This window comes from Schistocerca piceifrons, chromosome 1, assembly GCF_021461385.2.
Source record: "Schistocerca piceifrons isolate TAMUIC-IGC-003096 chromosome 1, iqSchPice1.1, whole genome shotgun sequence".
Classification (NCBI taxonomy): Eukaryota; Metazoa; Arthropoda; class Insecta; order Orthoptera; family Acrididae; genus Schistocerca; species Schistocerca piceifrons.
Window position 1 is genome coordinate 894030755 of NC_060138.1, and position 72089 is coordinate 894102843.

A 72089-nucleotide genomic window follows, 5' to 3' on the forward strand; every position below is an offset into this window, starting at 1 on the left:
TGCAGCAGTTGCGTGTGTGAGAATCAGTAGCAGGAGCTAGGATTGGGGAAGTCGGAGCTTCAAGACAGAAAGAGAAGAATGTACGAAGAGGCGTGTAAAGTTTGTCTAGAGGGGTCAGCAGCAGCAGAGACTTGAACGGCGACGCGTGCAGCAGTGGCTGTCATAGCAGCACATGCCTCCAGCATTGATTCTGGAGTACTTGTAGTTCAATAGTGTCGGCACCGGCATCGGCAGCATCAACACTTTCGGCAGCAGCAGCAGCACAGCAATAGCAGCCAGCATGCTCGACAAGTACATGTACAGATAGTGCTAGCATGTGTGAATCTACGGGGTTGTCAGTGATGGAGCTTCCAACGACTAACCAATCACCCAGTCTGTATGGTTCAGATAATGGTAACAGGTCAGTTTACACTAACTCTGAATTGGGTAGTGTTGACAGTGTTAATGGGACCGAGAGTCCATCAGAGAGGGGAATTAAGTTTGCAGACGATTCATTTTCACGGATGATGAAAATTTTGTTAGAACTGCGATCCAATGTGGGAGCAACGCAATTTGTAAACAGGCACTGAATACAAAAACTGAGCAAGGAAATTCAGATCTCAATGAAAAATACAAAATGGAAAAAGAGGGAGAACTTCAAAAGTTGAAAATATAGAAACAACTGTAGAAAGTATGAAAGCTCAGGCGGGAAACATTAAGTCACATACTGGAGGGATGACTGAGGCAAAATTAAAGGACATACGGGCAGGCGAGGGCAAAATTTTGAGGAGGATGACCTAGTTAATACCAGAGTCGATGCAGCAGAAAACAAGTTCGGGGATATGTCGGGAAAGATACAGCAAGAGCTGGGTAGTAATGTTAAGAATCGTGAGCTGAGGCAAAATACGATTGATGACGTGACTACTAAACGTATAAACCATTTGTATGATAGAAAGGTGGAGTGTCAGAAAGAGATAGTTAAAATAGGCAACAGCAGAATTAAATAACATAGCTGTGCAGAGGGAACAGTAGATTAATGTTGTGTAGGCAGAATTAATTTCTTGAGCAGTGAATCTGGCTATCACTGTGATAGGTGTTCCATGGTTTTATCTAGGAGCGACTAAGTATTTTGCTAATGATGGAAAATGCCATACACTTGATTTTATTGCTGCATGTGGGGATAATTTTGTGAGGTTAATGTTGGAAGAGGCAAAAACTAAGTTCGCAAAAAGGCATCTCGAACACAACGCACATTTGTTGGAAAATTTAGTGAGTGCTTCATTTACTACCTATGAAGTGTTTCAAGATTGTTTCCCGAACAAAACACTGGAGTGAAGGGAAACAAACTTTTCTTCAGAATGATTTCCTACAGCGACCAAGTTAGTTTCAAATGTGGCCGTAGGTTAGTGCAGGAGTTTCGTGTGCATAAGCTGGCTAAGTTGATACACATAAATTGACCACTAAGAGTGTTAACAGGGATTCCGACACTCCAGAGACGTTTATCGCAAATTTTACAATGGGATCATGTCCACAGACCAACAAATTACACTGATGAATATTTAGATTTTATTGAAAAGTTAGAACGGACTTTGAAATCCAAGCCACGTGATGAGAACAGTAGATAGGGAAATAAGTATCAAAAAGGAAACCGTAATAATCATAAAAATAATTGTCATGCCACGAATCAAAATAATTACCGTCATAACAATATCAACAACTTTCAAAGAGGAAATGGGAATCTTCACAATGGAAATCAAAGCCGGGAACGAAGATTTGACTGGCAGTCATCTCACGAAATGCAGCACTAGAATAAGAAGTCGGGAAACTGGGGACTGCTGCACCTCAGGTACGGAAGCGACGAAATAAAGCAGCACTGAAAATGACACGTTATTTTCAAAATTCTATGGGGGTAGAAAATTCGACAAAGAAGCAACAAATGTTGAAGATGGGTGTAGTAAGTGATGAGAATAAAATTGGAAATAGTTTGAGCGGCGCAACCACAAAAAGGGCTCAAGAAATGATGCAGAATATGTCAAGAATTTTTATAAAGGTGAGATCGGCTGAAAAATTAGTTTTTTGAAAAGGAAGTGAACGATGGAGCGAATGTATTTTTGATGGAATATTATGTGATAAGAATACAGGCTGAGCTAGATCTGATTTCGCTGGAGCTCAAATGTGTGACGAATTCTTATGAGTAACTAATCAGTAGCAACAATTACAGCTATGCAGACGAAAGTTATACATATGATTTTGTACCGTTGAAGATATGTGAAGAGATCTGTAAATGTGGCATAGCCGTAGTCTCATCAGTTGGAGACGAATTAGGTGGTGTACTGACGGAAGTATGAAATGATAAAAGTATTTGCGAAGGTAGCATGTCACTAGTCTCGTCAGCTGAAGACGAACATTATTACGTACAGGCGGAAGTTGATGATACATTGCTAAAGGGAAGTAAAGGTGATGCTTTAGCTGCTGAAGTTGCGAAGTTAGAAGTTGCTGATTTAGATATCTCGGAAGAAGGAATGTATGAATTAATTTCTATTGATGGAAATGAACGTATGGCTCTTGGTGAAATGGTGAAGACTGACTGTGAAAACAACGTATTGGACAGTATGTTAAAGCATTATGTGGCGGAGATTGCAAGCCGTCACTCGCTTTAATACCAAATTTACGCCTGAATGCAGGTACTCATCTACCACCACACTCAAATAAAAACGTTAATAGTAGAGCGAGTATGAATGAGAACCATGGCGTATTTGAGTTTACAAAATAATGACAAGTTTTATTAAACCTTTAGTAACCACAGCTAGCTGTAAATGTAAGTAACAAACACAAAGATAAGGAATGGTGTTTGATAGGCAAAGCATACATTGGAATAGAAGCTATACTAATTTTCCCATGAATTAATCCCTTGTACAACGCAATCTGACGTTGTTCACATGAATCCACTGTAAGGGCCCTATCTATTGAAACGCAATCAACTATGATCAACTACACCAAAATCTGTGGTTCACCTGAGAACTGGGGGCTGTGAATATCATTTAACAACCCTACGCCGGTGCAGCAGTACATTACCCTTTCATCCTGATTCTGTAGGCAGCAGAAAACTGAGCACTGTGGGCGAAGAGTGATCGCAGCGTCTGCTGTAATGTTCTAACGCGTCCGTGAAAATATGTGAACTACACGGCCTGGCGTTCTCATTATGAGAGCTGTGAAATGCAGACAGATTTCAGTTTCAGCTGCAGCCGCTCATTGGTCTGGCCAAACCAATTTAACTCACAGGCACGATGGGCCGTGCTGCAATCGTCAAACATCAGACAGCCGACTCAGGATGAATAAGTACACTCTCGAAGGCACACGGTATGTCCTAGATGACATGCAGTTCCACTGTCTGTACAGATGGAAACTGCCACAGGCTCTTATTCCACCTCAAGATACATATCACAAGTCTCGCCCACTGGGGAAAGACATGAAGTTCTCCACCAGGGGAGAGTCAGTAGACAAAGAATCACCACCAATTTCCACCAAGCCTCGGTACTGGAGCCGAATTATCAAAACGAAAACTGCCCCCACAATGCACAGAGCAATCGTACTCTATTCTACTTATCGAATCTCCCCTCTTGACAGTTCTGTTGGCCTGGTAACCTATCCAGACACAGCACCATGGTTCCCATGCTGGGGTGGACAGCCTCTATTTTGCATACCCTGAGAGGAGCCAATCAGCAACTCCAGATCTCTCTCGCTGAAAAAACGACTTTATACTAGGGAGGCGTCGCTCACACTTTAAGTGTGGCCATATTATGGCAAAAAACAAGCACCTAGATGGGACCACAGTCCCTCATTTACGGACTGATAAAATCTTTCTAGGCTGTCTATTTCCAATTTCTGAAAGAATGCTGTTAAGCTACCGAAACAGTCGAGTCCATGAAATATATCTTTTTGCCACTCAAGGGAACCTGGCAACTCCGTGGCGTCAAAGTGGGGGAGGGATACGGTGCCACATTTGCTTATGCTTTCACTTTTCCTACATATTTATGGTACACATTATAGCTTCAAACCATCCCTCAGTCTCATTAACCACCCCTACATTCTACCTCCAAATCATCTGTAGAATTTAAATCAGCGGTTACACCCGTCGTTTCATCTCCTATTCAGCATCAAATGTACTGTTCCTGCCTCCGAAATAACGAAGTAGCTTCCTCACAACTAATCACAAAACCTACGTCATATCTTTTAAACGAAACCTCACTTACTTCCACCGAATCATTACAAACTTTATCACAACTAACTCAATTAAATCCGCTCATAAATTATGGGTTTCATTACATAACACTTCCTTTGTATCCGACGATGAATAATAAAAATCATCACCAATAAGGCCAGACTCCGCTGATATACCACACAACCTGCAGCTGCTGTATCGTGCAACATCAGAGATTACAGTATTCACGGCCTGACAAGGAGCTGGGTCATTTGTTTCGTTCGTCCAAATGTCTCCACCATATCACAGCAACTAAATACCTCACTTGTGTATTTATTTAAGGAAGATGCTACTATTTTGCCAATATCGTTATTTAAATGTTGATTGTAACTGATATTAAAAACCGTGGTAGTTTTAAAGTGGCCAGTTGTATGTGTTAGCTGACACCACCATTGAAAAGAGAATGCAAAGACGCTTCTATCAAGTAGACATAAGTAACTGTTAAAACAATATTTAACGACTATTTGCTGTCAAATAACGTGGGTCCACTGGAGCAGGATTGCTGGTGTATTTATTGTGTGGATAATGCTTTATCTACGTATCTTTATTGTGAGTGGCCTGAGTGTGGCTGAACGTGTATATAATGTTTCTTTCTGTAAATATTGTTACAAAATATTAGCTTAGCGCCGGTAGTGGTCACGTTGAGTCAAAATCAACTCTGTGGAATTGAAGAGTTATGTATTTTTGGTGGAGACGGCCTTGAGCCAATAGTAGTAAAACAGTGGCAGACACTATTGGAGTTAAGTGGAGACACTTTATGGGTGGTGCGATAAAGGAGGCGATTCTAGTTACTGTGTGTCTGGTTCTGGAAGCATTCTGGTAATGTGTGCTATTTGGTGATAGATTCTGAGTGGTGAGTGATAGATTCTGAGTGGTGAACGACAGCTCAAATAATTTAAATTTTGACAGGACTTTAACTATCGCGAGGTCTGAATGTGTTACACTGCAGAAATTTATGTTCTTTCTGATTACATTATGGAATTGAGTAGAGTCAGAGTTGGAGTTCCTACTCATTATCTCCTTTGTGTTAATTTATAAGACGTCATGTAAAACTCTGAACTGCTTTGAGCTGGCGAATATTTCGATTTTGTGACAACGAAATTGACGTGATTTTTCGAGCATCTTAGATGACTGTTTAGTTTTGGGATTCTGCTACAAATTTCGTAACGCTCTCAACCCAGCTTACTTCATTAAATAAGGTTATCATTCTGCCTGTAGTATAAATGGTAATCGGAGGACTACTTTCAGTTTATTTGATGTTGTTTCTTGAGTAAACATTACACAACGTATTCTTCTAGTGTCATCTACACCAGTTTCAAACCTTACAATTGTATCGTTTTTATTAATTTTTCAATGCTAAAAAATGCATAGACTATTTGAGTGCAGTATCCCATCTACAGGTTATTATTTGCTGGGCATGAAAGCAGACGTGCGGAGCTCGACACTACGACATTATCGAGCTCTTCTTTTTAAACAGAACTGTGCATTGCTTGATTACCTAAGGTACGAGTCACCGCTGGTAAAGACGCAGTTGATTTGCCTGTATGGAATGCTGCTAGGACAATCCGCAATCCAACAGAATATCAATTAGGTAAAGTCGCAGAGCCTTAAAAGTACTTATCATTTACATATTAACTTTTGATTTCTTTTTATGTATGAAGCTCCATGAACGTAGATGTTTACTAACGATGACAGAACCCGTTCGTATTTTCAGACAACAGTCTTCCCACCTTCAATTTTACGTACAACATTTACGGCTATAACCTTGTAACTTACACTTAGACATGTGGTTCTAAACATCCAAGCTAAAATTCCTCAATATGATGGATTAATGATAGAGGTAACAAGCCTTTAATAACGGCCGTTGCGACAGAGGTGGTATCTTATCTACATCAAGACAGTAACTATCTCATTTGCGGTACCATACTGGTGATAAGTTTCTTTAAGGGTACACAGCAAGGGTAGCTGCCAGAATTGTGTGATATTCAGATCGCTCTGTTCGTGAATGAAACTCAGATCACAGTTGATAGCGGCGTCTGTGCTGACGCTGTGTTCCTCGCCTTACGGAATGTGTTCGATATAGCTCCTACCTGTCGCCTAATGAACAATATACAAGTACAGTATACAGGACGTTAGACGAGCTCACAAAATTCCTTGTAAGTAGAGCACAACATGTCATTTTTATCGAAGTGCAATTCTCAGACGTAAAAGGACTTTAGGACGGACTTTCAATGAGGCTGTTCGCTGAAGATATTGTACATAGAGACGTCGCAACGCTACAAAAGCACTGATTGCACAAAAGCGAACAGTAAGAATAATATGCGGTGTTCACCCAACGACGTCTTGTAGGTACCTGTTCACGGAGCTAGGCATTTCAACTGCGCTGTCACAATACATTCAGTATATTCGCTAATGATTCGTGATAAACAATCAGTCATGATTTGAGAAGAATAGTGATGTCCCTACCTACAGCCATAGAGAGAAAATGACGTTTTTATCCATTATTAAGGTGGCCAGTGGCTCAGAATGAAGTTCAGCAAGTAGCAATTTAAGCTTTACCCGATACCACAGAACAAATGAGAAGTAGCAAAGCAAGTTTTATATCTAACATAAAATCATTTCTCCTGGACACCTCCTTATACTGTATTCAACGATGTGTTTTTAAAAACTGGTAGCTAGAAAAAAAAGAAGGTCCTGTAAGACCGGTAGAGGATCGACACTTGGGGCACGGAATCTCAATTGTTCCTCAACATATACAAATCTAACTTACTCAGCGTAAATACAGCATGGGGCAAATAAAAGTGGCCCGGAGAACTGAGTTTCAGAGTACAAAGAAACACAGCAGAGGAAAGGCAATACAGTACAAACCTGACTATAGCAAGTGTTGGAAGTGACCACCACTCACCTCTTGGCACTTTTGGGTCTTGGTCAGAAAGTTGCAGGACTACTGGAATAGCTGCAGTCTCATGCGAAATATTCTGCCGCAGTTCTGGAAGACTGTGAGGGTTATTGCGATGCACATTAGACATGAGCGCTCCCCATACAAAGTAATCGCACACTGACAGATCAGGTGACCTAGTGGCCGGCTAGGGCTGCGACCAGACTGCAACGAATATCCATCTGCATGTCTGATGTGATGTGCCGGTCTCTTGCGACAGCGTCTGGTTGATTTCAAATGTTTCAAATGGCTCTGAGGACTATGGGACTTAACATCTGAGGTCATCAGTCCCCTAGTCCTTAAACCTAACTAACCTAAGGACATCACACACATCCATGCCCGAAGCAGGAGTCGAACCTGCGATCGTAGCAGCAGCATGGTTCCTAACAGAAGCACCTGGAACCGCTCGGCCACAACGACCGCCCGGGTTGATTTGGAAGGACTCTGAAGCACTTTCTGGTGAACTGCAGTCACACTTCCTCCTGTGCCGGCACGTTACGGAATGTTGTTTCACTTGTTCAAAACAGATCCTGTCTGACGCCATTTTTTAACAAAGCATTGCATGGCACTCTTTGCTGGCGCTTTGACACCCTTCTCAGCGAAAAACTGACCACACCTTTTCCAAGACTTTATTGTAACGTAACTTTCCTCAACGAACACCCGCTGCTTCACTGTGAGTACTATCGTCCCATTTGCACAGCTCCTCGCACACTGACAAAGCCGGCACTACGCTCCGAACCGATATGGATCACCTGGCGGGGTGCGGTTACACGCATACTTTCTCGTCGAATCATATCCACTTCGGGCCACTTTTATTTGCCCACCATGTAGTAGGAAATGTCTGCTATTATTTGAAAATACAATTTCTGAACAATCTGCTGAAGTGTATGAAATGTATTCGCAGTTCCGAATATTGACAATCATCAGTTGTGTAATGGAATGACGACAATGGTTATTTGTGCCAGACTGGGACTCGAACCCCAATTTCCCGCTTATCGTGAGAGGTCGCCTCATTATTAGGCTATCCGACTACTCCCTACGGCCAGACCGAAACTTCCATACTTCGCCAGCCACGTGTCAACAACCCTTGCTCGTACATTCATTATGTATATTTCCGTACAGGGGAACCATTTTAATTTTTAATTGAATTTCGGTTGCTCAGTCTCGGTGGATAAACATGATATTGTCGTGCCTGTGTTATGTATATGTACTATGCAATTTTCCTTTGTGCTTCTGAGTAACACAAGCACTGCACTATCGTATCTCTGGAGGCACTCACATCCATTAAATACAGGTGTCGTGGAGCATGTGTTATGATCGATCGTGGAAGACTCCTCAGGACATGTAACTCATCCAAGACGGATGTAGTTTATAATACCCTTACTCGATATCCAACGCTGCTCTTTGGCGTAGGATCTCTACCAGATAGGACTGATAGATGAAATGCAGATGATTCAAAGAAGAACAGCACGTTTCACCCCTTGTTTCTTTATGAAACGCGAAAGCATCACTCCAGGGGCAGAGGTTACAAGACAGCTCTTAGGCATCACGATTAGGCTCACTGTAAAAGTTACGAGACAACCTATTCAAGAAGGTTCAACCAATATATTGTTGCCTTCCACGTGTATTTCGCGAAAATTCTATGAAGGTAAAATTAGAGAGATTCGGATTCAAACAGATGTTTACCAGCATCCTGAGCGCTATTCGCGACTGGAACAAGGTAGAAGGGAAGGAACAGTGTTACACAAAGTACCTTCCCCCACATAATAAAAGTTTCTTGCTAAGTATAAATGTAGATGGAGAAGTAGATGTAAATAGGAGGGTGAAGGTCAATGTGATGAAAAGTGCTTGAAGTACATGCTGAAACGTTAAGTGAAGTGGAAGTCGGTTTAAGTATAAAGATGGACTGAGGTGCGGCCAGACGTTGCTGGCAGACTGCAGGGAGTGAGCAGTGTCAAGTGTTCCCATTGGCGAGCGGCGGCGCTGCAGCTTGGGCGCTCACCCCTCCGCCTGAGAGTGGGACGCCTCCGATTGTTGTCCGCACGCGCGCCTCCCACTATCACCATCACGGCATCACCGCCGACACGCGTTCACACCTCTCAGTTTTCAAGCCGCGGCAAGTTTCCGAACGACAGGTGGCAAGGAGAGGAGGGCGATTAGTTTCGCTTCTTAAAAAGAAAACAAAAAGCACCTTTAAACCGGTAATTAGTTTCGAGAATGCGACTACCGTTTTTCAAATGTCCAACAGATTCATCATTAGGGAAAAATTACTTAAAAACTTTACGTACTATTCCGACGTAAAAGTATTGAAGTGAAACAGAAGAACTACTGGGAAGCCCTCAAGTTATTCTATGCGCCACTGCGTTTCCCCTAGTGTACTGCGGAATATTGTTCACAAGTGTGGTGAAGGAGCAAGGAAAATGAGAAAACGAATGTGCATATACTAGAGAAAGTATTGAAACTTTTATTATCACTTCCATAAAACCAAGCTTTGGTCATTAAACTTAGTCCCTCTCTACATATTCACAAATGAACGCCACATACATTTTTCCCTGTTATTGGCGACTTGACGGAGATCTTGTTGAAGGAATCTGTCTCTTGACTTCTCAGGAAACCTTCAAATCTAAATTCGCCTTGTGGTCTTTCTGCAAATTCATGCCACGCGATGGTTTCTTCATCTGAGAACAGAGGATAACACCTCTGGGTGTGATGACATAAGAACACGGCAAGTGATGCAAAATTTGCTAGCCCAAAGAAGCACATTGTTTGGCTACGTTCAGTGCAGAATGAAGTAGGATACTGTCGTATTGCAAAAACAACTTTCTTGTGTTCAAAATGTCGTCTAAGAAGAGACAACTGTTTTGTAGCAGATACAAAGTACATAAAATAACTTCGAAACTTATACTCGTAATAACTTAGAACCACTTAGAGAGAAATAGGGCTCAGGGCAAAACAAGGCAGTTGAGTTAAATGTCCTCCCAAAAATAAATATGAAACTTAAATACAATAAACCACTGACAATAGCAGCTGATAAACGATGCTCAGCAGTAATAATGTACAAAGATGATTACTTAAATAGACCACACGATTATTTTGAATAAATAACAGCACAAAAATTCCTGATTCAAATCTCAAATCACAGGCAACTTGAAAAAATTATAAAAAAATTCCTGTTACTACCAATTCAAAACTAGGAATGCACGCAAATGAACCTCTCAGCTTCAAAACAGCAGTCACAACCTAAAATTCGTATAGCTCAATGCATCCAATTGTTAATTCACAGAATGGCCCTTTCCACAAAATCACTTAAAAATTTAATAGTATTCTCAGTAAGCCTGATACATTTCATAATAAAGTTCAGTAAAACAGTAACTGTGAGCTCACACAAAGCACAAGAGCCTTTTCCGTGCCGAACATATTTTCAGCTTTCGGTATAGCTAAGTTGTACATACATGTAACGGTGAAATAAGGGCTCCCATTAATTACAAATAATATACAGAAATATACAGCAATATAAAGAGCTGTGTTAAGCAGAAATTAATCGATTTGTTGGTATACTGACATTAGTGTAATCGGACAAGTATTTCACCTTTAATAACCAATTTTATATAGAGCAAGATGGATCAGCACTGGGTAGCTATCTAGTTAGTCTTCTGGCCAACAATAACATTAACCATTAGTTACACCTTTTCTAAAAGATAATGTGCTAGTCTACATCTATGGCTGTACTCTCCGAACCACTGTGAACCACTGTGAGTGATACGCTTACCGTTTCTGATGGAACAATAGGGGACATAGATTTTTTTTCAAAAGAGCTTAACAATCTGCATCAGTCCAAAATTTAATGTAGATTATGAGACAGATACCGGGGTAAGCTTCCTGGATTTAAAGATTAGCAAACGCAATAGCAAATATAAATGTCAAATATACGGAAAACGCACTGCAACTAATATTAAAACCAACAGCACTTCATACAATCCTGAGAAATATAAAGTGGCATATTATAGAGCACTGATCAGGTGATTGGGAAGAATGGACGCTGGAGATAAAGAGTGACCGATCCGATTTAAGGAATCAAATGTGTCTATAAAGTTTCATCCAACTTCTATAGTTTTGTAGTCATAATGGACATGTATACACTGCCATAATAAGCTTAGTTAATTAAAAAGGCCTGAAGAAAGTCAACACTGAACATTTCTTCTACCTTCAACAATTAAACACAATCGCTATTTGGGCTAAGAAGAGGAATCTTTGTAATAATAAACATATTATCTGTAGTATTCCCAGATCACTAGCTGATGTGATGTCAGACGTAAACATATAGATCGGCCATCTTGACTTTAGCTCGTAGTTCAGCATATCGCCTCTCAGTGGTGCTAATTTCCATGCTGTAACGTATAAAAAACCCTCTCCTCAAGTATGTAAACGATAAAAGACGTAAATAAAATGTAAAGGTTTTGTAAAAGGAAAAAATCAGAAATATCTTGGATGTTATATTTCAGAACAAAACGCAAACTTTCTACAAGAAATCCTTGCTAACATCTGACGGTGGAATCGCGACCGAAACGAGCTACTGGTGAAGTAAACCATTAATTCATCATTAATTCAAAAAGTTCGTCTGCTTACAGTTTTTCTTCACTGATATCTAATTTAATAATTAAAGACACTTCGTAAAACGAAATCTTGTTAGTTAATAGAAACTGGAATCTCCATTAGAACCGTACTCTCATTTCTACGAAACCTGTTAAGTATAAGATATCATTGAACTCGCTTGCTGATCAGAAAAGTTTTTCTCATGCAGTTCTCAGTTATCATCTTTCCCAACATGTTAATAGTATTTGAATTTCCTTCTACTGTTTCTTATCTAGCAATTGTATTTCATTAACCGTATAGTTTAGTTGTTATTTTGAACATAAACACACTGCTAACAGGCAGCAGGGCCGGGGCTCTACAATTATTTTCGGGGTCGGGTTTATCTGCATTTCAATTCACTGTTTTGAGAGAGTACACTGTGGTGTATTGGAATTTGCTGGGATTCATTAATTGAGTGAACCTATAAACTGCGCATTAGCATACGCACTGATCACATCACGAAAATTTATTTTCTTGGGGCGGAGGTAAATTTGTATTCCATTATTGGGAATTTTCACAGCCAGCCAGGTGCAATACCACATTCATTAAAACACTAACAGTAATTGATTTTGTGTCGGTTGAATATTTTCTGCTCGTTCCAACCCATCAGAAACTGAATTTCGTGTTTAGGAAATACGCATGCCGATTACTTCAGAATACCAGATAATGCACGTCCCCACTGCAGCTTTAGGTGTGGGATAGCCTTAATCTCAAATAAATGGAGTGGAGAAGGTATCATAAGCGTGCGATATTACAGATAAGACACTCGCTTATGCCGTCCTCACGTGGCAGTTGTGTAATGAGTTCGTCGAGTTTTGTGACGTCACAACGCGAAATTTCAGATTCCACAGCAGTCCATAGGGTGAAAGACTGAACACGACAAACCTAACTTTTGCTTCATGGGGAGGAACGTAGCGTGTGACGTGCAAGGTCGCACATCTAGATTTTGTCGTGTTTTGTTGAAAGTCATATTTGGTGGGTTTTGCATTCTAACTTACGTCTTAAGAAGATGCGTTGTTTCAGAGCACCAGCATAGTAAATCTCCTTCTAAAACGCGTCGGTATTGGTATGCTTTTTTCAAATAAAATATCGAAAAAGTCGTTGTAACACCTCGCATGATAACTGGCGTGTTATGGTAGTATACCTTTTGAAGCAAATGTAGAATTGAATATATATCTAAAAATACACGGCTTCTTGGTAAGATTTGTAATAATTAAATGTCAGTTAATGATGTATTCGTGGCTAAAGCCTTCAGGAGACCTAAGATGTAACACATGTTGCCATACCATATAAGTTGACTACAGTGTGGTGGATAGCGTCGCTGTCTCACGAAGTCAGATACTGTGGGTGAGATTCATGTCTCACTCCGAAAGGTCGCAAAGCGTAAATCGGCTTATCCTGGTGGTTTCCCGGTGGAATATTGAAACCAAATTTTGGCATTTACAATGCGCATGATAGTAAACATTACCAAAAAAATTCTGATACCTATTGTACCACCTGCGGAATTCACGGTTGCTGTAAAGGCGTGAATCCCAAAAGAAAACCAAAATTACTGCAGCCGATAATATATTTGCCTGGGTTTTAACAGTCAATGAAAAGCTGAATTACCCGAAGTCTTGGGACCCTACCGAAAATCCGCCGCACCTAACGCAGATGGACGTACATGTTTAAACACTATGGAGACCACGACCACACTACTTGGAAAGAGCAGTCAAATATGCTTATTGCATTTCTCGATTTCCAACAAGCGTATGACAGAGTATAATTCGACTATCTTGAAAGTGTCGTGGCTAAACTGGAATTTGGCAGGACACACATCAAAATTCTCCGTGAGTGAATATGAAATTTGTACACGGGACCCAAGGTTGATAAGAGACTTTCGGAACAGATACAGTTGCAGAGGGCCCACCGTCTGGGCTGTCCTTTGTCTGCTTTTCTCTATGCAACAGCAACGGTAGTGCTTTCCAGAATGTTACAGACGGAATTGGCCAGATGCTCTATATGTTGTTGTTGTAGTCTTCAGTCCAAAGACTGGTTTGATGTAGCTCTCCATGCTACTCTATCCTCTACAAGCCTCTTCATCTCCGAGTAATTACAGCAATATACATCCTTCTGAATCTGCTTAGTGTATTCATCTCTTGGTCTCCCTCTATGATTTTTACCCTCCACGCTTCCCTCCAGTACTAAATTGGTGATCCCTTGATGCTTCAGAACATGTCTTACCAACCGATGTCTTCTTCTTGTCAAGTTGTACCACAAATTCCTCTCCTCCCCAATTCTATTCAATACCTCCTCATTAGTTACCTGAGCCACCCATCTAATCTTCAGCATTCTTCTGTAGCACCACATTTCAAAAGCTTCTATTCTCTTCCTATCTAAACTGTTTATCGTCCACGTCTCACTTCCATACATGGCTACAGCCCATACAAATACTGTCAGAAAAGACTTCATGACACTTAAATCTATAATTGATGTTAACAAACTTCTCTTCTTCAGAAAAGCTTTCCTTGCCATAGCCAGTCTACATTTTACATCCTCTCTACTTCCTCCATCATCATTTCCACTGAAGCGCCAAAGGAACTGGTACAGGCATACGTATTCAAGTATAGAGCGGCCGGCTACGCCTATGTAAGACAATAAGGGTTTGGCGCAGTTATCAGATAGGTTACTGCTGCTACAGTGGCAGGTTGTCAAGATTTAAGTGAGTTTCAACGTGTTATTGTCGTCGCACGAGCGACGGGTCTCAGCATCTCCGGGATAGCGATGAAGTGGGCATTTTTCCGTAAGACCATTTGACGAGTGTACCATGAATATCAGGAATCCGGTAAAACATCAAATATCCGACATCGTTGCCACAGGAAAATGATCCTGCAAGAACGGGACCAACCACGACTGAAGAGAATCGTTCAGCGTGACAGAAGTGCAATCCTTCCGAAAATTGCTGCAGATTTCAGGGTGCGAACCAATGAACGAAATATAATGGACAAGGGCTTTCGGAGCCGAACACCCACTCATGTACCCTGAATTACTGTACGACACAAAGCTTTACGACTCGATTGGGCCCGTCAACACCGACATTGGACTGGAAACATGTTGCCTGGTCGAACGAGTAGCGTTTCAAATTGTAAAGAATGGATGGACGTGTACTTATACGGAGACAACATCATGAATCCATGGACCCTTCAAGTCTACAATGGCTGTTCAAGCTGGTGTAAATGTGTGGGGCGTGTACAGTTGAAATGATACGTGCAGATATGACAGACAGGTGACACGTGTGTAATCACCGTGTCGATCACATGCATCCATTCAAGACACCTCGCACGTCCAGAATTTCTACATACTGGCTCCAGGAACACGCTTCTGCATTTAAACACTCCCACTGGTGATCAGACTCCACTGACATGAACATTATTGAGCATACCTGCGATGCCGAGATCTCCACCTCGTTGCACTCTTAAGAAGGTATAGACAGCCCTTCAAGTTTCATGATGTCAATTCCCTCCAGCGCTACTTCAGATTTTAATCGAGTCCATGTCAAGTCGTGTTGAGACACTTCTGCGTGCTCGCGGGGTTCCTACAGGATGTTAGGCAGGTGTACCAATTTCTTTGGCCCTTCAGTGTACTTCGCTGCCCAAATAACAAAATTAATCTAGTACTGTAAGTGTTTCATTTCCTGCGCTAATTCCCTCAGCATCGCCTGATTTAATTTGACTACATTCCGTTATCCTTGTTTTGCTTTTGTTGATGTTCATCTTACATCCTCCTGTCAAGACACTGTGCATTCCGTTCAGCTGCTTTCCCAAGTCCTTTGCTGTCTCTGACAGAATTACAATTTCATCGCCAAACCTAAAGGTTTTTTTTCTTCTTCCTGGATTTTAATTTCTACACCAAATTTTTGTTTTGTTTCCTTTACTGCGTGCTCAATACACAGACTGAATAGCATTGGGGATAGGCTACAGCCCTGGCTAACTCCCTTCTCTATCACTGCTTCCCGTTCGTGCCCCTCAACTCTTATAACTGCCATCAGTTTTCGGACCAAATTTGAATAGACTTTCGCTCCCTGCCACCTTCAGAATTTGAAAGAGTGCATTCCAGTCAAAATCATCAAAAGCTTTCTCTAAATCTACAAATGCTATAAAAGTAGTTTTGCCTTTCCTTAACCTATCTTCTTAGATAAATCGTAGGTTCAGTATTGCCTCGCATGTTCCTACATATCTACGGAATCCAAACTGGTGTTCCCCGCAGTCGGCTTCTACCATTTTTATTAAAATTGAAATTCCTCCATCTGTACTTAAGATTTTATATTTACTTCGCTACTAGTTTCGACGTTGCGTCAACGCTATCTTCAGGCCCGTACACTTTGATGAAATCAGTTGTATGTGACTCAGTCTAGAAGTCAGCGGTGAGACCAACACGTGCTCCACATGGCTGGGGGGAGTTACTGTGTGAGTAATTTTCACACCTGTCGTCACAAGCTTTCTTGGATATCGGAATTATTATGTTCTTATTGAAGCCTGAGGATATACATCTTGCACACCAGATGGAAGGGTTTAGTAATGGCTGGCTGTCCCAAGGCTTTCAGTGGTTCCAACGGAATGTTGTCTACTCCGGGAGCCTTGTTTCGACTGTGCTCTGTCAAATTCTTCACTAAGTATCATATCTCCCTTCACATCTTTCTCTACGTTCTCTCCTATTTCCATAATATTTCTCTCAAGTGCATGTCCATTGTATTGGTCCTCCATATATTCCTTCCACTTTTCTGCTTTCACTTTCTTGCTTAGTACTGGTTTTCCATCTGAGCTCTTGATGTTCATACAGGTAGTTCCTTTTTCTCAAAAGGTCTCTTTAATTTTTCGGTAGGCGGCATCTCTTGTCTTCCCCTAGTGATATATGCTTCTACATTTTACATTTCCTATCGATCTCATTTTTGAGACGCTTGTATTCCTTTTCTCTGCTTCATTTTCTGCATTTTTATATTTTCTTCTCTCGTCAATTAAAGTGGCCCTGCAGCAGACAGTTTCTACGTACACCCGTGTTGATCCATTGTGATACACAATGATTTCTACGAGCCCTCGTCTCTTTTCCTACTTGATTCTTTGCTGCCCTCAGTATTTCACCTTTCACAACTACCCATTCTTCTTCTACTGTATTCCCTCCCCCCCCCCCCCCCCAATTGTCCCTAATGCTCACATGAAACTCTTTACAATATGGTTGTTTCAGTTGATCCAGGTCACATCTGCTTAAATTCCTAAATTTTTGCAGTTCCTTAAAATTTAATCTACAGCTCATAACCAGTCAATTGTAGTCAGAACACACATTCTGCTTCTGGAAATGTCTTAAAATTTAAAAGCTGGTTTCTACACCTCTGTTTTACAATTAGATAATCAATCTGAAACCTCCCGATGTCTCCAGGTCTCTTTCACGGATATCACCTTCTTTCATGATTCTTAAACGAAGTGTTAGCCATGATTAAGTTATTCTCTGCACAAAATTCTACCAGATGTATTCCTCTTTCACTCCTTACCCCTACTCCATGTTCACCTACTACTTCTCCTACTATCGAATTCCTATCCCCAATGACTATTAAATTTTCATCTCCCTTAACTATCTGAATAATTTATTTTATCTTATCATACATTCTTCAATCTTTTCGTCATCTGCGGAGCTAGTTGGCATATCAACTTGTACTACAGTGGTAGTCGTGGGCTTCGTAGCTGTATTGGCTACAATTATGCTTGTACTATACTTTTCGTAGTAGATTATCCGTATTCCTATTTGTTATTCATTATTAAACCTACTCTTGCATTACACCTATTTGATTTTTTATAGCCCTGTATTCAGCTGACCAGAGGTCCTGTTCCTCCTGCCACCAAGCTTCACTAATTCCCACTGTATCTAACTACAACCTATCCATCTCCCTTTTTAAGTTTTCTATCCTACCTGCCAGAATATGAAATCTGACATTCCGCTCTCCGATCCGTAGAACGCCTGTTTTGTTTCTCCTCGTGACGACGTGTTGCTGAGTAGTCCCCGCCCGGAGATCCGAATGTGGGACTAGTTTACCTCCGGAATATTTTACCCAAGAAGTACAGTAGAGCTTCGTGCCCTCGGGAAAGATTACGGCTGTAGTTTCCCCTTGCTTTCAGCCGTTCGCAGTACCAGCACAGCAATGCCGTTTTGCGTTTTGATTGATGTTACAAGGCCAGATCAGTCAATCATCAAGAGTGTTGTCCCTGAAAAGTCCGCTACGGCTCTTCAGGAACCGCACGTTTGTCTGTCTCAAAACTGTTACTCCACAATTTTGGTTGCATTTACGGTCCGGATATCTGTATCGTTGAGAGATGAAATTCTCTCGACGAACGGCGAAGTCCATGGTTCATTGTGATGCGTGGGGAGGGGTATTGCTGAATACATGGGATGAAGGTCTCAGAAAACACGTACGTAGATGACCTCAGCCTCATCTGAAATGATAAACACGCTGGATTCAGTGCAGCTGATATAGGTAGCAAATATGAAAGTTCAGCGGAGCCAGACTCTTCATGGATAAATCATTTTGTACTGACCAACGACATAATTTTCTAGATGGGCGGCACCAGTAGTTGCATACAGCTGACAAAGTAACCCCGTCTGTGAACGATCATTATGACAAATCCTGCGAACACTTTATGACTCATCTGCAAGAGAAGGTAAAATAAGTCAAAACAAAATTAAGAAGCCAAAATTTTCGTAGTCTACACAGACTACAAATGGCTTATTACATCAGCCCTTACGTATTACCGAGCCCAAGCTATAACAGGAAAATATGGGATACAAATACTTTCCGTTGTGACGTTTGGACGGTCAGTGTCATCAAATTGCCTTTTCTCAGCACAGCGAACCTGTGTATGAGCAGGGAGTTTTGGCTTGGAAATCCGTACCGGCATTGCATGATAATATTCCTAAAAAAATACAAGCTAGATTCACAGGGAAGGCATAGTAAGGATCATACAAAAGACCATCCAAATGTATCGGCCCTCGTACTGAAGAACGCTGATTTATGTCCATCCAAAATGTAAAATTTACAGATATACCTTCCATGTCTATTACACAAAAATAAGCTACTTAAGAGAGGACACAGTAATTCAATTTTCAGTAAGTGTCTATCAACAATTAATACAACGCTCCCCTAGGCGCTCTATGGCAGGCATATATCTCACTCATACTGACTACAAGTTTGCAAAAATGTCCAGGGAAAGATTTTAACCACAAATTTCAGAGCTCTATGAGATGCCATAACTTAAATGTCGTCAATAAAGTCTACACATTTACTATTAAGAAATATAAAATGGAAGTGACTTCTCAGGCTTACGTGGAGAGTGTAGTCTAGAAGCGAAATGGAACACAAATATTTATGCGAGAAAAAATTAGGATGTGGAATTGTATCGGAAGAAGCCATCACAAATAGGATAAACCTCGACCAAGTTTTCTGGCAACAGTGGAAATTCCTCTCTGACGCTAAATACGATGCATTTTTCTGACTTGTTTGAACTGGACATTTTTCCTCGCCAAGGTCAAGGGCACTGATATCAATTAATTTATCGACTGTTTGTCAGTGTAACACTGGAGACTTAAATCTTAGCTAGATACCCCGAGTGCACATCAGCGTGTCATTATCTAAACAGGTTAAGTAAGAAAATAACGATTAGTCAGTAGCATAATCAACTGTTGAAACAAGACAGCTGAGAAAATTATTAAGTTACAAAGATAATAGACCATAAGTGCAAATTCATTTGAGATCATATATGAGAGACAAATTAGTGTGTGTATTAAATTTGTGATTTTTAATTATATAATTCTCATTGTCACTTTAAGTGCAAGAGGTGGAAATGGTATATATTGCATCTAAAGCCTAATTTGATATATGCACACGATAATTTCAAATTACTGGACAGTACACTTTCACCTACAAAAAAGTTTAACAACATTCACATTATTAACGTAAGTACCGCTTGATCTTTCCATGTAATACACGACGTTCTTAGTATAGCAAAAAAAACTTAAATCCTAAACCAATTGTTCCAGTTCAGCTATTGAACAACTACAGTTTACATATAAAAGCACTTTAAACAATGGAAATCAAATGTTGAACAAGAAGACTTAAATACAATTTATGTTGTTTAAAGAAAATATGTTGCTGTAGATACAAAGTGTTCACTACTATATTTGGACCTTTTACAATCATCATCAGAACTACTAGGAGAGCCATCTACGACAGACCTCCTCCATCTGGTGTTCAAGATGCATGAGACAGGCGAAGTAAACTCACACTTCAAGAAATAGATACTAATTTCAATTTCTAAGATAGCAGATGCTGACAGAAATGATAATTACCAAGCTGTCAGTTTAACAAGTCATGGTTGCAAAATACTAACACAAGATGGACGATGTACAGAAGCAGTCCTCGACGAAGATTAGTTGAGAATCTAAGGAAACTTAGGAACACACGAGGCAATCCTGACCCTACGATTTATCTAAGAAGATACGTTAAGGAAAGGCAAACTTACTTTTATAGCATTTGTAGATCTACATAAAGTTTTTGACAATGTCAGCGGGAATACTCCATTAGAAATCCTGAAGATAGCGGGCGTACAGTACAGGGAGCGAAAGACTAATTACACTTTGTACAGAAACCAGAACCCTGATATTATTAAATACGTACATTGAACAAACAGTAAAGGAAAACAAAGTAATGGGGCAAAAATTGAAGTTCAGGGAGAAGAAATAAAAGGTTTAAGGTTTGACAATGACATTGTAATTCTGTCATAGGCAGCACAGGTCTGCGAAGAGCAGTTGAACTGAATGGACAATGAGTTGAAGGGAGGATCTAAGATGGACATAGACAAAAGCAAAACAAAAATCATGGACTGTCGTCGAATTAAATCAAGTGATGCTAAGGGAGTCAGATTAGGTAATGAGACATTTAAAGTAGTAGATGAGATTTGCTATTTGGCAGCAAAATAACTGATGATGGAAGAAGTAGAGACGATATAAAATGTAGACTGGCAACGGAAAGGAAAGCGTTTCTGAAGAAGAGAAATTTTTTCACTTCGAGTATGGATTTAGGAGTCAGGAAGCCTTTTCTGTAAGCAATTGTATGGAGTGTAGCCATGTATGGAACTGAAACAAGGACGATAAACATTTTAGACAAGAAGAGAATAGAAGCTCTTGCAATGTGGTGCTACAGAAGCATACTGAAGAGTGGGTGAGTGGTTCACGCAACTAATGAGAATTCACTGAACAAAATTGGGGAGACAAGGAATTTGTAGCACATCTTGACAAGAAGAACGGATCGGTTGGTAAGACACGTTCTGAGTCATCAAGGGATCACCAGTTTAGTATTAGAGGAAGCGTGGAGGGTAAGAATCGTAGGGAGAGACCAAGAGATGAATACAGTAAGCAGATTCAGAAGGACGTATGTTCGGAGATGAAGAGGCTGGCACAGTATAGAATTACGTGGAGAGTTGTGTCAAAACAGACTTCGGACTAAAGACCACAACAATAACAACAACACCAACAACAACAACAACATTATTATTATTGCTAATATAATTATTATCAGCGGGATGGAGTGGCCGAACGGTTCTAGGCGCTTCAGTCTGGAACCTCGCGACCGCTACAGTCGCAGGTCCGAATCCTGCCTCGGCACGGATATGTGTGATGTCCTTAGGTTAGTTAGGTTTAAGTAGTTCTAAGTTCTAGGGGACTGATGACCTCAGATGTTAAGTCCCGTAGTGCTCAGAGTCATTTGAACCGTATTATTATGAATTGTAACTTGTAACGTACGATGGTGGTTAATCTATGCATCAACATTTGTAAAGGCTTGTATTTCCCTTCAGTAAACGATTTAAATAAACAATTCTGAAAGAGTTTTTTCGCATCCTGCTGTGTTCAAATGCTTCTTCATTCAGTTTCACGTTTTCTAGAGATTCAAATACTTTCTTATTAATTTAATAAATATGTGTTCTGTAGTATTCGATGATGTGGATCCGGAAGAGCGCTGTCTCTCAGGAGCGAGTTTGTTCGAGTTTGTAAAACTGGTATTGACTATCGATGAACGAATTACAGGATTTCCTTTTATAGTGAATGTAACTTAATCAGTTATCAGTTTTCAGTGTTCGTTTCAGTATTAAAGTTTTCATTCAAAGCCGCGCGGAGTTGCCTCGCCGTTTGAGGCGTCATGTCACGGACTGCGCGGCCCCTCACGCCGGAAATTCGAGCCCTCCCTCGGGCATGGGTGAGTATGTGTTGTTGTTAGCATAAGTTAGTTTAAGTCAGTTTAAGTGGTGTGTAAGTCTAGGGACCAATGACCTAAGCAGTTTCGTCCCTTAGGAATTCAAAGGTATTTGAACATTTTTTTCATTCAAAAATCTTTCCAGATTTTGTGATACATAATTCCTTTATAAATATTGTGTGAACAGACATACACGTACATGTATGAATGTACATGTACACACAAACACACACACACACACACACACACACACACACACACACACACACACACACTCACTTACATGAACCCAAGGAAATTCTGGTTTTACGTAAAATCGGTAAGCGGGTCGAAGGCTTCCATCCAGTCACTTACTGATCAGTCTGGCCTGGCAACGGAAGACAGCAAAACGAAAGCTGAAATTTTAAATTTAGCATTTGAGAAATCGTTAACGCAGGAGGATCGTACAAACGTACCGCCGTTTGAGTCTCGTACAGATTCCCGTATAGAGAACACATTGATAGACATCCTTGGGGTTGTAAAGCAGCTGAATGGGTTGAAAATAAATAAATCGCCAGGTCCTGATGGGATTCCATTTCGGTTTTACAGAGAGTACTCTACTGCATTGGCTCCTTACTTAGCTTGCATTTATCGCGAATCTCTTGCCCAACGTAAAGTCCCGAGCGACTTGGAAAAAGCGCAGCCTGTATATAAGAAGGGTAGAAGGACGGATCCTCAAAATTACAGACCAATATCCTTAACATCGGTTTGTTGTAGGATTCTCGAACATATTCTCAGTTCTGATATAATGAATTTCCTTGAGACAGAGAAGTTGCTGTCCATGCATCGGCACGGCTTTAGAAAGCATCGCTCCTGCGAAACGCAACTCGCCATTTTTTCTCATGATATCTTGCGAACCATGGATGAAGCGTATCAGATGGATACCATATTCCTTGACTTCCGGAAAGCGTTTGACTCGGTGCCCCACTGCAGGCTCCTAACTAAGGTACGAGCATGTGGGATTGGTTCCCCAGTATGTGAGTGGCTCGAAGACTTCTTAAGTAATAGAACCCAGTACGTTGTCCTCGATGGTGAGTGTTCATCGGAGGTGAGGGTATCATCTGGAGTGCCCCTGGGAAGTGTGGTAGGTCCGCTGTCGTTTCCTATCTACATAAATGATCTTTTGGATAGGGTGGATAGCAATGTGTGGCTGTTTGCTGATGATGCTGTGGTGTACGGGAAGGTGTCGTCGTTGAGTGACTGTAGGAGGATACAAGATGGACAGGATTTGTGATTGGTGAAAAGAATGGCAGCTAACTCTAAATATAGATAAATGTAAATTAATGCAGATGATTAGGAAAAAGAACCCCGTAATATTTGAATACTCCATTAGTAGTGTAGCGCTTGACACAGTCACGTCGATGAAATATTTGGGCGTAAAACTGCAGAGCGATATGAAGTGGGACAAGCGTGTAATGGCAGTTGTGGGGAAGGCGGATAGTCGCCTTCGGTTCATTGGTAGGATTTTGGGAAGATGTGGTTCATCTGTAAAGGAGACCGCTTATAAAACACTAATTGTGTTGATTGGTCGGATTGAGGGAGGACATAGAAGCAATTCAGAGGCGGGCTGCTAGATTTGTTGCTGGTAGGTTTGATCATCACGCGAGTGTTACGGAAATGCTTCAGGAACTCGGGTGGGAGTCTCTAGAGGAAAGGAGGTGTTCTATTCGTGAATCGCTACTGAGGAAATTTACAGAACCAGCATTTGAGGCTGACTGCAGTACAATTTTACTGCCGCCAACTTACATTTCGCGGAAAGACCACAAAGATAAGATAAGAGAGATCAGGGCTCGTACAGAGGCATATAGTCAGTCATTTTTCCCTCGTGCTGTTTGGGAGTGGAACAGGGAGAGAAGATGCTAGTTGTGGTACGAGGCACCCTCCACCACGCACCCTATGGTGGATTGCGGAGTATGTATGTAGATGTAGATGTAGAAGTAGAGAAATTTCAGCATTGATCATAAAGCAAATGAATTGTTTTCTTGATGTTGTCTTGGTTGTTTTGCACCTTCTTCTTTAAAATCTTATTTCACATATTCTAAAATTCTGCTGTTGAATAGAAGCATCCATCTAGTAAGAATGATCTGAAAAACGTCTGTTCTCACAAAGCAGTTTACATTATTTGTCACACAGTAATTTACATTACTACTAAATGTACCCAGCCACGCTTTGCTGCGACTATGATTAAGTGAAAAAGAAAGAAAAATGAGAGAAAAATGAAAGTGCACGTTTCTAATACAATGGGAACTGTATATCCGTCCTAATCTCCATCTCCCTCCTAGCTCCCTTCATCTCCTCCTCCCCCTCGCTGTGTCCATCTCCTCCTTCTTCCCCGCTCTCTGTTCATCATTTCCTCATCTTGTCTTTATCCATCTTCTCATTCCCGCTCTCTCTTCGTCTCCTCCTGCCCCCTCTCTCTGTCAATCTCCTCCTTTTCTCTCTCTATGTCCATTTCCTCCAAATCCTCTGTCCGTCATCTTTTACCATCACCCCCACCCCTCTCCGGCCCCTCTCTTACCTTGAGACTTGCTTATTTGAATTGAAAATTCAGATTCTGTAGTAGCATTGTAATCACAAACTGATAACCCACAAATACATCTTTCCTGTTTTCTGTGAGAATCGTCTGTGACGAAGAAAGAAAAACTGCTAATTGCTGCGTACACCATTTCTGTTCAAATATATATGCAATCAGAAACTATGTATATGAGAGAAATAATTTGTGTAATGGTTTAAGTGCTCCGCTATAGTAGTTAGACCTGCTTGCGACAAAGGAGAGAAAACCGCACACTTTTGCAGCAGGGTGAAGCAAAGAATTTTCGTTTTCGCAGTCTGTTTTTGATAGACAACTGTTTATTGTTGTTTAAAAATACATAGTCTATGCACGTCTGAATATCTGATACTATCATTTATAATTTGAAGTGAATATACTCTAATTCAACCAACTGTTTATTACACTAATATGTAAAAATCTGCAGTAAAGCAGTCAACTACTTCTTGAGATATTTATTGTCAGTGTTTCTCCTATATATATTACAGATGTATTTACATATGGTGTGTACTTAAAAAAGCAGTATGCAGCCCACATAGCCTACTGCAGGTCTGAATGTCCTTTAAAGTGTAAAATTTTAAGTCAATATATCAAGGAAGTTTTGAGATTTTTGCTAACGAAGTCTCATCTTTATGTGTGTGTAAATTTGTTTGTATATTACATATATTTTAACGTATAGGCTACATCCGTCTGAATATTCATTAGTGAATTGTGTAATAAGTTGAATTAAATTGGTGAAGAACTTTTCGAAATATTTGGTAAAGCTTTCCCTTACGTATTTGTTGATATATCACATATATTTAAAGCTCCTGCCTATTCACACGCAAAGTTGTGTCAAAATCCCAGTGCAATCGACCGACTACGTTTCGTGTTTTACGAGCACAACCATACTGAAACATCCTCTTAGGAAAATCATAAATTACTGTGCTGGTAAACTTCTACGTTATTTGATTTTCAAACAGCTGAGCAGAACTCAACGTACTCAGACATTTTTCTCTTTACTTATTCTGATCGTCACTAAACTGACACACAATATTTTTTAGCCCAACGCAATCTGACTTTCAATAATCCCTACAAGAGAATGACCGTGACTAACAATAACCTATACCTTTCATGAATCACTTACCTCACAAAAATCTTCGTTACTCGAACTACTGCAACACAGCGAGCGCCAATACTGCCAGCTAAATAAAAGATTCTAACTACTGGAGGCACTAACTACTGATAGGTATAGGTAGCAAATGAAAGATTTTGATAGAAAACAAACAATGTATTTACGTTAATAGCATTCAAAGGTCATCATATATATGTATATATCCGTTCATGATATCCAGTATTACAAATTTCCTCTTTCTGACGGACACACGTCCAGACCGTCCACTCTCAAAATTCTGCCATCTCTCTCCCCACATCCACCACTGCTGACGGCTCACCTCCAACTGCACAAAGCTACGCGCTGTTCACATCCAACTGTCCAACACTACAATAGCGAATATTCCAACAATGCCAACCAGCCACAGACTGCACACAGCACAGTCAGTGATTTTCATACAGAGCGCTACGTGGCGTTACCAACATAAAAACCTGAACACCCTACTTACGATACATGGGCTGAAATTTTACGTTTAATGGTGTGAAAACAATAACGAAATTCATGGACTTCATTATTTGATGCTAGTAAGTTTATAGCACGCAATATGATGTAAACGCTTTTATGAGGCCGACAATGGCCTGTGAGCCTAAGTTGGTTGTTAAAGAAATATTACCAACAGCTCATGGGAATAGTCATGGTTTTCAAATATATATTAGCTGTGGGGCATCAACTTCAGAAAAAATAATAAGTCTGACCTTAGAGTTTTATTAAAGAGTGATCATGGTGAAATAATTTTTATATTATGCAGAAGATTACTGTAAATTTGGTTTGCACTAATTATAATGAAATTGCTGAAAGCTATGTATTTACTGACTGTCTTTTTTGACTTGGGACAATTGAAGTTCGTGCACTATAGACAGAATGACATGGTTAAACTATGGACAATAGAGCTAACGTAGTAATTCCAGGCGCATTCGTTTTTGTAGACAAACTATTTGGTTTTCGAGCGAGATACAGTCGTCAACTGTAACTTGTGAGCGCTGCAGTTCCAAATCATGATGAGGATAACACTCTATGTGATGAGTAAGCTTGTTTCTAAGCTTGTATCGGACACGAAGTAAATTGTGTTTGGTATGCACAAAAATGAGAAACATGTCACATGCAAGGAAGCCTTTAGGCGAGTCTGATCTGTCTGATGGCATAGAGTAAGACTTTAATTGAAGTAGACCGTATTTTACAATTTTAATATGGTTTATGTAAAGAGACAGCAACGTTTTCAACTGTCTCAGCGGCACCAGTTTGAGTGACTGACTGATCTGTCCTTGTGTCATTAACCATCATGGCCTTGCTAGTCGTTATTTTTCCTATAAAATACTTCCCTGCTGTATGACTTAATGATGATGACATCATATCGGGTAAAATATTCTGGAGATAAAATAGTCTCCCTTCCAAATCTCTGTGTGGGGACTGCACAGGAGGACGTTGTCGATAATAAAACAGACTTCGTGGTCTGCTGATAGAAGTGCTGAATGTTAGACCCCTTAATTGAGTAGGAGGTTTGGAGAATTCGAAGAAGGAGACAGACAGGTTATAGTTAAATATAGTTAAATTTGGTGAAGTGCGCTGACAGAATAAATCAGACTACTGGTCATGTGAGCACAAAATTATCATCGTCAAGTCAAGGAGAGGTAATACAGGAGCAGGGCTAATAATAAACAAGAAAATGGGGAAGCGGATAAACTACCATCAGCAGCATAGTGAACGTATTAGCGTAGCCAAGACAGATGCAAAGCAACGACACCTCGCAGACCCATTAGCGCCGTGCGTTGCCATATGGCAACGTTTGTAACACCTTTTTAAAATCGTTGATTCCACGATATCAACGAAGCGAGAGAGTTGGCAGCACTGTATTATGTTCCGAAAGACTGTAAATATCACTACAATGTAACAGTTTTAACAATACATTTAAATTCCGCGTCGTAAGCAGTGTTTGAAGTCGTTGTTTGCTGAATGACAAAGAAAAATGGAGTATAAGTTCGAGTAAGTATGTTTTACAGAGTAGTTTACGATATATAATTTGGTCTTTTAGTATGGTTGTGCTTTAAATACTCAAATATATATTATTTGGAGGTTACTACTTGCTGTGATATAGATTACGTTCATTTAGGCCGTTTGAACGTCGGTGCTGCCATATGGCAACGCTAGGTGCTTGTACTCAGCAAAAGGACGAATTTTCTAGTTTTTGTTTTAGAAGAGGTTTCTCGCTTGCTGAGGTGCTGGAGATTCTTTATAATGACGATATTGAAGGTGATGTGTTTGTTGAGCCCCCAGATTCGAATGTACACACAGATGAAGATTCGGGAAATGAATAGAGAAGAATGATGGATTATTGTATGGGCAGTGCCTGGACAACTCAGTAGTCACAATGATCTCTTCTTCATGTTGTGCACAAGAAGTTGGCCAAGTCAAGAGATTCTCGCAACTAAAAAAGCGAAATACAATGATTCCCAGACCAAAACTGGTAGCAAAATATAATACATACATGGGAGGTACTGATCAGATGGATCAGGATCTAGTAAGCTATCGCATTGCAATAAGAAGCTAGAAATGGTGCTGGTGTCTCTTTACATGGATATTAGATGTCGCCGTACAAAACAGTTGGATTTTGTATAATAAAGCAAGAAACCAAACTATTTCTCAGCTTGATTTCAAGAGAGAAGTAGCAACAGTGTAGTTGCAAAGACACCAAGCTTTACCAAAAGGAACCAGGAGACCATCTGTATCAAGGGCATGTTCCGACAGCAGCATATCAGATTCAATTAGGTTTGATAAGACTGACCACCTCGTCCATCACACAGAAGGAAAGAAGATGAAAAGGTGTGCACACAAGGACCGTAAATATATTGTGAGAACAGTGTGTTCAATGTGTAATATGGGATTGTATATTGACTGTTTTATTCCATTTCATGTAAAATGCTGAGTTAAGGTTTGATTTTAGATTATTAATTGTACTGTGTTACAAAGTATCAATTATATGATGAATACTGAATAATAAATTTGCACAAAACTTGTATATGTAATAAGAAATTTCAATAACCTACTTATTTTAGTTGAAGTTGTAATCCATATAAATTTAGGTAGTGAAAGCACCTAGCGTTGCCATATGGCAACATCAAATATCTCCCTAAAAGCGGTAATAGCTTTCGTTAAAACAACTCTGTTGTGTAATTTATGCCTTTTACAGACATAATGAGACAAATTTTTATAACAAATCACTAAAAAATTAATTCCGGTGCTAATGGGTTAATGGAGTAGGATGTTTGGAGAATTCGAAGAGGGAGACAGATAGGTTATAGTTAAATACAGTTAAATTTGGTGAAGTGCGCTGGCAGAATAAATCACACTACTGGTCATGTGAGCACAGAATTATTATCGTCATGTCAAGGAGAGGCAATACAGGAGCAGGGCTAATAATAAACAAGAAAATGGGGAAGCGGATAAACTACCATCAGCAGCATAGTGAACGTATTAGTGTAGCCAAGACAGATGCAAAGCAAAGACACCTCGCAGTATTAGATATCTGTATGCCTGTCAGGGCCACAGATGTCGAAGACAATGATAGAATGTATAGTGAAATAACAGTAACTATTCAAATCATTAAGGGAGATCAAATGTTGACTGTGACTAGATATCGAATTACCTAATAAGAAGAATAGGGGCAAAAATTGTGGCAGGACATGCACTAGGGGTGTGGAAGGGGGTAGAAATGGTAGAGAAAGCAACATGTTAGAATTTTACACAGAGAGCAACTTAATATCGCTGACACTTGGTTAAAGACACTTAAAAAAAGTTATGTACGTTGAAGAGTCCTGCAGATAGTAGAAGGATTCTGACACATTATATAATGATAAAATGGAGATTTCAACAACCAGATTTTAAACAGAAAAACTTTTCCAGGGGAAGATGTGGATTGTGATAATAATGTATTGATTGTGAATTGCTGATTAAAGCTTGACAGATTGCAGAAATGTGGGGTGTTAAGAAGAGTGACATGGATAAGTTATTAGAAGAAAATTTTTGGCATCTATTTAATGATAAAAGGGATAGGACAACAATAGAAGGGGAATGGATAGTTTTGAGAGATGATGTAAGCAACATCAGATCAGACAAACGTGTTCTAATAAGGCTCTGTTGGATAATACACGAAATACAGAATTTAACTGTCGAAAAAATAAATAAAAGATATATATCAAATGAAGCGATCAAAATAGACTGCAGACGTGTGAAAAATAAGACTGGCGGAAAATTCAAAAAGACACCAGGAGCACACATGAGTGAGGGTGAGTTAGAGGCCACCAATAGGAAAATTCTTCAAAGAAAATGGAAGCAGCATTTTGGGCATCAAGAGTTCAGATGATAAGCCATTACTAAGCACAGAGGAGAGACTAAAAGTTGAAAGTCGTATTTAGATGGGCTACGCTAAGGAAGTGAAAGAAACGTTATGGAGAGGGAAAAGGAAGTCGATGAAGCTGAGATGGGAGACATGATACTGTAAGAAGAATTTTACACAGCAGTGAAAGACCTAACAAAGAAACTGAAGAAGACAAAATTCTTTCAGTATTGTTGAGATCCCCGAGAGAACTATCCAGTTCCGTACTGTTGTGCGTAATATGCAACACGTGTGAAACAAACTAAATGTTCTCAGGCTTAAAGAAAAATACAGTATTCCCTATCACAAAAAAACTGACATAAATAATTCACCCTAGGGATGAAGAATTTGGGTTCTGGGGAAATGAAGGAACATACATAGCAATACTGAGCCTACGATTTATCTTATACCATTGGTTGAAGGAAGGCAAACTTACATTTACCTCAGTAGAAGAGCTACCTACGGTCTAGAGCATAAATGATGAACTGTCAGCTTGGGCATGAATGGATGATGGCTTCATTCCCCCACCCTGTTCCACTTCCCTCCACTCATTACACTTCCTCTCCTTTCTCCCACTTGCTAAGCCATCCCTATCACTCTCCCTCCCCTACCCACTTCCCCTACCACCTCTCTCTCCGTCAAACAATGCACAGTGATAGCTGCTTAACATGTACCCCGTTAGCGTCTTGTCAGCATTCACATAAACGTAACATATCCTTCATCAGAAGAACACACAAACACACACACACACACACACATACACACACACATTTAGATCTCTTACCCACAGCCATTAAAATGAGGCAGCCAGTCACAGCCCAGTATTTTACTGGTCATTAAGTATACTATATGTGCTGGGATGTGTAAGTATACTTAGTCAACAGGCCCTCAGACGAGTTGAGACGTGTTCTAAGCTTTGGAGGCATAACTGGAAGTGGCATCGTGGTTATATAATGAGGACTGTGCTAAGATGTTCATGTATGCGTAGTCAGCAAGGACTTAGACAATTCTGATCGTTCTGACACATTCAAACTTGCATGTCTCTTATTTCTCATCCTGCAGAGATGTGAACTTTATATATTTCCAAGTTCCTGCCAGTGAGTGCAGCTGTGTACTAGTTTACTACCTACTGCTGACATCTGTGTATGCACATCTGAGGAATAGCGTACAGAATCTCCAAGAATGTCAAAATTCGCCGACTCGACTTAAATGCACATGTGATTTTTGTCAAGCAAGTCTAGACTTGTTGATCTGCTTATCCACATCCAACGAATGGTTAACACAAACGCATGTACAAGGTGATTCCTACCTTCTCTGTCTGAGACATGACTATGAACATTACGTGAAATATAGATATTAACAAATTAGAAGAGGTTCCTACAAAAGATGTTTCTTTGCAGGTCTTCAGGGAAAAAAGGAATGTATCAAACAGACATTAACCATCTGCTATTGCAGAAATAACTCCAGTTAATTTGTTATCCACATGCAAAAGGATACTGGAAATGGAAGGGGTCAAATTCGAAAAACTTTAACTAGAGTATTTGACGAAAACAGCCGACACAGCAAATGAATAGGTAGTTGAAAACAGAGTGATACTCATTCCTTACCAATACAAATGTGTATAAGTACCATAAATGAACTATTCAATAAGTTATTTCATCGAAGTGTCATACAGCTTCCAGCGTGCTACATTATAAGTCTGTCCTTGCCAAGTGTACCTTAACCTCTAAGTTAGATCAACATTGCCAATAAATTAGCCACATGTGTTTTGTACTTTTCTAGGACAACAACACATACAGTATAGATGTGGAAATAACATTGTGATATTTAATTTGAGGTTCTATTTTGTCTTGTCCCAAGCGGGGTACAAAGATCGAACTATTGTGACAACAAGTGCACCTTAGCCTGTAAGTGATACTATTGGTGCCAGTAAAAAAACTATGTTTGTTTTTATTAACAATACAGAGAGTTCAGACCTGGAAATACCTGTGTGTTAGTTAATGTGAGGCTCCATTGTTTTCTGTACCAAGTGGGCTACACGGACTGAACTACTATCTGTCATGATCGGTGAATATTTTAGTCAAATGTAAGAAAATAAATAGAACAGTTCTGAAGAAGCTTCTTGGCAGATACCCATGGGGGTGTACCACTAGGCGCCACAAAGGAGTGGCAAACACAAGTATTTACAAACGATAACGCTTTCAGAAGCGGCTGACTCGCAATTTTTACTTGGCGGACAGCCAAGCCTGCATCTTGTGATTCACACTTGTCACTACACCAAACGAGTCGAGGGTCGAGGTCAATCTCGTGGCACGATGGTAGTACTTGGGCATTAAGATCATCATGTGCATATGGATGTTACACAAGATAATGGAAAGATTCATGTGCGACCAGATTCAAGAGGAAAAGGTCATTTGGGAAAAGCATAAATGGTCAGCCATGGCCAGCAGTGAACAGTCATATAGTCAGTGAGCAACCAATGGTAATGAAGTAAGCAGAGTATCAGCGAAAGCGCCAGCAACTTGAACGACAGCAGTTACCAGAGAAACAGCAGTGCTTTATCGAGAAGACTACAGTACTACTCCGGACCATGCAACAACTGATAGACAGTAGCAATTTAACAATTGTTGTGTATATATTTCATTGGACATTGTTGCACAGAGATTTATTTATGTCAGTTATCAGTGCAGCAGACCTCATCTGCTACTAGGAACATGTAGCTGAGGAGTAACTGTTTCCTGTGAACAAGCCAAGGAGTTAGTGATATAATTAGGCCAAGTGGCCATTGAGTTAGTAACATGACACTTGGCAGCACGTCTTGCTGCCAGTGCATCGCTGCCATGACGCGAGTCCGCCTGTGAGTGGTTGTGAAGTGCTCGGCCCAGAGCGGGAAAAAGCAGTAAGTAGGATTGAGCTTGTGATCATGGCTAATATCACCTGTGGTTGGCTAATTTTTCCAACGGATATGTGAAGTAGTGGACTCCGAATCTGAGATGAACTCTGCTGGGTGTTCCGTTTTATGGTGACACTGAAATTTTGATTAAAACATGTGAAGTAGTGGACTCCGAATTTGAGATGAACTCTGCTGGGTGTTCCGTTTTATGGTGACACTGAAATTTTGATTAACACTCAGCTTGAATGGATTGCGTTTGGTGGTGACTCAGGGTAATCGAGTCTGAATGCTGAACTGCCAGAGTAACAGATAATTGTGCCTACTTAAACGACACTTCATCCAAGATTAACTGAATGGTATGCCATTTCTGTTAAGTGATTTGCATAAAATCAGACTGACTGTGGAGTATAATATGACTGAAGTTCCGTTTCAACTCTTGTTATGTCCGAACTGCTGAAGTTCGGTTACATAAAATAATATTACTGAGCTCGCAGACACAGACTTGAACTAATGGTTCTAGTGCTAAGTTTACTGGAGAGAAGATGAGGTATTTCTGTTGCACATGAGTGCCACGGTGGCTGCATTTTGTAATATGATGCCTCCCATGTGTGTATATATGACACTGTTACATTAGTAACCTTACTACCCACTGCATTTGCTATTTGAATATTCTGCCAGTACTGTAAGCGGTAATGTGTTACCCTTATGCCACAGGTTGTAGTACAGATTACGTTATCCCTTTAGTGACCAAATTATTTCCATAAGTTGTAGACTTTTTATGAACACTTTATTGGGCTAAGGAACCATTCATAAAATCATAGTTTAAACCTTAAAAGTGAGAGTTTAGCCTAAGAGTATAAAAAAATTAGTGGGAACTGTTGTTCCCACCGAACTCTGGAGTAACTTCTCTTGCTAATTTAAAAAAAATGTATATCCTTTTTTTTGTACAAAAAGCATGTTAAACATTACATTTATATTAGTATTTGTTCATATTGTCCTTAGAGTTCACTAAGATGATGTACTATGGAACTTAGAGAAGCATGGTGCTACACACAAAGGTACCCGACAGTTGCTGCACATAAGTTTTGTTCTTTACTTTGCTCTTGGTGCTACATTGGCTGCATCTTGTGTTTGTTGTACCTTTTGTAGGCAAATGAGTTCCAACTTTCTCCAGACTAACTTCATCTGGCACTCCAGACCTGTCCCGTTTCAGGTGTTTGAAAATGAACAGGCCTTCCTCTTCGCTTATGACCTGAGATTCCAGAGATAAGCTGCCTCGTCAAGTACAATCTAATTGTCAGCTGGTCTTCTTCTGTCTTCTGTAGCTTCCACATAATGTAAGAATTGACAGCTGCCAAATCTACAAGAAAAAAACAGTCTGTGCCACCACTTCCATGAACGATAGCCTACAGCATACTGTTCACGCAGGTGATCAAATCTATCCACTCCTCCCATTATTTCATTATACTCTGCCACAGCCAATGGGCAGAATACTTACTTCACTTCTGCTTCCATCTTTGTTTCTTCTCAAAACAGTTGTAATGTGTTTGGATTGTGGTAATTTGATAGTATACAAACAGGTTTGCTATCCTGCCACTTAACTGCAGCAACACATGACCTGACAGAAAATTCGAATTCCCCCCTGCTAAGTCTAGAATTTTTTTCAGCATATCTGTGAAGTATTTGGTGACTCAAAATCATCATCAGAGTCAGCATCGATATCTGAATCTTCTACATCTTCTGGTAAAGCATACAAAATTCTGAAAACATCTTCTGCCATCAGTCCAGGCATTCTAAACAATAAGAAACAAACAATAACTACGATGCCAATTACGCAGCCATATGCATTGCGCTTCACCCAAGTTCAGTGGGAAAAATAATTCCCACTAACTTACCTTGTAATATTTACGTAATTTTCAGTCAAATCCAGCAAATATACACGAATACTATCTCCCTCACAAATGTAAAAGTAGATAAATACGACACAAGCCACTTCACACGCAAAAGGAAAGCACACTGTACAAAAAACGCTGTGACGGTCGAAACAGTGGCTCGTTTTCACGCGGAAACTGCGCTCCTGCATTGATTGACTAACAAGGTAGAAATACAACCGCTTTAGCACACCCGTTGACAATTTACATGTAGTTAGCATACTCTAACAGAGCTGACAGCACAAGTTAGAAGTGGGAACACGGGTTACCACTGAACTTACCCCTGCCACCTTCAGAATTTGAAAGAGAGTATTCCAATCAACAGTTCCCACTTATTTGTTTTTGCTGGTCACTAAGGGGTTATGTAAGATGGTTTTGGTCCTGTCATTATTTTGTAATATTTGTTGGTTTCACGGGATGCCTTGTGTACTTGTGAGTTATCTCTCGAGAATAATTTTATTAAATCAACTAAGTGTTTTACATGCTTTACGTAACTTGTATTTACTGACCGATCTGAAACTGAAGTGGTATCCTGTGTTTGTAATAGCCTCGCTCCGAACCACTGTTTATATATGTACTAAGCGGCCTAGTCCAAATCTGTCTGTGACGTCTTGTCAGAGGCCAGCCGCTCACCTAATAAAAATAATCTTTTAAATCTTTAGTGATGTAATTTAACTTATAAATTGCTTGCTTGGGTGGAACTATTATTTCACCATTTCCCTTTTCTAATTTATTGAATGAATTTAATTAATAAGTGTGTGAAAGACTCGATACACTAATCTCGTGGTGCAGTAGTGAGGCCGAAGGCCATTGATTCAGTAAGTGACTGGACAAGTGGTCATAACTATGGTGGTCCATGAGATAGGTACCAGGCAGAGCACTTTGTATCGATTATAGCAAGGAAACAGGTGGTTCTTACATGTTGATAGTAAGGTAGAATCAGAAACATTTTTCGACAGCAAAACTTTGATACCTCGTATATTTGTTAGTTGTTCAGACATCTCATATATAAATGTGTCTAATGATAAATAAACTTCTTTTCAAGCGTTCATGTCATCTTTCTATCTTGGCAGACCACCATCCCTCTCAATGATCTTTCTCTATTCCCCAACACTTACACTAAAACAACCAAGGAGAGTCTACGCCCTCTCGAATTCGTTATAAAGTTTAATGAGGGGAAACACATTGAACAACATTGTCCCCAACGTCCTGATTACGCCACGGAGATCTCACCAAATCTGTATGGGCAGCTTTGACCTCTGCCGGGACGTGACATGTCATCGCCAAGTTCTCCTTTACCTGTACGTTACTACAGAGATATTAATTAAGGCACCACATGTACTTTGTACTATTTTATAAAATAATAGGTATTTTTTGGTTTCTTAACAGAGCTAATTTCTTTTGCTGCGAAGATCGAATTTTCTTCTGGGATCAGAGGTCGACCTTTCCTCTGTGTGGTACCTCCTCCATCGTTCTCTTCGACAGAAGCAAATCGATCAACTATAATATTATTTTATGTGTTTACGAAGCTAAAGTGTCATATTTAGTGCTTGTGGTAGTTATACTTACATATTACGAATATATGTAGTTTAAGTGATACAGCACACTGCATTAAAGACATCTCAAACAGACATAATTTTTAGTATACTTTGCTGTGCTACAATGCCACAAAATGTGAAATCAGTGGATAAACGTGTGATAGGTCTTGGTAGTAGTCAATAGTTTGTTACGGAAAGGAAAGGCAATACAATCTATAAACCTTTCCACGCCAGCAGTGGTGCCATAGTTCCGACTTGTCAATATGGCAGCTGTTATTGATGATACGTTTTGCAACAATACAGACAATTTAGACATGTAAATAGCATCTTGACACTTAATTTGACAGTCCTAAATCATTTTTTGACGTAAAGGGCCTCTTAAACTGTGAGTAAAAATATCAATGTCAGTATTTTCTGTATTTTAGATAAATATTACGTACTTTTTTGTAGGTAACACAGTGACACTTCATTTTAGAGACCTGGTATGGTTTATACCAAGAGGGATGCAAATAACGAACCCCAGCTTTCGCAGAGAATAAGGTGTCCGATTCTCGGTACTTTTGGCTATTTTCTCTTAATGCCTGGAAATATACTGGGGTGTAATTGGTGGAGGGGGCCAGGGAGGGGAGACTAGAGGGAAAATGAGAGGGTTTTGTATCAGAGAGTGGCGGTCGGAAGAGTGGGGCAGTAAGGTTTGATTACATCTCGTTTCGAGGTCTGAAAAAACATGTATTTTAGTCTATAGACGCAGTTTTGTATTTTGCAACTATAGACTTTGTTTTGATTCTGTAGTTCGCTGTTCCCACTGGCAGTACTTTGGGAATACTCATCCGAGGTCAATCCCTCAGTTTTGTTCCTGAAAGTGGACAGGTTTCCTACACCTAGCACTTGTATCTCCAGAGGAAGTTTTTAACTGACTCGACTGGAAAACATACTGAAGTTCTCAAATTATAACGGATGTAATACGGGGTAAACCCGCAACTTGTACAAAAACCAGACTGCGGGATATGAAAAAGAGAAGTAGTTGACAAAGGAGTAAGACAGACTTGTACGCTATCCTTACTGTTGTACAACGTAGACATTGCAGAAACAATACTTGAAAGGAAGTACACTCACGTTCATAAATTAAGGATAATGCTGATACATGGTGAAACAACACTCTGGTGGGCAGTTTGCGGGTTTTAATCACCTCGGGGTATGACCATGCGGTGCATTTGACGTGCGGTCGTCGCACGGTGGCGCTGGCAGCAGTCCACATACGCAGAGATGTGTTGGTGCATGTCACCGTACGGTGCAGCGAGTAGGTGTGAAGACGTTTTCAGACGTGCTAATGGTGACATGAAAATGGCTCAAAGAACACATATTGGTGACGTTATGAGGGGTAGAATACTAGGGCGACTGGAGGCTTGTCAAACACAGCAGGTCGTAGCATGGGCCCTCCGTGTGCCACAAAGTGTGATCTCAATATTATGGCAACGATTGCAGCAGACAGGAAACGTGTCCAGGCGCTACAGTACGGAACGTCCACAGTGTGCAACACCACAAGAAGACCGATATCCCACCGTCAGTGCCGCAGACGGTGACGGAGTACTGCAGGTATTCAAGCTCGGGATCTTACCACAGCCATTGGAACAGACGACTGAACAGACATGGTTAATTCGCCCGGAGACGTGCGAAGTGCATTTCACTGACCCCTGGCCATAGGAGAGCCCATAAAGCCTAGTGTGAAGAACACAGTACATGGTCATTGGAACAGTGGTCCCAGATTATATTCACGGACCAGTCCAGGTGTAGTCTGAACAGTGATTCTCGCCGAGTTTCCCTCTGGCGTGAACCGAGAACCAGAAACCAACCCCTTAATGTCCTTGTTTGGGACCTGTGTGGAAGTCGTGGTTTGATGGTGTGGGGTGGCATTATGATGGGTGCACGTACACCCCTGCATGTCTTTTACAGAGGAACTGTAACAGGTCAGGTGTATCGGGACGTCAGTTTGCACCAATTTGTCCCCCTTTTCAGGGCTGCAGTGGGTTCCAAGTTCCTGTTGATGGATGATAACGTACAGCCCCACCGACTTGCCATCGCGGAGGAGTACCTTGAAACGGAAGATATCAGGCGAATGGAGTGGTCTGCCTGATCTCCAGACCTAAATCCCATCGAGCACGTCTTGGATGCTCTCGGTCGACGTATCGCTGCACGTCTTCAAACCCCTGCGACACGTCAGGAGCTCAGAAGAGTACTGATGGAAGAATGGGAGGCTATACCTCAGCAGTTGCTCGACCATCTGATCCAGAGTATGCCGACCCTTTGTGCGGCCTGTGTACGTGTGCATGGTGATCATATCCCATTCTGATGTCGGGGTACATGCACAGGAAACAGTGGCGTTTTGTAGCACATGTGTTTCGGGACGGTTTTCTCGATACCATGGACTTACAGATCTGTGTCGCGTGTGTTCCGTATGTGCCTATGCTATTAGCGCCGGTTTTGTGTAGTGCCACGTTGCGTGGGACCACATTCTGCAATTAATTTATGAGCATGACTGTAGAAAGGTGGAAATCGAAATTAGCTGAAGGGAGAAAAAAATCAAATTTGAGCTTTGCCAATGCCACTCTAAATATAACAGCGAAAACGAAGGGCACAGAACTTCGATTAAATGGAATGGATAGTCTTGAAAGGTGGTTACAGAAAGGACATCAATAAAAATAAAACAAGGATAATGAAATGTTGTCAGATTAAATCAGGAGATGTCAAGGGAATTAAACTAACTTATGAATCGGTAAAAGTTTTAGTGAGCTTTGCTACGAGGGAAGCAAAATAACTGTTGATGTCTGGAGCAGAGAAAATTTAAATTTTGTTACCATTGAATCTAAATTTGAGTGTTGAGAAGGCTTTTGTGAAATTTACCGAGGTGCAGCATTATTTGAAAGTAAAATGTGGACCTGAAACATTTCAGACGTGAATAGAATAGACGCTTTTTAAATGTGTTACGTCAGTAGAATGCTGAAGAAAGGAAGATTAGTGTTTAACATCACACCAACGAGGAAATCCTTATAAATGGAGCAAAAGCTCAAACTGGTGATGGGCGGGGAAGGGGGTACGGCCAAGTCATTTAAAACGAACCATCCCGGCATTGGCTTATGTGGTATGGGGAATTCCAGGAAAACTTAAATCTGGATTGCAGAACGGAGTTCCAACTGTCGTATTCCAAAATTCAAGTCCAGTGTGGTGACTAGTGCCCCATTTGAATGGAGAGAATGTTGAAAATTAGATGGCTTATTTGGATAACTAGTAAAGGCATCCTTGCCACGCACGTGCGCTCACGTGCGACATCTTTGGCGCTCAGTTGTCGATGGTATTGGCCCAGTGTTTGTCTCTGCCTCATTACTGGGATACTGGAGGACACCGTTCCGGAAGAGGCCGTGCGATCTGTGGCAGGCATTGAGATATGGGCCTGTGCGGCAAGTAGAAAGGGGAGACTTGCTAGCAGCATTGAGGAGAGTTGGAGGTCCGGGTTTTCCTAGGACGTGAAAGCGCTCCGTTGGCCCAAACATAGCTGGAATGCTGTAGCGTAGCTTGTTAATGGTTGTGGTGCCATCACGCTGATTGAAGTGAAACTGTCAGCTGTTTGACCGTTGGAGAAAGCGAGCCTACTTTGGGAACCGCTGCTTGCTATATTGTGGACATTGTTGTTGTTGTGATCTTCAGTCCTGAGGCTGGTTTGATGCAGCTCTCCATGCTACTCTACCCCGTGGAAGCTTTTTCACCTCCCAGTACCTACTCCAGCCTACATCCTTCTGAATCTGCTTAGTGTATTCATCCCTTGGTCTCCCTTACGATTTTTACCCTCCACGCTGCCCTCCAATACTAAATTGGTGATCCCTCGATGTCTCAGAACGTGTCCTACCAATCGATCCCTTCTTCTAGTCAAGTTGTGCCACAAGCTCCTCTTCTCCCCAATTCAATTCAATACCTCATTAGTTATATGATCTACCCATCTAATCTTCAGCATTCTTCTGTAGCACCACATTTCGAAAGCTTCTATTCTCTTCTTGTCCAAACTATTTATCGTCCATCTTTCATTTCCATACATGGTTACACCCCATACAAATACTTTCAGAAACGACTTCCTGACATTTAAATCTATACTCGATGTTAACCTATTTGCCTTCTTCAGAAACGCTTTCCTTGCCATTGCCAGTCTACATTTTATATCCTCTCTACTTCGACCATCGTCAGTTATTTTGCACCCCAAATAGCAAAACTCCTCTACTAATTTAAGTGACTCATTTCCTAATCTAATTCCCTCAGCATCACCCGACTTAATTCGACTACATTCCATTATCCTCGTTTTTCTTTTGTTGATGTTCATCTTATATCCTCCTTTCAAGACACTGTCCATTCCGTTCAACTGCTCTTCCAAGTCCTTTGCTGTCTCTGACAGAATTACAATGTCATCGGCGAACCTCAAAGTTTTTATTTCTTCTCCATGGATTTTAATACCCACTCCGAACTTTTCTTTTGTTCCCTTTATTGCTTGCTCAATATACAGATTGAATAACATCGGGAATAGGCTACAACCCTGTCTCACTCCCTGCCCAACCACTGCTTCCCTTTCACACCCCTGGACTCTTATAACTGCCATCTGATTTCTGTACAAATTGCAAATAGCCTTTCGCTCCCTGTATTTTACCCCTGCCACCTTCAGAATTTGAAAGAGAGTATTCCAATCAACATTGTCAAAAGCTTGCTCTAAGTCTACAAATACTAGAAACGCAAGTTTGCCTTTTCTTAATCTTTCTTCCAAGATAAGTCGTAGGGTCAGTATTGCCTCACGTGTTCCCACATTTCTACGGAATCCAAACTGATCTTCCCCGAGGTCAGCTTCAACCAGTTTTTGCATTGCCGTGAGCCATTTTCCCGTAATTGGCAGTAACTTTGTTCTTAACTGACGCGTTCCTTTCGGATGTTGCTGGTATTTGTGGTCGTTCCTCTGCTATTCTGTTGTTAGCCAAGACGCTCGTTTCTCTTTTTGTACTAGGCTGTCTTTATCCGATTTTGTGGACAGGTATCCCCATTTTCCGCGAACGTAGATTCTAATTTGGCTTTTGATATCTACTTCCGACGTTACTGGATAGTGTGGTTTGGTTGACTGTGTATGCAAGCCTGCGCTAACGGTTAAAACTTTTCTACAAGGTACTTTTCTGGCGTATTATGTATTCAGTGTTTGCCAGTCTTTTATTTGTTAGTAACTTGTATTTTATTGGAATAGTGTTAGATTCTGGTTATGTGTGTCTGTTACATGGCAGATTAGACATTACATAATAACTTTTTTACTGAATTCAAGAGCGAACCCAGAGAGAGGCTTCACTGTATGCTTCAGTTGGTCTTGGGGCTTCCATCAGTTTATTTACGGTAATGTAAATTCACAATATATCTGCGGAAAAATAACTGTTTTTGTCAGTTACATATTATGAACTACCAACCAATGTAATAATAGTATTATTATTTGTTTGTTTGCTGTTTGAGCCGGCCTGGCTTATCTGGTTCCTTCGATATACTTGATGGGCTACTGCTGTTGTTTGCTTGCCTGTTACTACCTGAGATTAAGTGTTTCTCTTAATTTATCTTTCGATATTCAGTTGTATATGAGAATTAATGTATATAGTTAGTTTTTCTTGTGATTTACTACAGCTAACTGCAAATCCCGCTTAAGTAAATCTAAGTAACATTGTCTGGAGGCGGCTTTTAGTATAAATTTTGGTACGGCCGTTTGCGGCAACCTTGTGTTTTTGATTGGCCTTTGTTTATACGACGGATAGCCTGTCTGCCTGCGGAAGTGTTTGACACAAGTTTAAGGTCCTTCAAAATAATTACTAAAGGGCATCTTGTGTCCTCAAGCAAACTTCGTGTAAATCCTAAAGCCCCTTCTCCCACTGTAAAACTTGTTTGCATTTTAGTTGGCTGTTGATTCTGTTGCCTGTTATTAAAGCTTTTGAGTAGTAAAATGTGTGTTCACTTAAGAGTGGTCAGTGTTGCTGTAAGTTGGTCTTGTCCCTTAATGAAATTTGTATGTAAACTTTATTTACTTGAAAGGGTTTCGCCGTGGCAAGCACTTATCATTGAGTCTTAAGCCTTCTGTACAGTTGCTGCGTGTAGTTATTTGTACGATCAAATGATGTTCTTGAGCTGCAGTTTTGATCAGAAAACGAAGGAGGTTTTATTCTGGGTCCACCAGTGTATGGCGATCTCTTATTTTTTAAATAATCACCTTGCATCCATTTATTTTAAGGATTGCATTTACTGATGTGCTGCGCCCTGTGTTTAACTGCCTGATTTACTAGTCATCAGTTCTGACACGATTAAATTGGGTATTTTACTAATTATAAGGAGTTCAGTTGTTTTTTTGAAAGTGATCTTCTGTTATGGCTACACAATTTCTTTAATCTGGCACCTTACCACTCACCAGACAGCTTCCTACCACCTCAGGATTCTGAACAGAGTTCGGGGAATACGAAATTTATGGCGAAAGTTCGCTGAAACACGGGGTCAGTTGATACGACACACGGTAAGGCATTAAACAATGGTCATTTAAGTAAGAAAGGGAATTATGTGGGTACATCATGACTACAAGCAGATTCAAACGGACGAAGTCCCAGTGGCTATGCACAGATTGAAAGACTTGCACAGAGTAATCATGGTGAAGCAGAGCAGTACAGCTGATCGACACTGTTGTCAGTGATCAATGAAAAGGAACACAGCTGCGTCATTACACATTCATAGTGTCACGCCGGTTCTGTCTACAGAAAAACGAAACCAGGTATATCATGCTGTTGGCACAAATCGGCTACCTCATGACGTTCTAAGAACAAAACCGGGGCATGATAGACTAGCTTGGAGAGCTCTGTCAAAAGAGTCTTTGGAATGAATACTCCGAGGGTAACAGCTGTAAGAACATAGTACGTCGTCCTCAAAGAGGATGAATAGTGAAATTACTTCCAAGTTTAGAGCAATTGTGAAACGATTGTTCATACGCAAATGTACGAGGTACGTCTTTTGCTGTTTTGTGTGACAGTCAGAGTGAGAGAGTTTTTAAAGATGATATAGGCATCACCCGATCAAACAGACACCGGGAACATACTGAGCCAAAAGATCTTAGGAGGAACACCTTGAGTATGAGTCGCAAAATGCCAACGATACGTACGGAATTCGACTCCCCACACATTTTCTACCATGCAACCGCAATATTGGCTGCTAAGGCAACAGGGGGAAGGACTGGAGTTATCCAACGGCGAGCACAGCATGAGGCTGCGGAGCATAGTTGAGCTGCTTAATCGAAGAGTAACTCATAGTAGTGATGCGGTGGTAGTGGTGTTGGTACAAAGCAGAGCATTGACAACGATAAAAAAGGCAAACATTGCGTTATATCCATAACAATGGCCAAAGATGACATTTTGTCAAAGAGGAACCCAAAGAATTTCACAGAGTGAGAAAGAAGTGGCAGATGAAATATTAGAGTTTACGCAAAATGAGTCATTGGAAAGTGTGGTGTCGTTTACGCTCGGCTGAGCGGACAATGTGCCTAAGGAGTACAATGATGACCATACGTGCTTAACAAGGAAAGTGATGTTGAAACTGGTGTAGGGCCATGTAGTTCAAAAAATGGTTGAGATGGCTCTGAGAACTATGGGATTTAACTTCTGAGGTCATCAGTCCCATAGAACTTAGAACTACTTAAACCTAACTAACCCAAGGACATGGCACACTGCCATGCCCGAGGCAGGATTCGAACCTGCGACAGTAGCGGCCGCACAGTTCCAGACTGTAAGCCATGTAGTTCTTCATCCTTGTCGGACAGGGAGCCACAAATCCCGTCTCCAGTGAAACGTAGCAAAGGAGAGTTGTCGTCCCAGGAACTGGTACTAAATACATTGCCTATGTGGAAGCTCATCCAAGGCATAGTAAAATGAAATAAACATTATGAACAGCAATATGACAGTGTAGCGCATAAGAAAATCTACTTAAATTATTTTCAAGTGAGGACAAGACGCTTTTGTTCCAAAAGCTGGTGTTGTCTTGTTTCAAGGATGCTCGATGGAATTTACAGGAGTGCATGATCGTGACCTACCTCGCTATGCACTTCAAAATACAGTGAGTTCAAGTGAAGTAGAGGATGGCTGCATAACTTTAAACAGTGATACAGAATTGGAAGACGTACAATAGCGAAATTTCAAACAAAGCTTCAACTTGACGATGCACGGCAAACTCGGAACTGGCCCGAAAATTTGTAGATGAGATAAACAAACGTATCCTGTCTTTCAGTAAGGAACTTGTTTTCAACACCGAACACTCCGTATCTGAAGAGGAAATGCATATGAAAGGAATCCAGGAAATTAGAGGTATGAAGAAAGTTGTACCAATACCAGCTAACATCAGTGCCTTAATGCATTCGTATACATTTATACGGATTGTTAATCCGGGTGGTAAATTGGTTGGCACATTATTTATTGTGCTGCGAGAAGTTTGAGTGCTCTTAACCCAATGGTTATTTTTCGTGTACGTGATGTTGCCAGAGCACTAGGGAATATTTACGTCACTGCAAGAAAGAGTCGGAAAATGGGCGTAAGAGAACTACACCCATTTGGCCGATAGCTGAGCAAGATAACTTGCTTTTGCTTGATTCGTGGACTGTTATAAAAATAACACTCCTTTAGAGCGAACTATGACTCCTGAAAAGTATGTGACATTGCAATTCATATCACCTGGAACGACTGGACAAATTCAGCTTCTGTATGTTTGTTCTTTTCGAGTCTATAAGACGTATTATCGCACTATCTGCAGCTACGCCTTAAAGGATAACCAGTTTGACGATAAACTCCAGGACAGGCTGTTTCGCATTCTGTTGCTTGCCCTCGGATTCCATGCGTTCTCACAGCCCGTTACACCATTATGATTCTATATGCATTCTTTGAGAGATGATACCTAGCTGAACGTCCTGCACAGTTTGTAGCTGCCAAGGAGTTCGCGTTCGATCTTGACGGGACGAATTTTTGTGATCATTGTGACGTGCCGTTTTTCATTTGGTGTCCATGGTTCAAGTTAAGGGGCTCCGGAAAGGCTCAAAATCATGAAAAGTTCAATTTTTACTTTTTTGCGTTTTCCGAATCTGCAGACTATTACCTTTTAATAGATATATAATTTATTCAATTCCGAAGACTACAACTATTTTTAATTTTTTTTTAAATGTGTTCTACATGGGCGTGACCCACTGTGGCGCTGTTAAACTGCTGTCAAATGGTGTTATTATTAACGTCCGTGTTCATCAGGTACATTTTAGTGATGTGAGATAAAGTATGTGTTGTGGATAAGCTGTGATGGTTCAATATATATCGCTGGTGTGATTGTCGATTGTTTCATGTTTATTTACTCTGTCGTTATCTCGAAAATATTCGTAATTAATTCTGTTTCTTGAGTCAATGTTTTGTTGAAGTATAATAATGAGTAAAAGTAAAGTTATTAGAAATCCTCTGAAGGCTTTTAAGAAAAGGAGAAATGTTGGAAAGCCAAAGGTATGTGTTATTACTGTAAACAACAAAGACGATAACCAAGTGAGTGAACCTAACCTCTCAAGTACACCTGCCCATAACAGTCAAAGTGGGAAAGAAAATACTTCACAGAAGAAGCTTGGTTCAATGAGTGAAAACTATGAATGTTTTATGGGCGAATCGGATGTGAATGAAATATTTGATATGTCGGTTCTCAAAGGAATTTTTTCAAACTGTGTAAGATGTATTCATTGTAGTGAAGTTGGTCTGGAACTCTCCATAATAAAGCACGTAGGACTTGCTAGTGAAATACAACTGAAATGTGATAAGTGTTCATACATGACCACCTTTTGGAACAGTGTTGCAGTAACTGCTACTGAAGAAAGTGGTAGCAAAATCTACGAACACAACAACGAGCAATGCTTGCTTTGGACAAGGAACGCCTTCGGGCTGCAGACAGGGCTGTAAAGAGTCTAGAAATACGAGCAAGAGTAAACAGGAGGAGGAACAAGAGGAAGCTGGAGGAGGAGTCTGCAGAGGATGAAGATAATCCATCCTATGGACCTGGAATGCACTAAAAAGTTAATTCAATCTTTGTCGCTCGATTCCCAAAACTTTTATTTTCTCATACTAATTACATGTTTTCTAAGGATCTTCCAAACATATTTGTTTCAAACTTTCCGTAAATGTTACACGGTACCTTCTGCATAATTTAACACAGCCTTTTTCCATAAAACTGTATATTTTTGAATATCTAAATAAAAATTTGCAAAAAAATGTTGTGAATTTTCATTACAATTGAAAAAAAATCATCTTTAATAACTGAACTAAAATTTTGTAAAATCCCTGTGTTACGTTGTAGCCCATATTCCAATAAATAATCTGTAAAAAGTTCAACTTCCTACCTCAAATACTTTGTGAGGAAAGATGTAATTTATAAGCGTTATTTTAACATTGCAAGTATAGGGCGTTTCGGAGCCCATTAATGGTTTGTTCCGAACACTCCTTGATTGTAGACGACGTCCATTTTTTGAAGTGTAATACGTATATCCTTTAGAAGGTTGATCTCGTCATCTCTCGGACACTCATTTTCTGTCACCCCTCTCTACCACATGGTGAGTCTTTTGCATCTAGTATTTCTCCCCTCTTAATTGTTAACACAACACTTTCAAATGAGTCTTACTAAAGACTGAACTTGTACCCTCGCGCTCAAGAGATTCCTTTTTACTTTTTATGGTGTAAAGGACTCGGGCAGCGAAATATAGTTGTCACAGCTGTCCGAAATCGATCCATGCTTGCTTTCCTCATCGCCAATAGCGCTGCGAGTGACCGCCACAGAGCCGGCCGAGCTGGTCGCGTAGGCGCTTCAGTCCGGAACCGATGGACTGCTACGGTCGCAGGTTAGAATCCTGCCTCGGGTGTGGATGTGTGTGATGTCCTTGCGTTAGTTAGGTTTAAGTAGTTCTAAGTTCTAGGGGACTGATGACCTCAGATGTTAAGTCCCATAGTGCTCAGAGCCATTTGAACCATTTGAGCCGCCACAGACAAACGCCAGAATGGAACCACGTTCTCGAGGCGATCGACGCTTCATCTGGCGGGTTCCCGTCGCCGACCTGCCTGATATAAACGGGCTCTTGACCAGGAACGAGAGTTCTCGTTGACGTTCCGTATGATCCACAAATTACGTCGGCCGCCTTATGATAACTACTCTTGGACTGAGTGATTCTGTACTCCTTGTTTGCCGTTTGTTTACCCAGTGAATACGGAATGAAGAATATTAGTAAGCGTAAACCTCGACAATTTCATTTGAGGCTGTACACAAGCAACCTACCAAATATGATCAGAATCGGTGGGGCGTGTATGTGGATTTCCCCTTATTAGCAGAAATTTCAAAATTCAAATGGCTCTGAGCACTATGGGACTTAACATCTGAGGTCATCAGTCCCCTAGAACTTAGAACTACTTAAACCTAACTAACCTAAGGACATCACACACATACATGCCCGAGGCAGGATTCGAACCTGCGACTATAGCAGTCGCGCGGTTCCGGACTGAAGCGCCTAGAACCGCTCGGTCACCGCGGCCGGCAGCAGAAATTTGTCCAGTGATATGACAACGATACCGTGTATTTTGTTAATGGTATGGAAAGGCACCACACGCTCCGCTAAAGGTGGAAGAGCCATCTCCACTGTGTAGGTAAACTTCGTCGGAGTCGCGAACTGTGGTGTGCGACGCCCCCTAGACGGCGCCACGTCTGAGATGGACAGTACATGACAAGAGGAGGTGGACAGGGAGGCGCCGGCGCCGGCGGTCAGCAGGGTGATGGGGGGCCGGTGTTTGAGCAGGGGGCGCCACGGCACACACGCGCGCCTCTCGCCTGCGGCTGTTGGTTTAGCGTAATGGCGCCGGGGAGGCGCGCGACCGCCACTCGCCACGTGGCCGCAGGCCGCAGTCTGTCTGACATCTGGACCGGACACCTCACACGAGCACAGGCGGGCTTTGGCGGGGTCCTGGTTCTACGCTCGTCTGCGCCGTCTGCTCGCCAAGCGGGCAGTCTCGGAATGTGATAAGAAAGATGTCCTTTACAATTTTGACAGTGACAGTAAAACAGGCGGCGAAATTCAGGTTAGACGGCATTCAACCTTCCTGGGGTGAGTGTGCCCCCGTTTGTTAACCATGTTACTGACACGAGAGGCTGCTATTCTAATTCAGTCACTCTATATTGTACTCGACCGTCACCCACCCATATTTCACAACTTAAGAGACCTACCTAGTCACCCTATTTCTTCACAATTGTACGCACAACTTGATCTCTCACCTTTCCGCCCCCACAAACAATGGGCTTTGCTGAGGGGGGGATAGCTTGCGTATCTTTATCATACAGACAGACATACTGTAAGTGCTACCACATCAGAGAATTAGAGTGGTGAGGCCAGACGAACATGTGGTCCTTGAAGGGGAGCAGCAGCCGTTTAAAGTCATTGTAAGTGGAATAGTCTGGATGACTGACTGATCTGGTTCTACATCGTTAACCAACATGGTCTTGCTGTGCTGGTAATGCTAATGGCTGAAATCAGTGGGAAACTACACTGCTTTATATCCTGAGTACGTGCAGCATTCCTTGTAGCAACTACGCTGTGGAATTATATAAATGTGCGCACCCCTCTTATTTTTTATTTCCAGTCTAGCTGAGTAATCGGCGTTGCCTGGGTACGTGTTTCTTTCAGTCTTCTTTTAGTCCATCTCCTCCTTCCCTCTCTCTCTGTCTGTCTGCTCCTCCCCCATCTCTATCAGTCTCTTTCTCACTCTCTCTCTCTGTACATCGACTCCCCCCCTGTCTGTCCGTCTGCTCCTTCTGCATCTTCCCCTCGCTCTCCTCTCTGTCCATCACTTCCTCTTTACTTTCTTTCATCATCTTTTTCTCTTCCCTCTCGCTAACCATTTCCTCCTCTTCCCTCTCCCTGTCCATTTCCTCCTCTTTCCCATCCCTGTTCATCTTCTCTTTCCTTCTATCTGTACACCCCTTCCTCCTCCTTGTCTCTGTCCGTCTCCCATTCCTTCTTTCTCTGTCTATCTTCTCCTCCTCATCTACTCCTTTCACCTTTGTCCATCTCCTGTTAATCACTTTCCCTATCCATCTCCTTCTCTCCTTCTCTCTGTCCACCTTCCCCTCTTCCCTCTCACTGTCCATTTTCTCCTACCCCTCTATGCCTGTATGACCCTCGCCACTCTCTCTATCCAAATCCTCATGTCCCCTCTCCTTCCATCTCTTCCACCCCACATTTTCTGTCATCTCTTCCTCATCCCTCTCTATGATCAAATCCTCCTCTTTCTTTTCTCTGACCATCTCCTCCTCTCTCCTTTCTCGTCTGTCTCCTCCTCTTCCCCTTCTGGTATTTCTGTGTCTCCCACGCTCTATCCACCTCCATCCTACCTTCCCCCTATTTCTAGCCACAATACTTCTTATCTCCACAATATTTTTTCCCCAGATAGTAAGTGTACCAAATTTGTTTGAAATCGGTCCAGGGGTTTATGAGGAGATTTTTATCCGTCGATTTGGCCAGTGTACGCACATATCACATACATTTTACATTTTTTACACATACTTCTACACACAGTCTCCTGCAATTGCCCCCTGTAGTTTTGGTTCCACGTAGCTCGAAGTTTGTAACGGCGCATACTCTGAATAACGCGTCATACAATAATGTAATTTTGTAGATACTTCCAGCGGCGTATGTGGGAACTGTCCGCGAAATTTTATTGCGAATATACTAAGAATCAAAGAAGTGATAAATTTAAACGTCATGTATGATGAGGCAGCTTATCACACGTATCCATATTTTACGTCGTCATATCTTCTGAACTATGTGTCGTACAATGATATAATTACGCAGGTAAATCCAGTGGTGTAAATGTATACTATCTGCGAAACATGTCGCCAATACAGTTAGTACTAAAGAAGTAGTGAATTAACACATGAAGCCTAACGCTACAGTTTTACTGCATGAACGGTGAAAACATAGTAAGCGATAAAGTTTTCTTCATTTCATCATTTTGTTGGGGTCTTCAGTGAGAAAAACTTTGGTAATGGTTTGAAGTTATGTGTAAAGGTTGTTGCAAATCACTAGTTCTCTCGTTCTCAAATAACTGACGGAAGTCCGAGTATACGTGCGTCTTGGCCTGAACTTCTTTTTCACCCTCAACCACTTCATAAGTGCTTCTTACCCCCACAGCGATTCTTTCCAGACGGTAAGTGATATGTGTACCAAGTATGGCTGAAATATTTCCAGAGGTTTAGGAGGAGATTTGGAATATAGATATATGCATACAAATATACGTACGTACATCAATTTTTATTATAGGTCTGGATTGTTTTTTGACGGTGTGATTGATAGATTGTGCCAAAGTGTGCTGGCCGGATGTATATGGTTTATGGACTCGACTACCGGAGTGACGTAAGTCCTATTAAGTTGACGGTGTAATGGATGGCGATCACGGACGAAGCAGCCACTACGGTGACTACACCAACATAGGACAGTGTGCCGTAATCGTAAAGTGGAAGACTGCCTAGCTATACGTAGCGTCAGTGGCCTGCATCAGGTGGAATTCTATGCATCTATCTTTCATTAATCAAATGAGCTCAACATTCCAATACGATATTTGTCTTTTATTTGGCCACCAGAGTTTGCACTCTGTATATCCATCTGAAACATAAAGATATAAAAAAAAAAAAAAAATTGCGTCACCTCGGTTCCGAGAGTTCCGGAACCTGTACAGAAAACTGAAATAGAGATCAATAAAAACATCATTTCCGCCCTTTTTATTGCTCATGAAAACCACACATTGCATGTTGTACCACCATACGCCGGCTGGAGTGGTCGTGCGGTTCTAGGCGCTACAGTTTGGAACCGAGCGACCGCTACGGTCGCAGGTTCTAACCCTGCTTCGAGCATGGATGTGTGTGATGACTTTAGGTTAGTTAGGTTTAATTAGTTCTAAGTTCTAGGCGACTGATGACCTCAGAAGTTAAGTCGCATAGTGCTCAGAGCCATTTGAACCATTTTACCACCATACAGCGAGACCTTCAGAGATGGTCGCTCAGATTGCAGTACTCACCGGTACCTCTAATAGTCAGTAGCACGTCCTCTTGCATTGATGCATACCCGTATTCGTCGTGGCATACTATTCACAAGTTCATCAAGGCGCTGTTGGTCCAGATTGTCCCACTCCTCAACTGCAGTTCTGCGTAGATCTTTCAGAATGGTTGGTGGGCCACGCCGTCCATAAACAGCACTTTTCAATGTATCCCAGGAATTTTCGATAGGGTTCATGTCCGGAGAACATGCTGGCCACTCTAGTCGAGCGATTTCGTTACCCTGAAGGAAGTCATTCACAAGATGTGCACGATGGAGGCGCGAATTGTCGTCCATGAAGACGAATGCCTCGCCAATATGCTGCCTATATGGTTGCACTATCGGTCGGAGGATGGCAAACGACTGTCTGGTTGAAGGCATATCTGACACTCATCGGTAATGAGAACGTGATGCCAATCCTGAGCGGTCCATTCGGCATGTCGTTGGGCCGCTTCCTAGTGTGGAAGTGATCGGCTGTCGGACCCCCTCCGTCTAATAGGCACTGCACATGCATGGGTGTTTATATCTTTGGGCGGGTTTAGTGACATCTCTGAACAGTCGAAGGGAATGTGTCTGTGATACAATATCTACAGTCAATGTCTATCTTTAGGAGTTCTGGGAACCGCGGTGATGCAAAACTTTCCTAAATTGTGTAGTTACATTGTATACTTAATTGTAACATGAGGATGCATAAAGTGATAAACTTATTTACAAATATAAAAGCTCATGCTACCACAATTTTATACAGAGCGAAGTTACAACTAACAGAATTAGAGCTGAAGTACATATTTTTGATTTATCAATTTCCTCCGTCTGAAACTTAATCATTTACAAAATATGAAAAATAAAATATGCCCACAATAAAAACCTGCAGATCTTTCCTTATTCTTCTAACGAAATTATGTGGTTCAAATGGCTCTGAGCACTATGGGACTTAACATCTGTGGTCATCAGTACCCTAGAACTTAGAACTACTTAAACCTAACTAACATAAGGCCATCACACACATCCATGCCCGAGGCAGGATTCGAACCTGCGACCGTAGCAGTCCCGCGGTTCCGGACTGAGCGCCTGAACCGCTAGACCACCGCGGCCGGCAACGAAATTATAAATCAAGGGGGAGGGGGGGTGTAACACATACTCCTCAAAGTCTTGTCTATCTCAGAACCACACTCACATGCAGGAGGACTGTAAACGTTAAATCTTTGAGGATGTAGAAGAAACGTGGTCTGGTTGAAGCGGAGTGGAATGGGCGTAAATCGTTTATCGGTCCAAATGTGCCCCGTAAACCACGGCCTTGTAGGAATTTGTGGTTGTAATACAGCATAACAGCTACCTTTCGTTTATTAGGAGAGTTTCCACATTTCCCCCCAGTTAGGTTGACCGAAGCTCTTGATCTCAAGTAAGTAATCTGTTTACGCTAACTTCCATTCAAGGACAGTGCCGATTGATCCTGCTTGCTTCGTTAATACGTCGGCTGCCTCATTATAGAGGATGTCAGCATAGTAATCCACCCACCGCAGCTAAACTGTCTGCTCCCTTGGTTCACTGACGAACAAATTCCTTTACGACATCAAAAGGCAGTTGTTTTTCACCTCTGGTGTCAGATACGGTGTTAGAACTATCTGGGAGTCAGATACGAGTTAAAAATAAGAACTTGAGAGCTTCACAGTGTCGCCCGTAAATACAGAATCTCTTTATGTAGTTTTGCTGACTCGGATCCGAGTACACAGGAAAGCTCATCCACTATATTATTTTATCCATGTTGCATTTTATGAACTGCACAGCCGTTAATGATAGCTGGTGAATGATGAAACAAGCCACAAATATTTTTTCAGTTTTTTATTTAAGTGCCACAAGCGGTTTCGGGCTACCATATCAATCTTCAGATAGTTAATATCTTTATATTACATACATGTTTTGATCAACACGATGTTGTCTGCTCCACACTGCATAAGAATATCTGAGTATTTAGTGGCCTTTATCACTTGTTTCATTAATAAAAATATACTAAAAGCCATGTATATATATATATATATATATATATATATATATATATATATATATATATATGTGACGGAAAATAGTTGTGTTCACTTATATACGTTCCAGCAGATGGCGATATGTTTTATGTGGTCCATGTGGATTTCTATCTCGTTGTATATGTTCTTGAATTCCACCAATGCCCCAATGCCCTCACATTGCAAAAAAAAAAAAAAAAAAAAAAAAAAATTACTGTGGTGCTTTATACACTCCATGTTTTTGCTTACAATGCAAAGGATATCAATAAGCGAAGATAGAAAGACATCAGTCATTAAATATTAAACAACGATGCAAACATAGCAAAGATGGTGCGTTGGATATGTAACATGTTAATAACACAAAAATATTTGCAACTTAAGCATGCACTGACAATAAAAAATTTAAAAAAAACGTTATTAATGTCTTTTAAGAGAAAACTTACGCTTAAGGTGCAAACGTTTTTCTGTTATTAACATGTCACGTACCCTACACGTCACCTTTGCTCTGTTTATATCCGTGGTCAGTATTTAGTGAATGATATCTTTGTATCTTTGCTTAATGATAATCTTTGCATTGTAAAGGAAAACATGAGGTTTATAACGCATGTGCGATGCTCAAAACACATTTTAAGAATATGAAGTGTGCCATAGTGATTTATTTACAGTATGTGGGCTGTGGTGGAATTAAAGAACATATGGTCGAGCAAGAAAACCGCATGGATCAAATCAAAACACGCAGCAATTTACTGGAACTTATGTAAGTGAACACAACTGCACTGCTGTCCAAAATTAAAGTAACAAACGGAAATTTTTCAAGGTTGTATTTATTTTGCTACAAAACAGTATGGTACAAAAAAATGTAAAGAATATGTAACCTCAACAACCGCAACATGCATAACGGTAGACAATAATGTTCTTCATATTTTCCAACTTAATGGATTTGCACACACGTTCCGACAACTGGTTAATGTGCGTGCTCATTATGGGGTGTGACCACCCCTGGCAGCAACACAGGCCTGACAACGGCAGGGCATGCTGTGAAGGATGCCATCAGTCTCGTATTCGGGCAATAACGCCCATTCTTCCTGCAGAGTTGCTCGCAAGTCATGGAGAGTGGTTGGTGGATGCTGCCGTAGTAAAGGCGTTTCTCCAGTGCATCCCAGGCATGTTCTGTGGGTTTTAAATCAGGAAAGCGAGCAGGCAACGCCGTGCCTGCAGTATCTACCTTTTCCTCAAAAACATCAACAATCTATCCTCTATGAGGACCAGAATTATCGTCCATCAGTACGACGTCTGGGCCTACAGTGTGCCGCAACAACCGCACATGAGGTCCCAAGATTTTCTCACGATGCCTGACACCAGTTAAACCTTGCCAATTCACCCGTACAATTTCACGAAGAGCTGTTCAAATGGTCAACATAATCTTGCCTACACCATTGGGGATCCTCCTCGATATTGGTCCTCTTCCCGAATTCGTGTTCCACGTTTCCTCCAGATGCGAATCCGTCGAGAATCAATCTGCAGGCCAAATCAGGACTCAACTGTGGAAAGAACATTGGTCCACTGTTCGACCGTCCAGGTGGTGTGTTGACGACTCCACTCTAGGCGTTACCTTCGGTTGCGAGGTCAGACGCCAGTTGTCGTGCAGTACTAAAGCTCTGCCATCGTGCCCTTATAATCAAATAATGGCCCTGTCTCTCTGATGCTCTGCCGTGGTCTTCGGGATACAGTTTCGCTTTCTGTAAATTGTCCCACATCCGGAAACAACAGAACGATTGACTTTAAGCCGCCGGGCCACATCACCTTGCGACTGTCCTACTTCCATTTTTCCTGTGGTCCACCATCGCAGAGAGTCTGATACGCGTCTTCTCTGTGCCGTACTGCACCGCCTCTGACTGTGTACAGAGCGATTGTGGATTTGGAACTATCCGGCAAACACTACCCCGTTTGGTAGATGCCCTGACGTCATCGTTAGCGTGGTTGTTGACGGGAATGGCATTTTCCGTGCAGAACACGATCGTACGGACATCTGTTGACATTTGTGTGATTAGAGTGTGCCGGCCGCGGTGGTCTAGCGGTTCTAGGCGCTCAGTCCGGAACCGCGCGACTGCTACGGTCGCAGGTTCGAATCCTGCCTCGGGCGTGGATGTGTGTGATGTCCTTAGGTTAGTTAGGTTTAAGTAGTTCTAGGTTCTAGGGGACTGATGACCTCAGATGTTAAGTCCCATAGTGCTCAGAGCCATTTGATTATAGTGTGAGTTAGACACAGGACGAGATAACAGCGGTTTGTAGCTTTAATTTTGGACGCCAATGGATTTTGCGTCATATATATGGATATGTATAAAAATACAAGCACTTTAGCGTATTTTAATAAATGAAACAACTAACAAAGTAGCATCAAATACGCTAATATACTTGTGCAGTGTGGAGCAGACGACATGCTGTCGATCAAAACAAGTATGTTACAAAAAAATATTAGCCACCTGAGGATAGGTATGGTATCCCGAAACCTGTTATGGCGCTTCTAGACATTTAAAAAGTATTTGTGGCTGGTTGCGTCGTTCACCACCATCCAATACACTCTGTGGATTTTTGGATTCTTCGGTACACAAACGGATAAAACTAGGTCGAGCTTCAAGGAAATGATTAACTCTGCAGTTGAAATTAATATTTTCTAAATCTGTCGTATTGTAATAATAACAGAATGTAATCTGACAGCTAATTATGTTAATATCATATTCAAACAAAGGCAAATGCGAAGAATATCGTATAGAACGTATGATAGGAGAACGTGTAAAAGCTGGTAAAAAGGGCCGTAAATGTAGTTCTTCTTTGGAGAGTAGTCGGACTACTTTTAGAGACACGGGTATCCATGAAGGCCCCGCCCTGAAAGCAAAATTTATTTGATGATATTTGACATCTAATGCCTCCACTAAAAGGGCGTTTGAGGCCGTCGGATGTGTAACTCCAAGAAAGGTACGAATGGCTCTTTGCTGAATTGTATCTAGTTTTGTGACATATTTGCGGCTAGTCTTATTGCTAATGTTACTGGTTGAAAAATAATTATGTTTTTTTCAATTAGAACCATAAATAATATTAACGCAGGAGATGGTCTTTGAGCGTTATGATGCAGCATATATCCAAAGTCCAGACGACATCGAATAATCCATCGATACATAGTGAGTACAGTATTCTAAAACGCTCGCAACCACGCATGGTTGAATGAGCGAATGACATTTAATCCTCTTTCTCATTTGGTAAGAGTACATCGAATGGGAGGTGCCCTTGAATATCATTCCTATGAATCGAGCGTAAGGTTTTATCTGGTAAGTATACTTTCCACCATCAATGCGAGCAACGTTCGATTTGTAAAAAGTAACAATCATCAGTTTCTCAGCCGACATCTCCAGCCGTTGGTTGACCTCCACTCATGGACGTTTTCCATGGCAGTCAGTACTGCCATTTTGGCCTGAAGGTAAGAGTCGGCATTTGAATAAACACATGCGTTGTCTGCGTAGTTTCATATTTTAATGGGGAGACTGATTGTTCTTTCAAATCACGAGCATACAAAGTATACAAGAGTGGGTTAAAACTTTACCCTGGGGCAAGACCTGGGAGACAAAAAAGGATCGAAGCGTGTTGCCTTTGAATCTGACATGGAGGGAGCAGGATGCTGATACCGCATATCGCCCTGGAGGGAATGCCGTTTTACGCAGTCTGTCTAAGAGAACCAGAATCCGAACGTGATCTGAACACCAAGATAAGAAGCGACGACGTTTTTCTCGTGCGAAGGGCTGAAATAATATCCAGGACTGGTGAATACAGATTGCCCAATTACCGTTTGTGTTTCCTGAAACCGTGCTGGCTTTGAAGCATCCAGTTATTATATACGGGTAACTATTCATTTCTTCCGTATACCATACTCTTCAGCGTTTCGCTACACATAACGACAACGCAATTCGTCGATAGTTAGAGGCCATATCTGGATCTTTTCAGACCTGGAATTACAACTTACGATTTCACACCTTCACGAGGTCCTATTGAATCCAATACTAACTAAAAATTAGCAACAGCAAAGCTTTCGCTTCTATGGACAGTTTCGCAAGCATAGAATAATGAAAGAAATCAATAGCAGGACAGCTGACACTATATAACTTAGCAGCACCATTTAGTTCTTCTTTAGAAGAGGGACGAAGCAGGACACGATGATAGTTGTAGTCAACAGGAGATTGATTATGGAAAGAGACCGTGGGAGGAGCGAGGGCATCGATAAATTCCTCCATCCATGCAGTGGTGGTAGGAGGGAGAGCCGGCTGTCGACTGATCGATAAGCTTTCGTTTGTATCAGATGCGTGTCTTTTCTCGTTGCTTTGTTGAGTGAAGCTTTTTGAGAACTTAGTTAAGGCACGCATTTATTTATCACATTTCCATAAAGTTACCGAAGTTAGAAATCTGGAGATCAGTTAACTCTTTTACCTTCGGAACTCTGACACCCACTGCGACCTTCATAGCGTTGATGGAAGCCTGATAAACATCTTTTTTCCGTAACGCATGTCAGAAGTTTTCGATTTCCGTCGAGCCGTGCCTTATATTTGTCACAGTTAGCTTACGAATTTTTTCGCTTACTGTTATGGTAACGTATTTGTGTAGTATCAACATTTATATTCATGTAGAACCCTATCGGGTGACGATCGTTTCCCAATGAATCTGCTTTAACCTGCCAATTAGAAAGTTCAGCAAACAGGGGATGCGAAGCGTGACGTATATCGCTGAACGTCTACTTAAAGCGGGAGATGCCATAGTACGGGCTCCACCGTCGACTGTCACTAGGTTATTGTCTCCTGTAACATTCGTCAAATCCCGGTCTTACCTGTCTGTAATGTCTCCTCTCCATGCTAAATGATGGACTGCTGGCCACTACTTATTAGAATGTGAGGCCGAAGCTGGCTTATTATCATCATTCATCTACCACGATACTATTATGGATAGCTTTATAAAGAGTGATTCCGTGCTGTCACAAAATATCGGGGCTGATGGACCAGTGTAAATGTATAAATCTGAGGTATGGGAGGTCCGTAAAAGTTGCAGTCGAAAATAATTCTGGTGCTTCTGACAATGGAATACATATAACCGTTCTGTTGTTACTAAGACTGTAGTGCAGACTATTTTCACAGGTGGCAGTATGGGCCAAAATAAGCAAAACAATTCTTGTAAACAGGGGCTCTAAGCTACACACCTTTAAGACCTATGAGCACTTCTTTATCTTCGGTATGAAATACATCTCTTCCACTGAATAAGTGCCAATAGCTCTTAAGGTGTCCATTTTGGAGCCCATATTTGCAGCACGTTGTTTCTCGTACTTGTCCAACCTGCCACCTTTGAAAGTGGTATGCCCTACGATCATGAGAACAACAGTACCAATATTCCATTGACAGAGGTATAAGAATGAGTTTAGCTTATGATTTTCGGCTCGGTCGTTTCCAGACAAGAGTCCCTTACCTCATATAGATATATATACCCCTCTCCATCATCCCTGAAAGCTTGTAATATCGTCATGAAATCATTCTGTACGGCGACACAATTGTGTTCTAGTAACACAGCAACCAATTCGATGTCGTTGTTTCTTACAGGGAGCGGGTATCGTTGATGTTACAGCGAATATTTTGTCAATATAGCAGCGCCGCCTTTTCCATTGAGACGGTCCTCCTTTAAAACGAAATAACTTTTAAAGAGAATTGTCTGATAAGTTAATCACGTTTCGCATAGCAGGCCTATATCAGGATGACTTACTTTTCTTCTTTGCAAGCTTTCTGTGTTGGAGTTAGTGGATCTTGCGTTCCATTGCAGTACTTTCATAGGCTTAATAACCCAGCAGAGAGAAAATGAAAGATGGCAGTGACGATGTGCCAGATAACGGTATGGTTCCTGACACTGTTTTGTCGCATATGATGGATGACAATGTCAATAAAATTTATTATTTTACACGTCACCTGAACTGCGGGCTGTCGTTGATTTGGTATTTTTCGGAGACTGAAGGGGATTCTTGCTGCTAGATGTGTCTGCACGTTTTGTGGAGTGTATCGGGTAGACTTCGGTATGAGACCAATCACTTACGTTACCGTGTCTGTTACTTCCACCCTCCGCCGGAAAAGTTCGTCTGTTGACGCACATCCACACAGTTGTGTCCGGGTTTCCGTGACGTAGACGCCGAATGCCTGTGGTGGGCAGCAGCCGTATAAGTTGTGTGCTTTCAAAGCTGGGGCGACGAAATTTGTCGAAGCGGTAATGATGGCACAGACAAGAAGTGTGACGGACGCGTAAGCTAGCATACGAGTAGGTGTAGGATTCTACAGAATGACACACACTATATTTCACGAATCTCATCTGGGACGAATTTGTTTCCTGATGTGCCCATAACGAAGGCAATTGAAGCACTGTCTCACGATAGACACATAAAGATCTACAGGACGTCTAGTTCCATAACCAGACACAGCTTCCGGTGAAGTTTAGGAATCGAAGGTTAACAATGACGTCTGCTGTTTGGCATTTTGCTCTTTACTATCCTACACGTTGAGCGTAATAAATCTTCTAACACGTACAATTTGGAAGGCAGATTGCTCTGTTTTCAAAATATCAGTTCGTCAAGTTCTGAATCCGCTTTTGTTATTATTCACATTTTGTCAATAGCAAAAGAAGGAATCGAAAATACTATTTTTTTTTTTAAGATTTTAATGTCAATATTTGCTAAGATATTCACCGTATCGGGAGTTTTCAATCCGATTTTCACTTTGGTTTTGCCCACAGAGGAAATATTAATTGCCGGCCGTGGTGGCAGAGCGGTTCTAGACGCTACCGTCTGGAACCGCGTGTCCGCTACGGTCGCAGGTTCGAATCCTCCCTCGGGCATGGATGTGTGTGATGTCCTTAGGTTAGGTAGACTTAAGTAGTTCTAAGTTGTAGGGGACTGATGACCTCAGAAGTTAAGTCCCATGGTGCTCAGAGCCATTTGAACCATTTTTGAATTATTAATTACAGCACTTTTGAGCTCTGGCAAGGAAAGAAGGGAAAGTTTGACTACAGCCATAGAGTTCAGACGGCTTAAGCTTTTATCCAATCTTTCCATATAAACTATATATGGACCACTATATGTAAATCTGTAGAAGTTAGGAGATCGCTGAGCAGTTGCAACTCCCCTGGGAGGAGTGTTGACAGTAATTTTTTTGGTTGGGAGCAGAACCGCCAGCTACTGTTACGAGAGAACAAGCTACATTTACAGCATACGTAGCAGACGATACTTGGTTAGCTGCTGCAGTGAAGGTTTAGGAATTCCTTACGTCCAGACTAAACCCATTTGGTCGCTAATGTCTCGTGCTGGAGAATCCAGTGGGACTCTGCTCTGAAAACTTGATTTTTTCGGGGAGTATTCTAATTCAACCCCTAACGATTGCTAATGAATAGCTCATAGCATCCATCGTGTTGTCAAATGAATTTCCTGGAGCAGCTGAAAGGGAACTGCACGTTGAAAGCGCTGGGTAGCCGGTTTTTGACGATGTTGACCTGCAGTGGTGTAGAAATCTCCTCCCTTCGTCATATACCGCACTATACACGGGGGGCATGAGGTCACCATAAGGAAATTCAGATGTTATAGTTTTCTACATGTAACCGTACCAAACGCAAAACTAGTGTTCACACACTGTAAGGAAAACTCAGGCGTCTGACGGTAGAGCGAAACTCCGAGCACGTCTAGACACTTCAGCGTCCGTGATTGAACTGTGAGGGGGAGCTAGTGGATTGTTTCTGTATCCGGTCTGGTTGCAGACTTCCATGTACGGCGATATGGATCGTTGTACGCCAACTGTTATTTCTGGCTGTGTAGTCGGAATGCGAGTTTTTGATACGTGCTACAGCTCATGTCATACTTATTGCAGAGGTGAAAGTTATGGTGCATGTCCTACTAGAATGTGTAACTGGCTGGCCGTTCCACAGTTTTGGATCAAGGCTAAGTTTACTGATTTCCGTGGGTGCAATTACGCTGGTTGATTCTGGCGACCTGAGTGGACCCAGATCTAGGATCTCGTGGGCAGCCTGAGAGAACAGCTTTGTTTTAAAAATTTGTGAATCTACACTCTACGAGTATCATTTAGAGAACTGAGACGTTCTTTGATTTCTCGTTTAATATTACCTGGCTGTTGCAAATTCTGTGTACTAACCATTTGTAACCTTTATTGTTGTCTGAATTGGAAGTATGCATGTCGCCTCAAGACTGTTAAGTAATTCCCAGTTAGGTCTCTTCCAGAAAGAATTTTATAATGCTTACGTTAATTAATATTGTACTCAGATCAAATATTGTCTACACAATAATACTGTACTAACTTCTAGATTTGTATATTGCACATTCTGCAGAGCGCGCTCTCATATTTGGTGATGAATAAAACGTTTTGCATTCAAGAGCGTCTGCTGAAATATTTTTATTGTTTCAGTGACCAGTTTCGACAGAGTCTAGCTAGACAAAGTCTCACCTCGTAAATGGAGTGGGCTGTCTTTATGGTTGTGCGGCACAAGCACTGTAGTTCTATTAGGATGAGAGTTTCACTCCGGAGCGGAGAGTGAGCTGATATGAAACGTCCTGGCAGATTAAGACTGCGTGCCGGATTGAGACTCAGACTCGATACCTTTGCCTTTGCTCTACCATCTGAGTCACCCATTCCCACTCACGATCCGCGCCTACAGCTTCAATTCTGCCAGTACCTCGTCTCCTACCTTCCAAACATCAGAGTAGTTCTACTGCGAACCTTGCGGAACTAGCACTCCTGGAAGAAAGGATATTGTAGAGACAGGGCTTAGCCACAGCCTGGGGAATGTTTCCAGAATGAGATTTTTCACTCTGCAGCGGAGTGTGCGCTGATATGAAACTTCCTGGCATATTAAAACTGCGTGCCGGACCGAGACTCGAACTCGGGATCTTTGCCTTTCACACGGAAGTGCTCTACCATCTGAGCACGTGTCATGAGTCGTGCTTGGGTAGTTTAGATGGTAGAAAACTTGCCCGCGAAAGGCAAAGGTCCAGAGTTCGAGTCTTGGCCCAGCACGCAGTTTTAAACTTCCAGGAAGTTTGAATGAATTTATTTCCAGTGGACCCCAAGATGACAGCTAGACTACGTTGTAGTCTTTACAGTATAAATATTTCAGGACTCAACGCTGGGTGCAAGCATTGTTATTTTCGATTTCATATTAATTGAATGTCGAGTGCAGAATGTTTTACTGCAGGGCCGGGAACGGTGTGTAAAAACTCACGCAGCACGCAGCTCGGCTGTGCGGACCGCGTGCCGACCAAAGGTAGATCTGTCTCGGATTTGCCCGTTCCTACCCGGAAGTACTCGGTACCGTGCGACTTTTCATTTAGTAATGCGGTTTGGTACTTTTCAGTCAGCACAAATCTCTTCAGTCCGACAGAATCGTGGTGTCAGCACTGATTTAACCTTCGCTGTTTGTTCATGGTATGAACGACGTTCATTGGTTCTGTACTGTTGGTACCAAAACAGACTGTCTAGCAATCTATCGTCACAAGCCTTTAAAAAGAAATGCCAGTGACAGGAGAGAAAATTCTGTTGGATACCTTGTCGTTTCATAAGCAACGGGTACTGTAAATATGTTATGAAACGATATTACAAAATAATGCAAAAGTATTTAAAGATTGGTTGTCAATGAAAAAGCAAAGAAATACATCTATCGACAGACGGGATGCATTGTTCTATACATCAAGAAGCACTCTGACTAAATTTTGAAGGCATGCATAACGTGAAGAAACTCATGGTATTAATAGTAAAATTTACGAAGCCACAGGCTTTATTTCACTCAGTTGCAACTGTTTTCGATGTAACTGAACGAAGAATAAACACACTTTTTATATTTTTCATAGTACGCTAGTTATGTGAAGGGTCATGCCTGGGACGATTTTTCCATGAAAATCTTGCTATCGTTGATTTTAGGAAAGAAAAAGGAGCGCAAGGAACGAAAATTAAATTTCAGACATATCATTTTAAGTGAACTTGACTGCACACTTGTTAGCTAATAATCAAATCATTCTGGTTCCAGGTTCTAACCAAGCGACTGTTTAAATTCTGACTAAAAATCATCAGCAATGGCATCTAAGGACTTCCGGCATACGAAACCACCCACGTTATGCCAATGGCCTTGTCAAAGAGGGCGTAGGAGCGGACAGAGGTTCAGAGAACTCTGTTGCTCTTCGGATAGGGAACTGCCCCTAAAATGTAGAAGAATCAGCAAAGATCAACGGCATGAGGATGCATAAAGGAATGGAAACCACTACATTAAAGACACGTAATGTTCATCCACAGGATCTGTAACTGAAAAATTTGTGTGTTGGCAAAATATCCGGATTAGTCCCCATTCGGATCTCCAGGAGGGGTCTGCCAAGAGGAAGGTGGCCACGAGAAAAAGATGGAATAACCAACGATGGGATAGTACTCTACGAGTTGGAGCATGGAATGTCAAAATTTTGAAAGTAATAGGAAAGCTAAGAGAATCTAATAAGGGAAACACAAAGGTTCAATCTAGATGTAGTGGTAGTCAGTGAAATGAAATGGAAAGAAGACAAGGATTTCTGGTCAGACGAATATAGGGCAATAGTACCAACAGTAAATCATATTCGTCATGAACAGAAAGGTAGGGTAGAGTGTGACCCACTGTGAACAGTTCAGAGATAGGGTTAGTCTCATCAAATACGTCACAGAACCAACGCAGACAATGACAGTTATGGTATACAATCCTACGTTGTAGGCAGCAGATGAGGAGATAAAAAAAGAATGTATTGAACAGGTAATTAAGTACGTAAATCGAAGTGAAAATCAGTAGTCACGGGGGGATTGGAACGTGGTTGAAGCATTCAAATAGAAGAAAAGGTTACGGGAGAATATGGGTGTGGTAGGAGGAATGAGAGAGGAGAAACGTTAACTGAGTTCTGCAATACATTTCGGATTGTAATAGCAAATACGCTGTTCAAGAATGACAAGAGGCAGAGGTATACGTGGGAAATGTTGGGAGATGCGGGAAGGTTCCAGCTGGATTGCATCATAGTCAGACGGAGATTCTGAAATCTGATATTGGATTGTAAAGCGTATTGCATTGTATTGTATGTAACTGGAGACCTAGAAACGACGGAGAGGCTTCGTCCCCGCCGTAGCTCTCAGTGGTGCACAACCACAGCACAGGCTACAGCAGTCCACTCATTCCCCCCCCCCCTCCCCCCCCCCTCCCCAGGAATGTCTCACACCAGACGAGTGTAGCACCAATATTTGCGTGGTAGAGTAATTACGGTGTACGCGTACGTGGAAAAATGACTCTGAGCACTATGGGACTTAACATCTGAGGTCATCAGTCCCCTAGAACTTAGAACTACTTAAATCAAACTAACCTAAGGACATCACACACATCCATGCCCTAGGCATGATTCAAACCTCCGACCGTAGCGGTCGCGCGGTTCCAGACTGAAGCGCCTAGAACCTCTCGGCCACTCAGGCCGGCCGCGTACGTGGAGAAAGTGTTTGCGCAGCAATCGCCGACATAGTGTAACTGAGCCGGAATAAGGGGTACCACCACGCATCACCGAGGCCGATGGAAAACCGCGTTAAAAACCATCCACAGACTGGCCGGCACACTGGACCTCGACACCAATCCGGCGGGTGGATTCGTGCCGGGGACCGGTGCGCCTTCCCGCCGGGAAGGCCGCACTGCTAACCGGGCGGGCATTGTAAAGCGTACTCATCCGAAGATACAAACTCGGATCACAATGTAGTAATGATGATGAGTAGACTGGTTTAAGAGAATCGTGTGAAAGAAGGATGGAAGTAAGATACTGAAGTACTGAGAAACGACGAAAGGCATTTGAAGCTTGCTAGGGATGTGAATGCGGCGATGGGGAACACCAGGGAAGGCAGCTCAGTTGAAACGGCGAGGACAACTATTACGGGGTAACCACAGATGCTGGTAACTTAAACTAACTTACGCTATGGACAACACACGCATCCATGCCCGAGGGAGGACTCGAACTTCCGACGGGGGGAGCTGTGCGAACCGTGGCAAGGCGCCTCGATCGTGCGGCTACCCAGCGCGCGTCCGCAGTGAAAGTGAAGACAAATTACAGGATCTGTTGGATGAAATGGACACTCTAAAGAGTTCATAAAACGGTTTCAGAGTTAACCGGAAACAGACAAAGGCAATGAGATATAGCAGAAAAGAAAATATAGAGCTGAAATCATAGAAATTCGAGATCGCGAGGTAGATGAAGTTAAAAAATTCTGTTATCTTGGAGGCAAAATTACCCGTGATGGACGAAGCAAGAACAACGAAAACAGCAGTGTAGCACAGGCAAAGAGTGCATATCCGGCAAAGATAAGTCTACTAGTTTGAGACATTGGCCTTAGTTTGAGGAGGAAATTTCTGAAAGTATACGTCTGGAGCATAAAATTATATGGCAGGCAATTATGCACAGTGGGAAAATCGGAACGGAAGAGTGTCGAATCGTTTGTGATATTGTGCTTCAATGTAATGTTGAAAATTAGGTGGACTGGTAAGGTTCGCTGGAGAATTGGTGAAGGAAGGAACATACAGAAGACAATAGCAAGAAGGAAGGACAGGATGACTGGTATCTGGTAATAACTTCCATGTTACTAGAAGGAGATGTAGAGGATAAAAACTTTAGGGGAAATAGACATTGGAACACATACAACAAATAACTGAGCAGTCGGGTGCAGTGCTACTCTGAGATGAGGAGGTTAGCGCAGGAGAGGAATTTGTGGATGGCCGCATCAATCCACACAGAATACAGATGACTAAAAAAATTTAGTTTGTTGAAAAGAATATAAAAATGTAGCAAATAAAGTTGCCAAAAATAATACAAAGTCTGAAAAATGAGAATGTTAAACATGGAAACTGTCAAAGCAGGAACGGCTCCTAAAAGGGCGTGAGTCGTGTTTGGGTAGCTCAGTTGGTAGAGCAATTGCACGCAAAAGGCAAAGGTCCCGGGTTCGAGTCTCGGTCCGGCACACAGTTTTAATCTGCCAGGAAGTTTGTTTGGAAGATATAATTCCATGAAAATGTTTTGCACAGGATTTTATTTGGAAGTAATAAGAATATTTGCTGGCGGATTAATTTATCATGTACATGCTAACACTCTTGAATACTAGTACGATGTTGTTACATAAACTGTGTATATGTTGAGGTGAAAGTGTACGAGTGATTTATATTCGGAATCAAACTTAGGAACTGCTTAAGCCAAAGCAAATGGACTTTAGGAGTGATTGCATGGCAAGGTCCTGTGATCTAACAGAAAATCAGACAGGGCCACCGAGTGAGATTACAGGTATTTTCTTCGTCCGTTAAAAGAAATTATTTAAGAGGAAATAGTGTCAAATTTAGATTTTCTTTGTTTCGTATACTTGCTATAGCATCCGTTCTTGTCGCACAACTGAATATTAGCGTCCCAGCAGAGATTGTTCTTGAAAAAAACTTCGTGTTATTCGAAGTCCCGATAAACGCGACGTAACCCGTAATTTTGCGTAACAGAACACAAAAAATTCTATTCAAGTTTTCTTGATAGTGCTAAATTCGTGAAAAAAGACAGCTATTAGTTTCATCAACGACTATTGTCGCAATTATAGTGTAATTAAACGTTTCTAAATCGTATTTAACTACCGTAACACATTTCGTATTGTTTACTAGTTAGATAGGCGCGATCTAGGTCTAAATTTTCCGAGTTATAAACGTGTAAAAACCCCACTAAACATACTTAATAACGTAAATTCTTTAAAAGTAAAGTGATTACTAATTCATTCTTCTGTCAATGTATCTCTAAATCAGTACAAAAACAACAACCACCGCAAAAAAGACCTTGTGTGATTTTTTTGTTTACACACAGCCAGTCTCGCGTCCTTGACAAATTTAAAACATTCCTTAAACGTAATTATTCTTTCGAAATTGACCATGAGTGAGAAATGTGGGAGCTATTATAGGGTACGAGTAGAGAGATTTATTGCCAATCTCGTTGGAAATATTTTCACTGGGGGGAGAATGTTGGAAGAACAGAAGAGGCTCCCTCCTGGAACTGCAGAGTATACAGTAGGAACATTTTGATTCGGGAACAGGAAAGGAAAATCTCTGCCCTTCAGGCACAGTTGGAGGAAACAAGGAAGGAACTGATAAGGATCAAGGGAGATAAAGGGGAGGAGGGTGGTTGGGAACTGGCAGCTGGTAGTAGAATAAGAAGAAAGAGAACGCGATCTGACCGTTTCATCATCAACACCAAAAACAGGTATCTACCATTGCCAGAGTTAAGTGGAGAAGAGCCTCAGGTAGAACGATAAGCGGGGAATGTGCAGCATACTACAACCGGGCCAAGAACCCTAGGAATGTATAAAGTGTTAGGAAGAAGGAAGTGCTGCTGCTAGGTAGTAGCCATGGGCTAGGTGTAGGTCATCAGTTACAGGAAAGTTTAGGGGCAGCTTACCAGGCCACTAGTATCTTCAAGCCAAATGCAGGGCTAAGTAATGTGATAGAGGACTTAAGATCTGTATGTAACGAATTTACAAGAGAGTACCATGTAGTGATAGTGGGTGTGGTGGGGAACAGTTAGGACAGGGATGGAGCATATGACATAGATGGAGACCTGGACAAGGTAGCTTCCCTGATTCATAGCACCAACGTACACTTTGTTGAGCTGTTACGGCGCCATGATCGACCACGCCTTCATGGTGCTGTCAGGCGAATCAATGTGGGGTTCGGGATGGCTCTGAGGGCAGCCAACTTTGCTCATGTTGTTCTGGTGCCCGTCGGACTATCAACAGATGGTCTTTCACTAGGCATGGCCTACACCTAAAAAGGACCGGGAAGGGAAGATTGGTACAGCTGATTCAAGAAACTATAGGCGGTGGATCTCGGACCACAAATAGTCAAATACATGTTGTCATGGGTAGGAAAAGTAGGTCTTTTTTAGGATAAATCCAGACAGCTGGTTCCCCTGCCTGAAGAGTATCTCCAGCAGTTTAAAAAGTACTGAAACTATCACTCACAAGACAGATTTTAACACTCCAAATGTCACATATACCAGATATCACAAAGAAATACAAACAATTTAAAAGAGTAACATGAGGCATTTCACAGACTTAACAATCTTCCGTCAAAACATTCAATCAATATTAAATAATATACAACTATTAGAAGTTGAGCTCCAATCTTTGAACTGCACTGTAGTTTGTGTTACTGAACACTGGTGTAGCGACACAGAAATCCAACATATAGTATTATCATTATATGAAAGGGCAAGAACTCTTACTGCAGAACTGTTTCAAAGGGTGGAGGATCATGCATTTATATCAGAAAAGGAACAAAGTTCAAATCAAGACATGACGTCAGTACAGTAAATGAAGACAAACACTGTGGAATATCAGCTATTGAATTAACAGGGCTTGATATCACAAAGAAATTAATCATTTTGTGTGTGCATAGAGCTCCTGGAGGTAGCGTGGACACTTTTTTCAATAAATTAACACAAGCTCTAAAGACTCAAGTACAAAGGTCAACGTAATTCCGTGTGGGGACATTGCCATCAACACAAATATCATAAATGAATCCAGCAGCACCCTCATAAATATCTGTCAAAGTTTTGGCATGTCCCTATTGGTCAATAGCGCCACAAGGGTTACCACAATGACTCCATCAGTAATTGACCATGTGGCCAGAAATATGGATGGGGAAATATGTGCTAAAGCTGTAAAAGATCTTGTACTATCACACCATCTCTGTCAAATAAAAACAGCAAAATCAGGCATCGAATCATTCTCTGAACTACAAGCCAACAAACAACATCTATCAGAAATCACAATAAAAGATTTTTCAAAAGAACTAGCAAAACAAAGCTGGAATGAAGTGTATAAGGAAACCAATGTGAATATGAAATTCTCGTAATTCTCCACATTGCTTAAACCGAACTTTGACATCTCACAAAAACGTACGGATAATAGCAGGTATTAAGAAGTCTTCCCCACCACTTAAATACTTCATTTCCATGAAAAAGAGTCGCAATGATCCACAATTCTTAAATTTCTAGGACAGATACAAAAAGATCTCTAGGAAGGTGCTAATTGCTGCAAAAAAGTCATTTAATGACAAAATAATATGTAATGCAAAGAATAAAAGCAAAACAGTCTGCGATGTTATAAAAAGGGAAATGGGGATAGGCAACAAAACACAAAATAACCTAATACTAAGAGAGGGGGATGAGGTAATAAATTAGAACTATATTAATACCTTCAGCTGCTGTCGGCCATTGATATATATCAACGGGGACAAGTGAAAATGTGTGCCCCGAGTGGGACTCGAACCCAGCGTCCCCTACTTACATGGCAGACGCTCTATCCATCTGAGCCACCGAGGGCACAGAGGATGGCGGGACTGCAGGGACTATCTCGCGCACGCCTCCCGCGATACCCACATTCTCACCTTGTATGTCCACACACTACATTCGTAGTGTCCACCCCAACACACTCATTACTCGTGGAAGACCCTCTTACCAAGTCCCGTAAGAGTTCGGGGAATATGTGTGCATCCACACATAAGAAGAAGGTCATGGCCGGTGTTGCCAGAACCATATCCATATAAGTAAAAGGTAATAAATGATCCACAACGCTTATCAAACTATATAAACGAGCATTTTTCAAGTATTGCAGAGAAGTTACAGCAACCCCCCCTAACAAATATAATACCTGTAAATAATGCTGCACTAAATACAGTGATGTTACTTCCAACCACAGAGAATGAAGTCAACAATACTATTCAGAAACTAAAAAATAAAAAGTCAATAAGCTTAGATGAAGTACCAGTGTGTGTCCTGAAGCAATGCATAGAAATTATACAAGCCCCTTAACAAATATAATAAAGGAATCCTTCACATCAGGGACATTTCCTGAGGAGTTAAAACAGGGAAGGGTTTTACCTTTTCTTAAGCAAGGTAACGGGGAAAACACAGAAAACTACCAGCCCATCCCCCTGCTGTGACCATTCTCAAAAATATATTGAAAGACAGATTACTGAATTACCTGAATAAATACAAATTTTTAAGCGAATCACAGTGTGGTTTCCAAAGTGGCAAAAATATGGAGTCAGTTACAGTCGAATTCACAAAAATTGTATTTGATGCTCTTGACAAAGATGAATGTGTCACAGGCATATTTCTGGATCATTCTAAGGCGTTTGATACAGTCTACCACAAGATTCTATTAAATATATTAGAGGCATTAGGAATAAGACAGGTAGCTAATGACTGGTTTCGATCATACCTATCAGATAGGGAACAAAGAGTAGAGATAACACATACTTCAAATACATCTAAATATTTAGTAAAACTCTTATCAGAACCAAAATTCATTAATATAGGGGTTCCCCAAGACAGCATATTAGGACCAATACTATTCCTGATATACATCAATGACTTTCCCAGTAGTGTTACTCATGGTGAAAAAATTCTCTTTGCTGATGACAGCAATATTACAGTCAAAGAGAAAACAAGACAACTCGTTGCAGAGAAAGCAAATGAAACTCTCAAGGAAGTTTACCATTAGTCAATAAGTAATAAAGTGACATTGAACATGAAGAACACTAACACCATGAATTTCAGTTTGAAGAGGGAAAATGACAATGTTAAATTGAATGTAGATGGCACCTCTATAGACTGTGTAACATATGCAGAATTTCTAGGAATGAATACTGATTCTCAGTTCAAGTCGTGTGAACACACGAAGATACTTGCAAACAGAATGTTATCAGCATGTTATGCCCATAGAATGCTATCATCAGTGTGTAGCATGCAGTATCTTTTAGTTACATACTATTCACATCTACACTCAATTCTTAGCTATAGCATTCTTTTTTGGGGAACAAATGCACAAAATATGGGCACAGTTTTCGAACCCCAGAAAAGAGCCATAAGAATAATAACCGAAAATAGTAGTCGAGCTCATTGTAAAGATCTGTTTAAAACACTGGGGGCTTTAACTGCTCCATGTGAATACATTTACCAGTCAATTGTACACATAAAAAATAACATTGGTAATTACTGCACAAACAGGTCTGTCCATGACCCTGGAACAAGAGCTAAACTCAGCTTACATTTACCAAGAAAAAATAAACATAAAATTCAAAACTGCTTTTTCTACCAAGGAATAAAACTGTACAATAAATTACCAAAAGACATTAAAGAAATTGCAAAAATAGACTTATTTGAAAAGACAGCTAAAAAGCACCTGCTGTGCAATACATCTTATACATTGAAGG